Source organism: Myotis yumanensis, unplaced genomic scaffold (assembly GCF_028538775.1).
Source record: "Myotis yumanensis isolate MYYU_CA2020_CCGP unplaced genomic scaffold, mMyoYum1.0.hap1 SCAF_2, whole genome shotgun sequence".
NCBI lineage: Eukaryota > Metazoa > Chordata > Mammalia > Chiroptera > Vespertilionidae > Myotis > Myotis yumanensis.
This window is the reverse complement of record NW_027223753.1, coordinates 13,685,775-13,748,471: the sequence shown is the minus strand read 5'-3', so window position 1 is coordinate 13,748,471 and position 62,697 is coordinate 13,685,775. Positions and strand designations below refer to the sequence as shown.

The 62,697-nt window shown below is 54.7% G+C and overlaps 3 protein-coding genes across 7 annotated transcripts; all 3 read right to left on the bottom strand.

Moving 5' to 3' along the window:
- Positions 1-17,667: 17,667 nt before the first annotated feature.
- On the bottom strand, positions 17,668-24,697 carry C1QB (complement C1q B chain). Its single transcript, XM_070404316.1, has 3 exons — positions 24,592-24,697; positions 19,493-19,697; positions 17,668-18,380 (listed from the first exon to the last, which is right to left on the bottom strand). Exons 2-3 carry the CDS (start codon positions 19,677-19,679, stop codon positions 17,806-17,808), a joined length of 762 nt encoding a protein of 253 aa, XP_070260417.1. The 5' UTR covers positions 19,680-19,697; positions 24,592-24,697; the 3' UTR covers positions 17,668-17,805.
- Positions 24,698-29,281: 4,584 nt separating this feature from the next.
- Positions 29,282-33,623, bottom strand: C1QC (complement C1q C chain). Of its 4 annotated transcripts, none has more exons than XM_070404312.1 (3): positions 33,542-33,623; positions 33,068-33,261; positions 29,282-30,099 (listed from the first exon to the last, which is right to left on the bottom strand). In XM_070404312.1, exons 2-3 carry the CDS (start codon positions 33,246-33,248, stop codon positions 29,543-29,545), a joined length of 738 nt encoding a protein of 245 aa, XP_070260413.1. In that variant the 5' UTR covers positions 33,249-33,261; positions 33,542-33,623; the 3' UTR covers positions 29,282-29,542. The 4 variants fall into 4 exon arrangements, with proteins under 4 accessions (XP_070260413.1, XP_070260414.1, XP_070260416.1 ...); XM_070404313.1 differs by having other exon boundaries at positions 33,068-33,249; XM_070404315.1 differs by having other exon boundaries at positions 33,068-33,249; positions 33,522-33,580.
- A 3,367-nt stretch (positions 33,624-36,990) lies between these two features.
- C1QA (complement C1q A chain) lies at positions 36,991-39,798 on the bottom strand. 2 transcript variants are annotated; one of them, XM_070404310.1, is made up of 3 exons: positions 39,693-39,798; positions 38,710-38,879; positions 36,991-37,742 (listed from the first exon to the last, which is right to left on the bottom strand). In XM_070404310.1, exons 2-3 carry the CDS (start codon positions 38,870-38,872, stop codon positions 37,168-37,170), a joined length of 738 nt encoding a protein of 245 aa, XP_070260411.1. In that variant the 5' UTR covers positions 38,873-38,879; positions 39,693-39,798; the 3' UTR covers positions 36,991-37,167. The 2 variants fall into 2 exon arrangements, with proteins under 2 accessions (XP_070260411.1, XP_070260412.1); XM_070404311.1 differs by lacking the exon at positions 39,693-39,798 and adding an exon at positions 39,194-39,638.
- Between the last annotated feature and the right edge of the window lie 22,899 nt (positions 39,799-62,697).

The window sequence follows — 62,697 nt, the reverse complement described above, 5'->3', positions numbered from 1 at the left end:
CCCAGGCAATTGGGGGAGCTCTGCCCATGCTCTAGCTCCACGCCAGCACGGCTGGACCCAGGCCTTCAAATGATGTCATCGCTCACCCACTCTTGCCTCTATTTTCCTCTCCAAGGGCTCTGTCCCCAAGCATTCTCTGCCCATGTGCTGGCGTAAAGGCTTCCTGCATAGAAACCCAGAGAAAAAGAGGGCTCCCTTTTCTCAATATTTGCCCAGAAAATTCCTGGGTGGATTATTGTTGGCCTGACATGAGGCACATGCCCATTGTTGCACCAGTCACCATGGCCAGAGGAGAATGGACTTTGCCAATTGGCCGGGCCTGGGACGTGTGCCCACTCTTGAAGCTGGAAGTGGGATGGTTGCCACCTCCCCCCCTCCCCCCCCCAAATTGCATAGACAGCAAGTGAGGATGGGCGGGCCCTACAGGAAAAGCAGGAGGCTGCCGCTAGGAGCAAGGACTGGTCCTGAGGCAGGTCACAGCCCTTCCCTCCAGGCTGACACCCTCGGGGATGACTGCCTTCCCTGCCTGGAGGTGAGGAGTGTCCAGCCCTCCACCCCTTCCATGTAGTGTGGAGCCAGGGGACCCATCCCCACACAGCAGTCCGGCTTGGCTCCCCACCCTCTGGCTGCGTGACTGAGTGAATCATGTCGCCTCTCTGAGCCTCAGTTTCCTCCTCTGTAAAATGGAGTGAGTCTTGATAAGAAGAGGAGAGGATGCAGAGGAGATTGGAGAAATGCTGCACCAGCCGAGAAATGCCAGGAGCCCCTGGAAACTGGAAGAAACAAGATAGGATTCTTCCCTGAGCTCTTCCTAGGAAGCGGGGGCCCTCCACACCGACTCAGACTGCCGGCCCCCAGAACCGGGAGATGATGCATTTCGGTTGAGTTAGGTCGGCCAATGTGTGGTATTTTGCTGCTGCAGCCCTAGGAGACAAACATACCATCTGAAGTGGTTTTATTGATTTATGTGTTTATTCTCCATCCTTCTCCCCAAGGGATCAGCTCCATGAGGCCATGTGCCATCTGTTTCAGTCACTGCTGTGTCCCTAGTGTCTGGACCAGTGCCTGTTGCACAGTAGATGCTCATGAAATATTTGATCCATTAAAGAATGGGCGACTGCGTGAGCCTCTCACTCCAGGATTCTTATTTTTTTAAAAAAATATTTTTATATTGATTTCAGAGAGGAATGGAGAGGGAGAGAGAGATAGAAACATCAATGATGAGAGAGAATCATTGATTGGGTGCCTCCTGCACGCCCCCTACTGGGGATAGACCTTGCAGCCTGGGCACATGCCCCAACCAGGAATTGAACTGTGACCTCCTGGTTCGTAGGTTGACACTCAACCACTGAGCCACGCTGGCCAGGCCTCAGCCCAGCATTCTTTTCTCAGACCGGTGCCAGCCTGTGACTCTAGCCAGGCCTCCCTCAGCCCTTCCAGTCCCCTCTCTCCCTCAGACACGCACCTCATCCCTGCAGAGGCAGCGCAGCCAGGTGGTGACACACTTAGCGGAGTGTTGACCTCAGACCTGGTTTAAATTCTGGCCCGGGTGTGTCCTATGGCACCTCTCAGACAGGGCCCTTATTTCTTAGTTTTCTCCTATAACCCTTTCAATGCCTGGAATACAACAGGTGCTCAATAAAGGGTGGCTGTAGTCCGCTCTCCGTGGACGTCCTATCTTTCCGATGAGGCTGGGCTGCATCCCTTCCTCCTGCAGGAAGCCCTCCCGGACCACCCCTGCCCTGGCCCCGCTGGCCCCGGCTCGGGCCCACTGACTGGCTCCCTTGCCGCTCGGCAGTCTGCCTGGGATCGTTAATTCTCTTTTTGTGCCGAGGCGGTCCATCTCCCCGGCTGCCTCGGCCGTTGGCCATGTTTTAATGAGGATTTCTCTTTGTGAATAAAGAAGCAGGCCTTTCATCCCCCTTCTGGAATTGACTGTCTTTGATAGTCCGCAGCGAGTAACCGCGGAGAGCCAGGCCAGGATTCAAGTCTGGGCCGGCTGCTGCTAACCTGTCAGACCCTTAGCAGGTGGTCGCCCTTCTTCAGCCTCAGTTTCCCCTCAAGTATAAAGGGCCCAGGCAGAGCAGGCATCGTATGGTATGTAAATGATCCAATCCATGAATTCAGTGAGATGTCACCTTAGCCCCAGTTTCTTTTGTGGTGTCCTCTTCTTAAATGCCAACTCTCCATCAGCAATCAGCCCCAGCTCACTGATGAGGAGCACTGAGGCCAGGAGATGTGGGGTTGCTTGTCCAAGGTATGTCGGGGTCCAGATTTGAACCCTGGTTGCCTGACTCCCGGTCTTGCTATTCTTGTGACCCCCAAGGCCAAGGTTAACGGGCAATGCTCTGGCCAGCTGATGACTCCTTGGGGTGAAGCAGGAAAAGGACCCTCAGGCCCACTCTGCTCCGGGAGGGGGCAACCTGAGAACTCTGGGCAGGAGGTCAGACTGGATGATGGAGATGGGGCCCTGGAGGCCCAGGGCGGGGGAGGTTTGTCTGGGGAGGAGTGGAGGAGACACCAGGGTTTGGAGGAGGGACCACTTTCGAAGGTGAATAAGCTCTTATGTAATTCCTCAAATCACTCATGGCCCTGGTTCTTGGAGCCTGGAACCTGGCCATGTGCACAGAGGAAGAGGGAGGTTCAGACAGGAGAAAAGAGTTGTCTGGGGCTGGTGACAGGGCTGGAACGGGTCCCAAGACATGACCTTGCACTGACCGCACACCCATACCCCAGAGGGACTGGATTGGTGGGGGACGCTCCCAGGAGAACCCCTGGTACCTGGAGAGGGACACAGCCCAGTTCCCTGGGGGGAGTGTGTCCTGGGCTGGGGTGGGATGGGGAGAGCCACAGACAGAGGAGAGACAGTGTGAGAGAGATAGAAAGAGGCATTAAGAGAAGAAGAGATAGAGAAACAGAGAGAGCAGGAAAAAAAGATAGGAAGGAAGGAGGGAGGGGCAGGAGAGCGGGGAGGGGATCATGGATTCAGTTGCGTTTTCCGCACAGAGCCCGTCCACGGGGATGCGGGAGCAGATGGCTTCCTCAGCCAGGGTTGACAGGAGCATAAAAACACGGGCCACCTTGCCCCCTGCCGGGTCTTGCTGGGCTCTCCTTGGTGGGCAAGGCATGGAGGGAGGCTGGTGAGGTTCAGGGCCAGGTCCCCTGAAGGGGCAGGAAGGGGTGAGTGCAGGCCTGGGCTGTGCTCAGGAGTTGGGAGATCTGCAGGGAGTTGCAGCCCTTTTTCTGAGCTTCAGTCTAGGCATCTGTAAAATGGTTGGAATTGAGCACTCCTCTCGCCCCACCTCCCCCCCCCCCCCCCCCCCCGCCCGTGTGTGTGTGGGGGGGGTGTGGAGGGGGGGGTAAGAGGCAGCATCTGGGCTCTGATATTCTGGATTCCACTATTTCTGGGCTCTGGGCCTCACCCAGGATGGGGGTTGCGGCAGCTGGGCCGCAGTCCCCTCCCTGGAAGGGGTTCAGCCTGGCCCCAGTTTCTGCCTCTCCCTGCTCATCCAGTGCCTCCCTCCCCCTCCATCCCGGCTCCTTTCTCACTCAGCCAGGCAAAACCCAACCATGGAAAAAATGAGTGTTTGGGGCCAGCCGTTAAAGGACGGAAAGTCATGGTTTCCTCTTTCCTTTTCTTCCTGTTCTGGGACCCATCCTGCTCTGGACCATTTAGTACCAACAGGGGCTGCCCTTTGGGGGCACCTACTGTGTGCCAGGCGCAGATCTGAAGCCCGTGGTAGATCATCTCATCAGACTCTCAGAATTACAATCTTCACAGACGCCCATTGTACAGATGAGGAAAGAGAGGCCAGCCTGGGGATGAGACCAGAAGATGGAGGGCTGGGCCTGGGACCCGAGTCCTGCTGCGTGTAAACGCCAGAGCTCCTCCTGGCACCACCCCGACGCTGGGATCACAGGGGCGCTGGGCAAGCAGCCAGAGAGGCGAATTCTGCTTCTGTCCTTAAGTAAGTCACCTCCCCACTCTGAACCTCAGTTTTTTTGGTCAACAAAATGGAATAAATAATATTGTCTGTCCACTCCCCCAAGCTGCTGTGAACAGTTCCACAACTAATAATAGCTAACATGTCGGGGCACTTGCACGTGACCTGGCACCATTGTAAGTGACAGCAACTCATGACAGAATGCATGTAATGTGTACAGGGGAGGCTCCTGCGGCTCCTGGATGCTAACCTGCCCACGGTTCCACACCGAGTTATGGGGGCTGGGACCAGAACGCAGGGTAGAGCCAGGCCTTTACCAGGTCTGTGACCTTGGGGAAATCACCTGCCGGCCCTGGGCCTCAGTTTTCCCATCTGGCAAAGTGCAGGAAGAAACAGAGATGGTTGTAGAGCCCCGGGCTCAGTGAACCTGTTCTCCTGGGTGACCTCGGGCCAGTGACCTTAGCCTTGCTAAGCCCATTTGTAACATAGGGTGCTGCTAGGAAAAGACAGGGATGCGTCTAAGGGCCTGCTGAGACGGTAGGGGGAGGACCTTGGACCCCAGCCTCTCCCCCTACCCCCTTGCCCCAGCCGGGCCCAGGGGTGTGGGAAGGGAAGGCACAGGGCAGGCGGGGATTAGCCCCGGGGTCCCCCTCCTGGGGCGGCGCTTTTAACCGTGTTCTTCCGAGGATAAGCCCTGCCCCCTCCCAGGCCCTGGGCCCGGCCTGTGTTTGCCGTGGGGATCTGGGCTGGCCCGCGGCCTTTCATTCCGGGCCGCTTTGCTTGCTTTCCCTGAAGCTGGGCGGCTGCTCTGCCGGGTCCCTGCGCCCTGCGAGCAGATGGGCCACGGTGGGAGAGGCGGCCGGTCCTAAGAGGATTGGCGCCTTTCTTCCCACCCTTTGTGCTGCGCTCGGGCCGCCTGCGCCCAGACCACAAAGGCCGCTTGTTTGGCTGCCTCCGGGGGCGTGGGGGTCACAGCCAACAGCAGCGCCCTTGGAGACGGGCACCCCCTGTGTGTGCAGTCCCTGTGACACCCCGGGGGTTCGCCGGAAGCACTGTCTTGCGTGGGCACTTGGTGCAAGAGGAGAGATACCCAGGGTAGTCTATGAAGGGACAGGTCCAGAGAGGGTCTGCAACCCCTCCTAGGTACTGGGGCTCCCACACCCAGCAAAGCTCTCTAGATCTTTCTCAGTTTATTCCTTGTGACTGTGGGATGGGGTGGATCTGAGGAAAAGGAGGTTGGGGCCGGCAGGAACTAACTGGAGGGGCTTGGCAAGCTGAAGGCTCGAGACCCAAGAATAGCCCCAGAAGGAGCGTCTGACGACACTGTTTGAGGCCGTGCTCCAAGGAGAGGAGGCAGCTGGGGAGAGGAAAGGACAGGAATTATCTCACCAGTGAGTTTATTTTAAAAAACTGCTGATTGAGTGCCCGCTCTCCAGTGGGTGCCAAGGAGACAGAGATGGAAGATCAGGTTCCACCCCCGAGGGTCCTGCGTGTACTGGGGGGACAGCTCTGCAGAGAATGAGCTCTAGACCAGGGTTTCTCAGCCTCAGCACGATTGACATTGGGGCTAATTCTCATTGTGGGGCCCTGTACATTGCAGGATGTCTGTCTAATAAGATCCATGGCCTCTCCCCACTCGACCTCAGTATCAGACCCCCCCCCCCGGCCCCCCGCCCCAACCAGCTGTGAGAAACAAGAATGTCTGCAGGCCCGGCCTGCGTGGCTCAGTGACTGAGTGTCAACCTATGAGCCAGGAGGTCACGGTTTGATTCCTGGTCAGGCCACATGCCTGGGTTGTGGGCTCGATCCCCAGTTGGGGGCGTGCAAGAGGCAGCTGATCAATGATTCGCTCTCATCATTGATGTTTCTTTTTTCTTTTTTCAAAAAAATATTTATTTATTATTTTTTAAAAATACTTTTATTGATTTCAGAGAGGAAGGGAGAGAGGTAGAGATAGAAACATCAATGATGAGAGAGAATCATTGATCGGCTGCCTCCTGCACGCCCCCCACTGGGGATCGTGCCCACAACCTGAGCATGTGCCCTTGACTGGAATCAAACCTGGGACCCTCCGGTCTGCAGGCCGATGCCCTATCCACTGAGCCAAACCGGCTAGGGCATCATTGATGTTTTTATCTCTCTCTCCCTCTCCCTTCCTCTCTGAAATCAATTAAAAAAAGAAAAAAAATGTCTCCAGACATTGCCAAGTGTCTGGAGGGAGAGGGAGGATAAAATCACCTCGGTTGAGAACCACTGCTCTCGTCTATACTCCTGGTCATTCGTCTGCTCATTCATTTGACCCATGTTCTCGAGCTCTGAGTGTTTGCTGGGCTCTGTTCTCGGGCCTGGGGTGCAGCTGTGGTGTTCCAGGTGCTGAGCTCATGCCTATTGGGTGAGTTCACACCTGGAGGAGAAAGTGAACTATTCCATGTCGGGAGGAAGTGGGGGCCCGGGTTCCCAAAGGGCTCCTGGAGGAGGTGACACTTAGGCAGGCTTGGGAGGATAAGTAGGAGGTACCAGACAGAGGACGTGGGGCAGAGAACATTCTAGGCTGAACAGGGCCGAATGGCCATCCTGGATTTGTTCCTCAGAGGTCTGTTGCGTGCAGGGGGCTTCTCTGGGGATACAGAGGGCCTAAGGCAGGCCCCTGCCAGCACACGGAGGGTTCGAGGCCGGCCAAGAAGGGTCTCTATCCTCTGGGGGTTGTAGAGGCATCAGGAAGGGCTTCTCAGGGAAGGGGAGACAGGAGTCGCATCTTGAGGCTGAGCAGGCAGAAGCCAGGCTAGCAGGGGTGGGAGGGGGAGAGGTGGGCAGAGGGAACAGCCCCTGCTCAGGCCACAGAGCACGAGAGGGCCCTCGGCTTCGGAGGAAGGCGAAGAGGCTGCTGGGTCAGGAGCACAGCATTCTGACAGCAGAGGGAGGGAGAGGAGGCTGCAGTGGTGGGTGGGGGAGAGGACCAGCGAAAGAGCCTGGACTTAGTCCTGGGGGTATTGGGAGCCACGGGGGGCACTTGAGCAGGGAGTATTTTTATTTTAGAAAAATGGCTGTGACTACAGTGAAGAGATGGGTCCCAGGAGAGCAGGGCAAGAGGCAAGAAACAGTTGCCGAGGCTCAGGGGACAGACCAGGGTGGCGGTGAGCCGGGGGCGGAAGGGTGGGTCCCGAGGAGGGGAGAGCCCGGGGCTGAGGGAGCTGGAAGCGGCATCTGGGCAGATCGGGGCGTAGCCAGTGCAGCCCCAAAGCGAACCACCAGATCAAAAACCCCAGACAAAAGACCGAAGAGAGGGAGACGGGCCTGTGGACCTCAGAATGCAAATTATTTTTGCCACTTGGCTTTCCTGCCTCATCTTTAAATATTAATACGCAATGATGTTTAAGAGCTTGATGTTGTGTCAGGCGCTCTCCTGAGCACGTCGTGTGCATTAACTCATCAAGTCCTCACCACAACCCGGGGAGGGGGATACTTCTTAGCATCTCCGCTTTGCAGAGAGAGAAGCAGCAGCACAGAGAGAAAAAGTACGTTGCCCAGTTTCCCCAGCTAGCAAGCGGCTGGGCCTGGATTCGAACTCAGACAGTCTGGTTCCGGAGGCTGCGCTTTCTTCTGCCAAAACAGGCCGTTTGTTTAAAGCCTGCTTAACATCATCTATTTATAAAGCCCTGTGATAGCAGAAAGGGAAAGAAGTAAAGCCCTTATGTTTTCTAGATGGTGGTGGAAGGATGTAAACTGAAAAATCACCTTCTGAAGACTCAGGGGAACCCTACCAGGCGGTGCCTACGGCCACCCCGTGGCAGTGTACCCCAAGTGGAGGAGCAGCCATGACACAGGCCAAGCCCCGTTTTGGGGGGCATTGCACTTATGAAACCCCATGCCAGGGTGGTGAGAGCTTGCGGATACGGGCACGACTATTTTGAACATTTCTCTGCAAAATGGAGGTGCTAAGAGGTGTCTCCCTCCGTGGGCTGCTGTAAGGACAGGGGTGAGGAGGCGAGGCTCTCGAGGCCGAGGCTGAAGGGTATGTGTGCTGAGGGGCCCTGATGGTGCTGGGGATGCGGGATGGAGTTGCCGGGCCCCATCCGCACTTCTTCCCCAGTTCCCCAGACGACCAGCGTTAGGCATTTTTGAAACAGCTGGTGGAGCTAGGGTTGGGGTGGGGTGTTACTCTGCAAACATGGGCTATACCCATGACCCCGACCTTCTAATCCCAGGGCTTAACTGACTTCATTAACTCCAGGGGACTCAAGAGAGACCCCCCCAAATCGTTCTCCGTCAAACCACATTCATGAAAGTCCCGTTCCTGAGACCTATGCAGGGAAACCTCTGGCCCGAAGGCAGGAGACTGGAGGTGGTGACCCTTGGAGGTGAACCCTCTGCAAGCTAGTGACAGGGCAGGATCAGATACCTCCCCACACCCTCCCCCAGCCTCCCTCCCCCTGCCCCGCCTGCCCAAAGGGCAGTGAGGGAGAAACTGGGTGAGCGCATAGCATGCTGGGTAGCCTGGCCAGGAGCTGATGGGTCCAGCCTCCCACCCGCCACTGTGGTTGCCATGACAACTGAGCAGGGGAGAGGGAGGAGAAGAGGAGAGACCACTTGCCCCTCAAACAATGGAAACTTATTCCAGGTCACCCTTGGCCTTGTCCTAAAGGGCTTGGTGTGGTCAGGAGTTCTGGGCTCTCCAGATCCTGCAGTATAGGGCCCTGGGGAGCAGTCCTTAGTTCCGGCCAGGCGTGAGGACCCCAGAATGGGGTCACAGACAGGATCCCCTCCACTGGAAACCCCAACCCTCTCAGAGCCGCCTCTTTTCCGGGCTCCCTGCTCCCCCAAGGCAGGCTGATTCCAGATGAAGTTCGGTTCGTATTCTGAGCTCTCCCTCCACTGAAGAACTTGACCTTGTAGTGGGAGGTGAGCAGTGGGCACAGGGAGGAGGAAGTGGCCGCCTTGGGGACAGGCCAAATATTTTATGAGTAATTTAATATCTGGAGCACGAACCACTGAGCGGAGAACCGTCAGCTGCCTGGAGCAAGGAGCTGGCCTGGTCCTTACAATGCCGGGGACAGGATGGGAATGACTGGGCCCACAGGGAGGTTAACGCTTTCGGGCCCCTGCGAGGGGGCCAACAGGGAACAGGGCTGGCGTACCTGCTGTGCACCAGGTACCGGGCAGTGCGTGTTAGAGGGGATGAGCACTGATTAGGGAGGAGAAGTGTGGCCCTTCGGAAAAGGCACTGACTTTGAGACACATAGACCTGCATTTAGCTCCTGCTAAGTGTGTGGCCCTGACTTCACCTGTCTGAGCCTCAGTTTCCTTACCCATGAAATGGTGGTGATAATAATGGCGCCTACATCATAAATAAGAACCCAGTGACCATAAATAGAAGGAATTTAGTGTGATCGCCTGGGACACAGCTCAGGAAAGCAACCTGCCCTTGTGTGGACTTCGCAACAGCTTTTCAAAAACCCCAAACATCCTTCATGGGGTGTCTCCTCACCACCTCACAATGGCCTGGACCCTTCCGCTCCAGCCCAGGAGTGCGTGTGAGGCGCTGTTGCCACATTCTGTATCAGCCATGGTCCTGCCTCTTCCTGACACCTGCTTCTGTACCCCAAGGTTCCTAGGGAGGGTGCTGCCCAGCCTTGGCCTGAGACAGACCTGGGTCAGAATCCCAACTCAGCCAAGTTCTAGGTGTGGGGCCTGGGCAAGCAGTTCATCCCTCTGGGCCTTCATTTCCTCGTCTGCAAAATATGAACAATGAGACTCCTTCCTCGTAAGGATGCTGTTGTCATTAATGAAGAGCGGACCATAAAGAAGCTAGCACAGAGCCTGGTACACGGTAGGTGCTCATTAAATGATTCTCTGTCGTGGATATTTCAAGAGAGCAGTTGAGGGACCACGCAGTCTCAGTCCATGTCCCAGCTCTGCCATGTACCAGCTGTGAGAGCCTGACCAAGTTACAACCTCCCTGTACCTCAGTTTCCATATCTGTGAAATGGGTATCATAAGTAGTACATGCATCATTAGAATTAGACAAGTTAAGACATATAAAGTATTTACTTATTTATTTTTAAAAACATATTTGTATTGATTTCAGAGAGAGATAGAAACATCAAAGATGAGAAAGAACCATTCATTGATCAACTGTCTCCTGCATGCCCCCAACTGGGGACTGAGCCCACAACCCGGGCATGTGCTCTGACCAGGAATCCAACCATGAGCTCCTGGTTTATAGGTTGATGCTCAACCACTGAGCCACACTGGCTGGGCTAGGAAGTGTTTAGGACAGAACCTGGAACCAAGGAGGAGCTCAGTCAATGTTAGCTGCTATTATTCTCCTCTGAGGTTCAGGAGCAATTTGTGAAAAGGAATCTCCCTTCCCCTCCCGTGCACTCACCTCACCATTCCTGGGTCTGGGAGCAGGTCTCCCCATGACACTTTATCTGGGGCTTGGGGTTGTAGCACGGTGAGCTCACACCTGCGTCTTTTGACCTGGCTGGGGGACTCTAGCAGCACCCCGGTTCTGTCCCTTTGTTAAGCATGAAACCACCGCTTTGTCCACAGCCCAGCCATCTTTTCACTTCCTGAAAGAAATTCCCTGTGCCTGAGCTGAGGTGACCCCGAGACCGTCTGGTCCTCTTCTCCTGTTACAGATAGGGAAACTGAGGCTCAAGAGGAGAAGGGTGGTTCCCAACGCCACACAGCAAGTGGATGCTCAGGTCCCAACTTGAACCCAGGTCTTCTGGCTCCTAGCCCAGTGCTCTGTCTCTACACCAGGCTGCCTTGGGCGGGCTGGCCATAACTAATGCCCAGTCCCACTGATGAACATAGGGAGGCCCAGAGATGTGAGGGGACTGGCCCACAGTCCCACAGCCCATGGAGGGGGCCAGGATTCAAACCCAGGCCTGGGAGCACCAGGATCTGAGCAAGTGCCATCCATATCCAGCAGGATCAGTCTTTGACCTCATTACAGTGCTCCAGGAAGAGCCTGGACAGACCAGGGATGAGTGGCCCATTTTACAGATGAGGAAATCGAGCCCCAGAGAGTAGAGTCACTTACCCGAGGCCACACCGTGAGTCAACGACTCTGGGACCAGAGCTCTTGCTCCTTACGCTGCCCCGTTACCTGTTTTTAATGTCCCTGCACTGAGGATCTTCAAGTCCCTACTAGCTTACCTCCAATTAAAGGGGCATCCACTGAGCACCTATGTGGCTCAATTCCCCACGGGGTCTGCGTTGTTTTCCCGGTGGCAGTGGGCGCCTGCTCTGTGCAGGGTACTACCCTCGGTACCTTACAGACCTCACCTTTATCTTCCTAATGGCCATGGCTCCTAGATTATTGTCCCTATTTTCTAGACTCGGAAACAGGCTCACAGGGGCTAGGTGACTCCAGGTCACACAGCTGTCTGCCAGGTCGAGGACAGACTGTCCCCCTGGCCCCTACTCACAGGCCTGTGCAGGCTCCCAGCCGGTGAACCCCCTCTGTTGGAGCTGTCCATGCCCTGAGCCATAACACGGAAGGAATGAAGACATATTTTTCAGGTCTCCTTCCCCGGAAACCGGCTGGGGAGGGTCCCAGGGAGGCTGACATTTACGTCCTGTCTTTAATCACATTAGCTGACGTGCTCCAAACAAGGTCTGCAGACACGTTCTAATGAGGGCCCAGCCGCCTCCCCTGCGATACCCGCGCCCTCAGGGAGAGCTGCCCTGAGACTGGAGCCCATAGACGGGTTCACGTGGCGCCGCTGCGAACCCATGGAGGGAGAAGGGGACATTTGTCCCAAGATGAGCACAGGGCTTGTCAGCTTTTTTGTCTCTGGTAGCTCATGGAACGACCCTCACAGCAACCAATAGCTTCATTTCATAGGTGAGGAAACTAACATTGCTGGGGACTTCCTAGGCGTCAAGTGTGGCATGTGGTTCTTTTCAATAACCACTCTTGCTTGTGGTCCTACTATGCTCCAGACAGGCGCTTTACGTACACCACTCATTTAGTGCTCATACCAATATTAGCCAATTTCACTTCATTTCACAAACAACAACTCTGAGTGGAGGTGACTCCACTGTCAATGTCACCCAGCTAGAACGTGGCAAAGCTGGATTTGAACCTGGTGAGGGCTCTTGTGAGAAGCCAATGAGGGATCGTGCACCCAGCACCGGGCACCGGGCCTGACGCATAGTAGGTGTTCTGTGTACCATACTTTGCTTCTTTTGCCCTCTTTCTGCTGTTGGCTTGTTTACATTCTCCCTGCTCCCTGATGCTGTAAGAGCTCATAGAGACAAGTACATGACAAAACGGTACAGAGAAGAATCTGTGAGAGGCAACAGGAAACGAGGTGGGGAGGCAGGAAGTGAGGAAGGAGGCTGCCAAGAAAATATGTGTCATGCAGACCTGCACGCTAGGGGCATCTCCGCAGGTTCTGGGCCTCAGTTCTCTATTGCATCCTCAGTCTCCCCCCTCTGAACGGGGTGACGATGCGTGTGTGTGTGTGAGTGTGTGTGTGTGTGTGTGGGAGGCGGGGGAGGGGGTGTCATGAGGAATAAATGCACGAATGTCTACATGCCTGGCACATTCTTGATCTCAGTTGAGTTTCTCTCTGCCTGCCTGCCTTTGTTTCCCTTGGAAATGCCAAACCTTCCTATGGAAATTTTCCCAAGGGCCCATGGAACATGATTACATTCCCTCTGTCCAGGCAGCACATAATTTTGACATTCCTTGCATCTTGGCTTTCTTCCTTCCATTCAACAACTATTTACTGAGCATCTATTATGTATATCCATCACTAGGCCCTGCACTCTCTAGAGTAAGACACATTCATCAATCAATTAATTAACTAACATCCATGTTCTCATTCATTGACTTGATAAACATGAATCTCTTGGGTTCTCTGGGCCACGAAATGTTCATTTTTTGGCCTCCTTAGCTGCCCTCTGGGCCATAGCTATATTCTGTAGAGGTGGGGATGCTGGGTAAGGGGGTGTGATGGGGGACTTGGCCATGGCTTCCTCTCTGGTCAGTGACCATAACTCTTCCCCCTTGTCCTATGGGTGTCAAAAGCTCTCCTAGGTTCCTAATCAGTAGGCTTGGGGTAGGCCTGAGAACCTGTTTCTGTCACCAGTGAGTCTAATGTAGCTGAGTAGTTAGAGCCCCTCCTTTTGTAGGGAAGTCTGAGGCTCAGAGAGGGGTAGCACCTTCTCTGAGGTCACATAGTAAGCTAGGTTCCAAGACCAGCCTAGAACTGGGAGCTCTTGACATCCCATCCAGGGTGCTCCTGCTCTGCCAGGGCCCCTCACTGCCGGGGGTGCCCCTCCCTGGGTGGGCCCTGCTGGATTTCTTGAACAAACACCCCCACTTCTCCGGCATCTGGTCCACGGGGTTGTCTATGAGCGTGCCTCCTGGCTCTGTGCAAAAATAAACACACTCGCAGCTTGCTGTGAAAGGGCATGTGTTTGTGTGTGCGCTGGGTCGGGGGCGGTTTAAGGCAGGGCACCTGGCGTCCCTTTGTCAGCCGGAGACCAGAAAGGCGGGGCCATGGAGGAGAAACGGGGGTGGGGCCGGCAGTGCTCGGAGCAAGGGGTGCTCAGCGTTGGGAAATAGGCCCCTCACCCTTGGCCCTTTCCTCTGTCTGCTGCGAACTCCTTCACCGTCCCAATCAGATCATAATCACAATGGCCACAATGGCAGCAATAACAGTAGAGGGCAGTCTCGGAGCATTCGCCCTCACCAGCCCCGGTGCTACCACTGCCCACAGATGGGAGAATTCAGGTCCGTATTCAGCGGTTCTCAACCTGTGGGTCACAACCCCTTTGGGGGTCGAACGACCCTTTCGCAGGGGTCGCCTAAGACCATCAGAAAACACATATATAATTGCATATTGTTTTTGTGATTAATCACTATGCTTTAATTATGTTCAATCTGTAACAATGAAATTGGGGGTCACCACACATGAGGAACTGTATTAAAGGGTCGTGGCATTAGGAAGGTTGAGAACCACTGATATAGATCAACGTGCTGAACCAGTGCCCCTAACCACAGCCACTTAAAGTGCGGCCCGGGCTCAGCAGCACCAACTCCCCCCCACCCCCCACCCTCCACCCCCGCCCCCAGCTTGTTAGAAAAGCAACTTCTCAGCCCCCCCTCCTCCCCTCACCAAATTAGAACATGCATTTTACAAAGACCCCATGTGGTTCTGAGCACATTTAAATTTAAGGAGCCCTGACCATCATAGTACCCCATTTCCAATAGCAGCCCACCAGGGATAGCTATAGCTAATACTTGTGGCGACCTGTCTGTGTACTGGGGGCTTTGCACATAAAAGCCCACTTAACCCTCACCAACTTTCTGGGGGTATGATGATCACCCCCATGTTACAGATGAGGAAACTGTAACCCAGAGAGGTGAAGTAATTAGCCTGAGAACACACAGCCTGTACGTGGCAGAGGGGAGATTTGAAGATAGCTTCTCTGAGACCACTGTCCTCCTTGTTACAGGGCTCCCAGCCTTTCCTCCCTCCCTGCATTGTTCATCTCGCGTAGCTTTCAGCAGATAGGAAGTCTATTTCCCCTTCTTCCCTCGACCCGATGTAGCCAATGGACTCCTGAGGGCAGACACTGGGCCACCACTAGTCACAGCTTTTGTGTCCATGAGCACAGCCCTCTCCCTTGGGGGCTGGGGAGGGGGACAGAGGACCACCTGTGTCAGAATCACCTGGGATGTTTGGAAAAAGTACAGATTCCTGGGCCCCTCCAGGTCCTAGGACACTAGAGCCTCTAGGATGGGGTCTGGACACCAATAATTTCCAGGGATTTCCATTGCCCACGAAAATGGGAAGCCAGGTGCCAGGGGTTGCATTGCCCATTTTACAGTCAAGGGCAGCGAGGCCCAGAGAGCTTCTCTGTTCCGGTCCCAGGCTGGAAGCTGGCTGACTGGCACGCTGGCTTGGGAGTCAGGCGGTTCTGGGTTCGGGTTCCTGCTCCTCTCCTTCGGAGCCCAGCGCCGTACCTGGGTTGACAGCAAGTTGGCAAATGCAGCCCACAGACTGTGTGCAGCTTGCTAGCTAAGAATGGTTTTTACATTTTTAAAAGGTTGGGGGAAAATCAGAAGAAAAATATCTCGCGACGTACGAACATTATGTAAAATCCAAATTCCAGTCTCCGTAAAAGTTTATTGGAACGCAGCCACGCTCATTTATTTATTCACTGTCTGCGGCTGTTTTCTCGCTGCGGAAGCAGAGGTGAGCAGTCACAACAGGGACTGGACGGCCCACAGAGCCGAAGATGGTTCCCATCTGGCGAATTACAGGAAAGGCTTGGCAACCCCTGGTCCAGAGCCCTGAGTCTCAAGCTGTAGCTGCATCGAAATCACCCGGAGGGCTTGTTAAAACACAGACGGCAGGGCCCCGTCTTCAGAGTTTGCGATTCAGTTAGTCTGTCGTGGGGCCTGAGAACCTGCATTTCCGACAAGCTCCCTGGTGGTGCTGATGCCTGAACCACACCTTGGGGACCCTGGTTTAGAGGAACTTGGGTCTTCAAAGCTGACACGAACCCCACCCTGGAAGCTCACAGCCCACCCAGGGAGCAGAATGGGCTTGGGGGAAAGAGAGGGAGGATGGAGGAGGTCTCACCATCCAGGCCCTGTCTCCTCCACGCCCCCCCCCCCACCCCCCACCCGGGCTCCCAGGCTGTCCTTCTCCTGGAGTCGGCTCCCCCTGGTGGCAGCCAGCCTGGACCTCGCCTGGCAGTTCAGCTTTGATTGCCCAGCCCTCCATTTGGAAACACATTTCAAAGCCTTCAAAGTTTGCACGTCCTTTCTCCTAGGGCAGTGGTTGGCAAACTGCGGCTCGGCAAACCGTGGCTCGCGAGCCACATGCAGCTCTTTGGCCCCTTGAGTGTGGCTCTTCCACAAAATACCTACTTCTGCGCATGGGCCATGAAGTTTCAATCGCACTGTACGGGCGCGCCCGCACGCGGTATTTTGTGGAAGAGCCACACTCAAGGGGCCAAAGAGCCGCATGTGGCTCGAGAGTCATGGTTTGCCGACCACGGACCTAGGGAGTCCACTTCGGGGAATTTAATCCAACAGAAGAACCTGGAGCGGAGGTGCAGAAGCTGGGATGGGGCACTGTAGGCAGGAGGTGGCAGACATTCAGTAGGGCCCACCCACGCTGCTCTGAGAACTGCTCCCGCCCAGAGGGCTGGGCCCCTGCAGCCTGGGGAATAGGGCGCAGAGCTTAACACTGGGTTAGACAGACCTGCATCTGAATCCTAGATCCTCTGTGTAACACGGGCAAGTAACATCCCCTCCCTGAGCCTCATTATTCTCATCTGTAGAATGGGCACCATAAGATTAGAACAGTGGTTCTTTTTTTTTAATCCTCACCAGAGGATATTTTTTCCATTGATTTTTAGGGAGAATGGAAGAGAGAGGGGAAGACAGAAAGAAACATCGATGTGAGAGAAACACATTGGTTGGTTGCCTCCTGCATGAGCCCTGACAGGCTTCGGCCCGAGGAGGAGCCAGCAACCAAGGTATGTGCCCTTGACCAGAACTGAACCCAGGACCCTTTGGTCCGCAGGCCGACGCTCTATCCACTGAGCCAAACCAGCTAGGGCAACAGTGGTTCTTAAAGAGTCCCACAACCCCCCTTCCCTCCCAGCGGCAGCTGGGAACTCTTTGGAAATGCAAATTCCAACAGCCCTTCAGCTGAGGTGGTGCTCCCTAAGTCTGAGAACCACTGGATTAGGGTACCTTCTCCTTGTGACTGTTCCTGGAGAGAACAGTTGCCCAACATTTAGCTCAATCATCGCGAGCTGCTGTTGTCACAGGCCGACTGCTCCTTGGCCTCAGCTGATTGGGCCAGGAGTACCCTTGCTCCAAAGAGGACCAATCAGATCCCCTCTTCTGGGACCTGGAAAATGGATGTCACTTCCACGAGGGTAGGGGCTAACCCAGTGGTCAAGGATGTCGTTGGAGAGGAAAGCAACCCATTTGTCCCCACTTGCCCTAACAGTCGATAGGGCCAATCTGCAGAGAGAGACTCAGGGCCCAGAGGCTCAGAGGGAGACATGGCAGCCCTGGCCTGTGGACACCCTGTCTGGATCCCATGTCCACTGAGACATTTGTTCTAATTGGATGGCTGAGCCTGTGCCAGTCTGGGAAGATATTGGGAGGGGAAGCACATGGGGAGAATCAAAAGGGAGTCTTGGCTCCAAGGTCAGTTAAGACGTTGGAGGAGGGCCCCTTGGTCCCTTGGGTGGGGATATGTGACATTTTAAGCAGAAAACTCCTTTAGAGGCTGGCCTAGACATGCTGCCTTGAAGGAGGTCCCAGGTCCCTTGAATCTCAGCCATGCTGTGGGATTGAGGACACTCTCTTCATCCCTCCAGTCCTCAGTTTTCTCCTCTGTAAACTGGGCATGATGCACCATGTCTCCAAGGATGAGTGTGAGGATTAATGAGAGAATGAGGAAAGTGTCTAGCTCAGTGCTAAGAGCATAGTAGGTGCTCAACAGATGGTGTTCCCCGAGCCCGCCCCCCCCCCCCCGCCCCCAAATCTCCCACTGTGTGGCTGTCACAGAGCTGGACGCAGAGTCTGGCCCTCCAGTCACCTCCAACTACAAAGAGTTTCTGCTGTCAGAGGTCATTCATTCATTCATTCAGCTAGCATTCAAGCAGCATTTCTCAGCACCTACTATGTGCCGGGTGCTGGGACACAGAATTGAATTAGACCACTGGCCCTTGGTCATGAAGAGTTTATTTACTCATTCATTCAGCAACATCCATGGAGACTGACTGTGTGAGGGTAGTGCTGGGGGTAAAGTGAGTATTGCTGGTGGGTGAGGGGGTGGGGAGGGGGATGAATCGGCCCCACAGGTCACACCTCCGGGTTCGGGAAGAGCAGGAACCCAGAGAAGATGCTGTTGGCACCTTCGATGCCCAGCAGGGAGTTCCTGTCTGTGGCCTGCAGGAAGACGCTCTCCCCCAGCCCCAGCTTGAGGACGATGCCCCCGGTGGTGACCTGGAAGGTGCTCTGGACATAGTCGCAGAAGGTGACCACCTTCTCCATGCGCTCCAGGCCGCGCATGAGGTTCACGCACAGGTTCCCTCGTGAGCTGGCGTGGTAGGTGAAGTAGTAGAGGCCCGGCACCTTGCAGGTGAACTTGCCCAGGCGAGATTCATAGTTGTTGTTCACGTTGGTGATGACGTGGTCGAAGCGGATCACCTGGTCCTTCCGCAGGGGCGTGTTGATTTTCCGTAAGGCGGAGAAGGCGACTTTCTGCGTGGCCTTGTAGTCTCCCGACTCACCCTTGGGGCCACGGAGTCCAGGGAGCCCTGGGGCGCCTTTGGGGCCCACGGGGCCCTTGGGGCCGACTTTTCCTGGCTTCCCGGGAGTCCCTGGGTCCCCCTTCTCTCCAAACTCGCCATGATCTCCAGCGAGCCCTGGCAGCCCTGGAAAAGCAGGGAAGCGAGAAATGAGGCTGAGATCACCGAGAACCAAAGACAGGAGCCCTGGGCGGAGAGGCCGGGAGCCTGGCGGAGTCACCGTGGACAGGCCCCTGCTCCTCTCAGGGCCTTAGCTTCCCTTCTGTGAAGAGGAGGGGGTTGGTTAGAGCGCCTCCAAGTCCCTTTCCAGCCCAGCTTCCTGAGTCTGTGATGTGCTTGGACTGACACCTGGGGAGGCAGCACTCTCTCCCTGCGCCCTCCTCACTAGCTCATCCAGCACCCTGGTTCCAGCGTAAGCCTGGAGGCTGGTAATGAGTGATTGGCCACAGGCTGCCCGCTGTGTCCCCTTCCCCAAGGCTGACCTCCCCCAAGCAATCACGCAGTCTTTCTTGCGGAACTTGGGAGTGGGCCTTAGAATCCTCCCACTCCACCGCGCCAAGCAGCCACGACCCTGGGTTCGGCACAACACAAGGTAAACCTCTTTCCCTACAGAGTGGCAGAGCCTGGTGGCCGAGACCGTGGATTCGGGGCAGACAGATGTGCTTCTCCCGTCACATCTGCCATATTAGTTGTGCCACCTCGAGTGAGTCAGATTCTTCAAGGCTCAGCTTCCCCATCTGTAAAATGGGGATGCTGAGAGTCTGTGGCCTTGTGCGGATTAAATGGGACTATTTGGGGAGAGGGGTTGGCTATGGGCCAATGAGTGAATGAACTAGATTTCACAGGGGAGGGGGGTTTTTATGGCAGGACGTCTCCTTTGAATCCTGTGACAACCCCACCGAAAAGCCCTTGTCCACATGTGACAGGTAAGGAAACAGCAGTTCAGGGAGGTGACGCCGCTTCCCCCGGAGGTAACCCAGGCTGTGTGACTGCGGTGGTGCCCTCTCTCTACCTGGACTGAGTGGTCAGAGATCCCTGGTCTGGTCGCAGCCTCAGCATTTGCTGGGCCCCTTCATAAAATGGGAATCAGAATTCCCTCCCTGCAAGCTATTGCGAGGGCTCAGCCAGCTGATGGGCACCAAGTGCTTCTACCACCTCTAAGGTGGGCCACTGCGACTCGGGAGGCAGGAGGTGGGGCCTCGACCAGTGACACCAGTGTGTCCCCAAAGTAGACAGACCTTTCGCTCCCTTTACCCCTGGGGTCCCAGGGGTCCCGTCAGAGCCCGGTGTCCCAGGAATGCCCGGGATGCCAGGCATGGCCGCGGGCCCGGTGCAGTCCCTCTGGGCCTGGGAGACATCAAGCGGGCCCAGCAGCAGCAGCAGCAGCAGCAGCGCCAGGAGGCCACCCCTCGGCGTCTTCATCATCACAGTCTTCGCCGCTTCCTGCGGGGGGACGAGAAGATGGGGTAGGTTACTAACGACTGTGGTAACGCCTCACGTTTAATTAATTAATGAATTAATTAATTCGTTGGCTGGTTCGTTGCTTCGTTCAGTCGTGCATGTGTTCTCTGAGTGGGTCCTGCTCTGGGTGCTGGTGCACAGGCCCCTGCCTTCATGGAGGTCAATGAACAGAAATAGCTGGGGATGGGCGATGGGTGCTCTGACAGCAGGGACAGTGCCCGGAGGGAGAGGGACTGTGCTGGGGTGGGAAAGGGCGGGTTTTGGGAAGGGAGGCCTCCCACCAGGAAAATGTTGTAGAGGGAGGCGGGGGAAGCGTCTCTGAGAAGTGATGTTTAGGCGGGGACCTGAAGGTGCAGAAAGGACCGAATGTTCCATGGGGAGAGGACTGTGGAGGCAGAGGCCAGAGGCAGAATAGAGCCTGGAAGGTGGACCAGCACGGGGGAGAGTGGCCAGCAGAGAGGGAGCGGTCGGAGTGACCGGGGGCCAGGGCCTGTGGCTGTGGTGTGCGGATTTTGGATTTTATTCTTTTTTTACAGAGAGGAAGAGAAGGGGATAGAGAGTTAGAAACATGGATGAGAGAGAAACATCCATCAGCCGCCTCCTGCACAACCACTACTGGGGATGTGCCCGCAACCAAGGTACATGCCCTTGACCGGAATCCAACCTGGGACCTTTCCGTCTGTAGGCCGACACTCTATCCACTGAGCCAAACTGGTTATGGCAGATTTTATTCTTAAAAAAAGAAATATATATATATATATACATATATTTTAATTGATTTTAGAAAGGAAGGGGGGAGAGAGAGAGAGAGAGAGAGAGAGAGAGAGAGAGAGAGAGAGAAACATCAATGATGAGAGAGAATCATTGATTGGCTGCTTCCTGCACACTGGACCGCAAACTGGGAATGTGCCCTGACAGGAATCGAACCATGACCTCCCGGTTCACAGATGGATGCTCAACCACGGAGCCACACCAGCCGGGCTGGATTTTACTCTAAGTGCTCTCACTCATCGGAGCTTCTGCGTTCAGGGTGCCTGTGCTGCTTGCACAGCGAGCCACTTCCCATCCTCATCGCAGCCCCACCAGGAAGGAGCTATTATTTCTGCACAGGGGCAGACCGGGCCGAAGCTCGGGGTCGCCAAGTCACTTGCTTGGGGTCACAGGAAGGACTGCAGCCAGGACTCGAACCCAGGCCTGCCCGGCACTAACACCAGTGTCCCTGCCAGCACGCCAGCCCATCTCTTCTGGTGGCTGTTCCTGGGTCCCTCCGAAGGCGTGGGCCCTGGTGACAGGGCGGTGCTGGCCCTTCTTCACCCCAGAGAACTAGAAGCAGCCCTGGGCTGTCTCGAGCTGCTCAGCACAGCCAGTGCCTCAGGGCAGGAGTCCTCAGCAGGCAAGCCGCCTTAAGCTCCATCCAGCCCAGCCCTTTGCGTTGTTTAATTAAGCTGACGCTCACTAACATAAATTTGATCGTTTTTAAAGTGAACATTTCGGTGGCATTTAGCATATTCACAATGTTGTGCAACTACCACCTCTCTCCAGTTCCAAAACATTCTCAGCAGCCCCCAAACACTCTGTACTCATGAAGCAGTTCCTCCCAGTCCTGCTTCCCCCGCAGCCCCCGACAAGCACTCATCTGCTTTCTGACTGTGGACTTACTACTCTGGGCAGTTCCTATAACCAGTGGTTCTCAACCTTCCCCATGCCGCGACCCTTTCATACAGTTCCTCATGTCGTGGTGACCCCCAACCATAAAATTATTTCCCTTGCTACTCCATCACTGTAATGTTGCTACTGTTACGAATCGTCATGTAAATATCTGATAGGCAGGATGTATTTTCATTGTTCGCGGCCCACAGGTTGAGAACCGCTGATTGATACAATACTCGACCTTTCGTGCCTGGCTTGTCTCACTCGGCGTCATGTTTTTAAGGTTCACCTGTGTTGTAGTCCGTATCAGTACTTCATCCCTTTATGGCTGAATAGTATTCCACTGTGTGGACATACTACAATTTGTTTATCCATTCACCACTCATGGGCATTTGCGAAGTTTCCTCCTTTTGGCTATTGTGAATAGTGTTGCAACGAACATTCACGTACAAGGTTTTGTTGGAATACCTTGTTTTTAATTCTCTTTAGTTCTACTGAGCAGTGGAATTACTGCCTGGGGGTCTTACAGTAATTCTGTGCTGAGGAATTTTGAGGAGCCATTAGCCTATGATTGAATCTCCTCAATAGCATCTCTGCCAAGGGCTCTTCCATCCATGACTTGCACCTTCTCAGTGACGGGCAGCTCCTCACTGACCGAGGCTGCCCACTCCCCTTGGCCCAGAGCCAAGTCCTCCCCCTCCTTCAAGGCTGGGGCCGAAGCCTTCTCCTCCAGGGAGCTTTTCCTCATCACCCCACCCCCTGCGCGCCCCCCTGCGCCCCCCCCCCCCCGCCCCCAGAAGCTGAGCTACTTCCTGCTCTTAACGTGGGAGAGCAAAGTGGAGCAAAGTGGCCCCCGCACACCTCCCGGGAAGACTGTGGGGACCCGGGCAAGGCCGTGGCCTTGTTCAGACTTGTTGCTGCTGTTGCCTGAGCCTCATAGCACCCTGGGGAAGTGGGATGTGATTATTTCCCCATCCTGCAGAGGAGGAAACTGAGGCTCCAACATTAGACAGCAACCTGCCCACAGGTACCTGGGAGTTTGTTAAGGACGAAGCTGTGGCCAAACTCCTTTCATCTCTGCCTCACGCTGGCTGGGCCAACCCAGAATTTGGCACATGGAGGCTTTGCTGGGATCAGAAAATCAGCTGCCCCACCTTGGTCTGGTTCTAATCAATTCACTGCCCAAACTCCTGAGTTATGCCCGACTCTGTGCTGGGAAGCTGCACAGGGGCTGTGACCAGGGCCGAGTGACCGGCGTGGGCTCTGCCCTGCTCCGAACCGAGGGCGATTCAGGGCATCTGCTTATTTTGATTTTTGAATGAGCATCCGTTCCCTCTCTTGCGGGAGGTTTTACAAAAGGGTAGTTTGACAACTTTAACAATCCGTGCGTTAGGCTCTTAGCAGGCACCAGGCTCTGTGCCAAACCTTTATGTGCCATTATTTCATTGAATTCGGTTCTTACCACGGCCTCTTGAGAAAGCATCCCTGAGTTCTCATTTTACAGATGAGGAACCTGAGCGTGGAGAGAGCGAGACCCTCGATCAAGGTCACAGCGCCCCCCTGTGGCTGGGATTTAAACCCGTGCCCACTAGACCTTAACACTCACAGGTGTTATTATGTCAAGAGGCTGCTGTACCTGGTGGTGAAAACCTGGGCTTCGCAGCCCAATGGCCCGGCAAGAGAAGCTAATGCATGAGCTGCACTGAGAGACGTGCTGGGTCCGCCAGCGCCCAGTGAAGGGCGCTCTTATTACTGTTACTGTTGCTGTGAGGCGGCAAACATCCCCGGTGGTGAGAGGCCTGGAGGGCCATCAGGATATCAACCGCCAGGTCCCCATCAGGCCTCCGCACGTCTTAGCTCAGGGCCGCAGGCAGGCCCCTTCTCTCTGGCCACAGTTTCTCCGACAAACGGGGCTGATACTAATCTCTAGCCCCATCTCTAGAACTCAGTGTGAAGATCGGCGTTCTGGCTCATAGGGCTGGTGGGAGGACAGACGAGTTAGGGCTTACGGCAGAGTCTGGCATGTTGGAAATGCTTACTGCATATTAGCTATTTTTAAAACGATCACCACCAGTTTGGGGACATGATGGGAGATGGTTGGAAAAGTAGAAGAGGATCGGTCCCTTTGAGAGGTTGGGCTCAGGGAGAGGGGGTGTCTCAGGGGGAGGTGGCCCAGGGTGGAGAGCTTTCACCGGAGAGGTGGAGGGTGGGGGTGGGGGAGGAGGAGCAGGTCCTGACCTTTGATGAGACTCAGGTTTCTTGGGGAAGTGGGAGGTGGGTTGGGGGAGTGGGAAGATCTGAGTTCTGGCTCATGTAAGTCTCAGACCAGGATGTAGACTTAAAACTCATCTGGTCTGACCACCTCCTGCCTTCACCGGTCATCACCACATCAGCCTTGTCCCTTGCTCTTTTTTCCCTCTGCATCGCTAATCCTTCCATCTCCTTCCAGCCCCAACTGCGCCTTTATCCCTGACTTGGAGTCCGGCCAACTTGACCTTGAACCCTTCCCCTTTCCGCTGCTACCTCCCTGCATGACCTCACGCAAGAGCCCGAACCTCTTTGACAAAGTTAATTTCCACCTGACAGGGCTGCCAGAGGGTTCAATGAGATGGAACCTATAAAATAAGAAGGTCCCTGGTGTGGGGCCTGGTCCCACCCCCTCCTTTACAAAAGCTGAGCTCACTCAGTGTTAACTAATAACTAACCACCACTCACCTGTGAGTGCCATGATTTCTTTAGAAGAGCTGTGCTGAGCGTTCTCAGCGGACGCACAGAAATAAGAGGAGGCAGGTGTTGGGGAGGCTGGGCTGGGTGGAGGGGGACCTGGGTCCTGACATCCATCTGCCTCTGACATCTTGACCCAGGGAGTATGCTAAACACTGGGTGACCTTGAGGTTCTGATATTCCCAGAGAGGGTCTCACCCGAGAGGCACATGACTTGCCCCAGATCACCAGCACTTCAGAGGCAGAAGCAGGACTCACCTTAGGCTGGTGGCTCCCATTTGAGGCTGCCTCCCCCTCACCTGGGCCCTAGGTAGCTGCCGATCTCCAAGTTCACCTCCAGAGAGATTCACCCCCGAGGTCTGGGCCGGGGCAGGAATCCACAGCGTTAAACACGCCAGGGGGCTCCCAGGTAGGGGATGCAAGGTCTGCACTTTGAGAATCACCACCCTCCACCCCACTGGTCCAGCCGGCCAGTCCCCCAGGCACCACGCCTCATCCTCACCTGGGAACCTGGCGTCCTGTGAGGCCGCTTGCGATGCCGTTTGGCTGGGCAGCAGTGGGACCAGGAGCCGGAAGCCTGATGCTCTCAGTCCAAAGCGGAAGTTCCATTCCCCAGAGAAGGGAAGGGCCTTCCCCTGATGGCCCCCTCCCCCGGGCCCAGCAGCCCGGCCCCCCTCCTGTCACCCCACTCTCACCCGGTCCTGCTGCCTTCAGGCAGTTTCAGGTCCTGTTTCTGCAATCGGCAGGGCCTTACTGTAAGCGGGGAGGACAGTGGTCAGTTTGGTTTCGCCTGCTCAGCAGCTGTGGGGAGAACGGGCTGTTCTGGGGAATGTCCGCAGCTGGTGGCTCGGTGCCAGGGCCCCTGACCTCATGGTCTTCTACGGGAACAGGGATGTTCCTCAATGAAATGGAAACAGGGTCGGCCTGGTGTCTGGGCGCTGGGTTTGGCGTCAGAAGCCTTGATTCCTAACCTGGCTCTGCCACTTAGCAGCTAAACGTTCTCAGCCAGGGGAGCCCGAGGGAGTCCCATGTCCTCTATTCCATGATGGGACCATAATTGCACCTGCTCTAGGGATGGCACAGGGTGGGGGCGGGGCTCAGATGGGACAGCGGAGGAGAAAGGGAGGGTGAGCTGTCAAGTGCAGACCACCTGTGAATTGTTAATATCACTCCATGTCCTAGGCTTCTCCTTTCGGGGCTCCTCTCTTCTGCTTTCTTCCCCTTCTGCACCCCAGCTCTTTCCCTGTTTTCAGAAAATAATCTAATAATGAAAAATGAATTTTAAATGTGGTCATTATTTATTGATACCCCTCCCTCTGCTTCCAGTGGGGTGTGAAGCTGGGGCAATTATAGGCACAGGCAGGGGCCTGTTGCTTGTTGTTGTTTTTTAAATATATTTTTATTGATTTCAGAGAGGAAGGGAGAGGGAGAGAGAGATAGAAACATCAATGATGAGAGAGAATCATTGATTGGCTGCCTCCTGCACGCCCCCCTCCTGGGGATCGAGCCTGCAACCTGGGCATGTGCCCTTGACCAGGATGGAACCTGGGACCCTTCAGTCCGCAGGCTGACGCTCTATCCACTGAGCCAAACCGGCTAGGGCAGGCCTGCTGCTTGTTGATCCTGGAATCACACCAAGTTCGAGCTGGAGAGGGCCTTGGAGGTCACCCAGCCCATTCCCTCGTTCTAAAGATGGGGAAATTGAGGCCTGGGTGGGAGATGTGTGTCGTGAGCCGGCAGGTGCCCTGCACTGGGAGACAGAGCCACCAGCAGCCCAGCCCTGGTTCCTGCCCCCCTGGAGCACCTCTTCTACTGGGAGACTGGTGTGAACCACCCAAGGACATGGCACACGGTTCTTGCTCCTGTGTGATTGTGGGAGCCCAGACCTCGAGGGCCTGGCAGGTGCAGGACTCCAAGCTGGGCACCTGACTCCAGCCGGCAGCCCTTTCGGAGGCTGCGTCTCAGGCCATGGGACGCCCGCGCAGGGATGGTTGCCCAGCAGGCACAGCAGCTGGTGCAGGGCAGGAGGGCCCTTCCTGACATCTGTGCTTGGAGATGGAAAACTGTGGGGCTTGATGGAAATTGTTAACGGCAGTGGGTGACAGGGAAAGGAAAGAGACGCTTGATAAAACTGAAGGGTCTCTGGGCTGAGCCAACTACAGACCCAAAGGGACCCAGGCCTGGGTGTGGAGGAGACCAGGCCTTAGTGGATTCTGGGCAGGGAGAGGGGATTCGTAGTTTGCAGGTCCAGGGGTCCGTCTAAGGGTTCTTGAGGCCACTTGGTGGCTGATAGCGATGGGAGAAGATGAACTTGAACCTGGGGTAGAAGCAGCAGGGAGGAGCCTTGGCTGGCTTGCCCAGTGGTTAGAGCGTCAGCCTACAGACCGAAGGATCATGGGTTTGATTCCCAGTTAAGGACACGTACCTTGATAGCAGGTTTGATCATTGGCCCTGGCCCAGGCTCGTGTGGGAGGCAATGGAAAAAAATCCTTGGGTGAGGATTTTTTTCTTTTCTTTTAAAGAAGCAGCAGCAGGGAAGAGGTAAAGGCATGGCTCTGGAGTCAGCCTCTCCCAAGTCTGAATCCCAGCTTTGCCTTTTTCTGGTTGTGTGACCTCAGGCACATTTACTGATCTCAGTTTTCCCATCTATGTATTGGGGGCATGGGCACCTACCTCAGGGGGTTGCTGTGGGGCGCCAGTGAGGTAACCCTGCATATCTGGGGCCCAGCCGAGTGCCCAGCCCTTTATATGAGAAGATAGAATTCTTGGAGCCCAGGGACGGAGGAGCCATGCCTGGATTAGGGGGAGGCCTAGACTAGGGATCAGGAGCAAGGGGGTCTCTGGGCCTTGGCCCTGAGTGGGAAGCAGCTGGTCTCTGTGCCGCTGGAATCGCTGGCTTGGTGTGAGAGAGTCCTTACAGTTTGGGGTGTCTCCTTCTGGCTCCTGTCCCACCCCCATACCTTCCTTTCCTGCGTCCCGTAAAGACCCTCCCCCGGTCCCTCGCAGCCCAGCAGACAAGCTGGCACTTTCAAAGGCCCGTCACTTCTGACAAAAAGAGCAGCAGGGAGACAATTATGGAAATAAAAATGGCACGCAATGGTCGTTTCCCAAGTCCAGGTTTCTGGTCTGACACCGTGGCCTACATAAATGGCACATTGATTTTTTAAACAAAAGATAAATGAGAGGAAAGATGTATCACGGGGGGCATCGCCTGTGGACTGCTAAGTGCTGATGGAGGGAGCTGTGGACGGAGCGGCCCTGTGACCCTGTGACCTGCCTGTGTCCCGGCCAGAGGCACCCTGACTCAGGGAGCCAGCCTGGGCTCTCGGCCCTGGCCTCTGTTCTCGCTCTCTCTGTGTGTCTTTTCTGTCCCTCCTTCCTGTCTCACACTTTTTTCCTGCCCCTACTATGTGCAGGCATGTGACAAAGCAGCCCTGCCCTCAAGGATGCTTCCCGTTCGGTGGGGGAGGCAGGTCTGTAAGTGAATAAGCGCACAAAAGCCAGCTGGTGGACTGCGAGTATTGGCTTCACCTGGCCAACCGCCCACTCACCCACAGTTCTGTCTTCCCTGAACCTTTATTTAAAAAAAAGCCTGGGGTCCTGAAACCTGGTTTTGCTTTTTTTTTTGGTTATTTGTTCTGTAAATAAGCCTGCAGGTAACTTTATTGCATTTCCAGGTTTGGGAACTTGGACTTTAAAGGGTCACGAGTTTGTGGTCCAAGTATGTGGAGGGCCCTGTGGGGACACAAAGGGGAGCATCAAGGAAGGCTTCATGGAGGAGGTGATCATTGCGTTGACTCTTGACAGTTGAGTGTGTAGCATCTAGGTGATGGGAATTTGTATGAGTGGGGTGGGTGGGGGCTCCACAGCAGGAAGGAACACCACGGGCAAAGGATGGAGGTAGGAAACAGCCCCTTTCAGGAACAAGAGTGGGAAAGTGGATGGAGGTGGTGGTGGAGCTGGGCTCAAGCCGCCCCGCGTACAGCCCACCCCAGCTGGGCGGCGCCTCCATGAGCTCTGTGGGGCTTTGTGGAACCAAGCGGAGAGCCCAGCCAGGCCGGGCAGGTTGTCACAGATCTGAGTGGGTCTCTGTGGGCTCCGAGGCCAGACCTGCAGTCTGCACAGGAAAGTTAAACGTTTTATCTTTTCCAATCTGAACTGTCAACCCCTTCTCATGGTCAGTGAAAGCAATGCTGCTGACGGCCTCTTGGTCCTCCAGCAAGAATCGGGGTGGCTGAGCCCGGCTGCCAGGAACATCACAGTGAAGTCCTGACAGCTCGCAGGCAGCGGTGGTTTTAGATGATCTCTTGGGGGCTCCCAGAGTCTGTCAGACATCGGAAGACAGAGTCTCTCTTTCCCTGACCCATTCATGCTGACCCAGAGCTTGGTTATGACTACCAAATAATTTAATAGCTTGGTTAGCATAATGCCTGGTGCATAGTAAGTGCTCAATAGTGTTAGCTATTGCCCGGCTGGTGTGGCTCAGCGGTTGAGTGTGGACCCATGAGCCAAGAGGTCAGTGGTTGGATTCCGGTCAGGGCACATGCCCAGGTTGCGAACTTGATCCCCAGTAGGGGGCGTGCAGGAGGCAGCCAATCATGATGTTTCTCTCTCATCGATGTTTCTATCTCTCTACCCTTCTCCCTTCCTCTCTCTCTAAAAATGAATAAAAACATATTTAAAAAAATAATGTTAGCTATTAAGATGTTTTTATTCACTCATTTATTTACTCTCTTACTCTTTCATTTACCCACTTATTCATTCATTCATCCACCCCAATTGACTCATTAATTCAGCACCAATCCATTACACATCTGCTCGTTGTCGATGCTGGGCTTAGCTGCGCCCAGACCCCTCCTGTGATTTAACTTAGGTCAACATAAGTCTGGGAATTCAGACACACTCCTGTTTACCTGTGCACTGATGCCTTCAATGACAGCAGTGCCGCTCACCCAGACAGTGACAGCAGACGGCCCCTTGGTGACCCCTTTAGCCTTCAACCACACTTGAGTATCTCTCTCCCAAATGGCCAAATGGTGCTGAGTGACTCAACATTGGCACCAACTGTTACTGAACCCCAACTAGATGCCCTGGGTGCGTCTAGAGCCCACAGACAGCTATAGCTGGTGCAATGCTAAAGACGAGGAGACCTGCTTCTTCAAGGTGACAATGAGAAATCAGAGCCAGGCGTATTTATTGATTTAATCATTTATTTGTATATCGCTCAGACTTCCAGGACTTCAGAAAAAGAATGATAGCACTAAAGGTGTTGGTAAAGTATCAAAGGAGTGACTCCTGCAGGAACTCAGAGAAGGGAAAGAACTCAGGGGGTGGGAGTCAGGGTGGGCTTCCTGGAGGAGGAGTCCATTAGGTGGGGAGAATGGCCTGAGCAAGGACACAGCAGAGCAGCTGAGAGAGGTGGGGTAGCCTGGGGCTGGAGCAGGCCTGCTCCCCTAGTCGGGGAAGAGCAGGAAGCCAGAGAAGACGCTGTCAGAGCCCTCTGTGCCCACCATGCCGTTGTAGTCATTGACCCGCAGCCACACCTGCGCGCCCTCCTGCAGCCGCAGCAGCACACCACCTGAGCTGACCTGCTTGCTGTTGGACATGTGGTCACAGAAGGAGGTCATCTGGACTTCGTTGCGGTACAGCTGCACGCACAGGTTGGCCGTCTGGGATGTGTGGTGGACGAAGTAGTAAAGGCCAGGGACTTTGCAGGTGAATTTGCCTGTGCTGATGTTATAGTCGCCCTGTGGGTTAGTGATGACCGTGTTGAACTTGACCAGGCTGTTGGACGTCGGGTGCTCTGCTGTCTGCCGTGTGACGGTGAACACTGACTGGTGCTTCTGCTTGTATCTTCCCTCCTCTCCCGGCTCCCCGTTGGGTCCCATGATGCCGGGAGTCCCCGGAAGCCCAGCGGCTCCCATGGGGCCATTTTTCCCAGGAAAGCCAGGTGTGCCGGCTTCTCCCTTCTGACCCTTGGGTCCTCGTGTCCCGGGAATAGCTGGGATTCCTGGGGAGAGAGCAGGTGGGAAGTGAGGGGGCAGGGGACAGGGAGAAGGGACCCTGGGGCTGTCCTCCAGGGACACACTCCTGGGGTTTGGTCTCTGAAACCTCCTTCCCCCAGATGTACTGTCCACCTGGGAGCAGTGCGCAGGGAAGAAGGGGGATGGTCAGAGGGAAGGGAGACCCTGTTTCAAGCCCTGCCCCCTCCCACAGACCTGCCTTGTGAACTCGGTTAAGGCACCTGTCTCTTGGCCTCAGTGTCCACATTTGTGCTGGAGAGGGTAGGACTCGCCAGCTCAGGAGGCGTCCAGGGCAAGATCTCAGAGTGTCAGAGGCCACGACTGTCAGCCCGTGGACAGCAAGTGGCCTCAGAGACCTTCTGTTTGGCCTGCACAATGTTTTCTAAAACTTTTTATTTAGAACCCGACGTTAACAAGTTCCGGCCGCACCAAAAGGTCTAGGACTAGGTCCTTAGTTTTTCTTGACAAAAATAAGAAGCTTGGTCAGGGGCAGAGTTCCTGGAAGGCTCAGGAAACCTGCTTCAGGCCCCATTACCTGGCATTGGCCCCTTTGAGGCCCTTTGCCTAGTTTTATATTTATAATTTTTTCAACATTTTATGTTGAAATAATTATAAATTCACAGGAAGTTGTAAAAAAATAAAAAAGACAGGAAAGTCCCATATGCCCTTCACCTAGCTTTCCCCAGTGGCACATCTTGCATAACTAAAGTACAACATCAAACCGGGAAATCGACCTTCGTGTGATCCAGATAGCTCCGCTTTTCCATGCTCTGTGTGTGTGTGTGTGTGTGTGTGTGTGTAGTTCTAATACAATTCTGCAGCATGTGTGGATTTGTGTAGCACCCCTCCCTGCAATCAAATGTATCCCCAACTTTGTATTATTTTTCTTAAGGAGGGCCTTCGCCATTTTATAAGCTGCAGAGCCCTACAAAACCGCTATCTATTCCTCAGGCCAGCTTAGTACATGGGAACCACCGGATGGAGCCAAAGGGAATCTGCCCCTTTAAGGGGGCTGCTCTCTCCAGCTCCCCCAGCCCCACTCAGCCATTTCAGCCCCTGGTTCACCTCCCCTCGTGTTGAAGATGAGGACGTTGAGGCCAGAAGCTCGCCCAAGGCCATGCAGCTGGTATGAGGCGGAGTTTAGACTCAAAGTCAAGTCTGGAGGAGTTGCAGTCAGAATGTCTGATTCTTGCTTATTATCGCCCTGATTATCTGTGCCTCTGTGAGATTCTTCTCCCTTGTCCAAACCATGCTCATCCTTTAGGGCCTGATGCCAGTCTCTTCTTCCAGGAAGCCCTCCCTGACCACCCTTGTCTGCCCCCATGGCTGCTTCCTCCCAAGAGTGGGTGTCTGTGCAAACCCATTTGTGACAGATCCTCTATGACTTGTGAGCCTTTTAGGTCCCAGGGTTAGGAGTGGGGGCTCAGGACCCAACAGACCTGGGTTGCAGGCCGTGTGACCCTGGGCAGGTGACCTCCCCTCCCTGAGCCTCTTCTGCCCGGCTGAGATAAGGGCGTAATGGGATGGATGCCACCGAGCTACTGGAAGAGCGGGATGGGAGGATGCAGGTGCCAGGCGCCTCACAGCAAGTGCTCAGTAAATGTCAGGTCCCTGCGATGGCTGAGCAGGGCCGTGTCTCATCTTTTGAGATGTCTTCCAGCAGCTGATTGGGAGGGGCAGGACTCAGCAGGGGGCAGGGGGCAGGGGGCAGAGAGGCGGGGGAGGGTAGCAGTTAAGGGAATGGCCTTTGGAGCTGGGCAGGATCTCCTGTGTGACTTCAGGCAGGTCACTCGGTCTCTCTGAACCTCAGCTCTGACATGTATAAAACGGGAGTAAACCACTCCTTCAAAGGATTCTGGCCTCAGTTCTCTCGTTTCCAAAAGAGTTAACAATTTTATCTGCTGTATTTGCCTGGCACAAGTAGGAGGTCAAAAATTGGTAGCCCTCAGGCACCCTGGGCAGTAAGGTGGCCAGAGATACAGGCTCCCCCAAAATGGCATACCTGGGATCCTCATTCAGCTCACCCCCGATTGTTGGTAACATTCCACCCAATTGCCAGGCGGGAAGCTGACAGTGAGGAGACTTTCTGCCTCCCAGTCACCTCTACCCAGCCCCATCCCGGCCTCACACGTGCCACCTCCAGACACACTCCAGTTCCCAGATATGCACCTACTTTCAAACGAGGACCAAAGACTCCAGTCTCACCCAATGCCAGCCCCGTCGTATCCTCAGCCCCCTTCGCTCATGGAGCTTGCCGTGTGAATCTCCAACAGGAGGTTCTATGACTGTGGCCCTGCCTCCTCTCTCCCCACCCCTCCAACTACCCAGATCCCAGGGAGCACAGTTCTGATGAAAACAATGATGACAGCAGCAGTACCTTCCATAGCCTACACTTACCCAGTGCTTACCATGTGCTTGGTGCTATTTTATATTTAAATGTAACCATCACAGCATCCCTGTGCAGGAGGCACTACCACCTCCCCATTTTACAGATGAGGGAACAGAGGCACTGGCTGTTAAGTAAGTAATTTGCACAAGTTCACACAGTAAGACGTGGTGGGGCTGGGATTTGAACTCGATTCATCTGTGCATTGTCTTCATTCACTGTGTGGGTCCCCCCTTCCCCAGGGGTCCGTGTTGCAGGGCAAGAAGTGGAGGAATTGTAACAAAACAGTAGCCTAGCATTTTAGAATTTGCCAACGGTTTTCACATAGATCCTGTCCTGTGACCCTCCCTGCTGTCAGGTGAGGACTCTGGGGGGTGGGGGCGGGGGGTCTTGAAGCCTGGGCCCTGAGGACAGAGGGGCTATATCTGTTGTGAGAGCTGGGCTCTGTCCTGGGAGCAGGTGCGGCAGGAGGCACCACACTCCTTGCCATCAAGTTGCCATCCTTTCCCCACTCTGCCCCCTGCCCCTAGCCCCTAGGGGACCCCTCCCTGACAGGCCAGCCGACTCACCTGGTTCACCCTTGGGCCCTTGCAGTCCGTCATGTCCATCCTTCCCGGGGGCCCCGGGTATGCCTGGCATTCCGGGGATCCCATAGCATTCTGTGGCGGCCAGGCCCCCAAGTGGCAGTGCCAGAAGGAGCAGCAGCAGGTTTAGTCCAAGGGGGAGCCAGATGCTGGCGCCTCTGTCCATCCTGGGGAAGGAGCTGGATGGCAAAAGCTCGGTCGGCCCACCTGCCCCTCACCCACCCTCCTCACCCTCTCACTCCGGGCCTCATCCCTCTCCGCCCTCAGGAACCTCCCTCCCGTCCCGGGGCCCCTCACCCTTGGGACCACACGATGGACCAACAGTGGGGTCGCTTCTCTGAGCTGAGTGAGGATGGGGACCCTCCTTCCTCACAAATCAGGCTGTCCCCGGGGCCATGCTTCAGGGAGGTGGTGGGGAAAAGCTACCCGCTGCCCTCACCTGGACAGCGTCCTGCTCACCTGGGTAGGAGGCTTCTGGTCTGGTCACTGAGATGCCCTCCGATCTGCTTCCCTCTCCCGGGCAGGAGGACACCGTGTCGGAGCAGACAGAGCGAGGAGGGCCTGGAGCGGACTGGGCGGCCCCCTCCTTCCCCTCCCCCCGTCCCACATCCCCTTTCCCATATGTTTCCCTGACTCAGTACTTTCTTTTGGGTGCTGAGCCAGGCTGACCACAGTGACAGCCTGTGCCCTCCACGCCGGTCACGAGTGTCTGAAACGAGGAAATGTCCACCGCCCCGCATCCGGGGAAGGGTATGTGCGTGTCTGTGTCTGTAAACACAGCCTCCTGGGCAGACTTCCCCTCCGGTCAAGTTCAGCCCATGCCATGTCCGTCCCCACCTGTGGCATTTGCTGTGCCTGAGACTCAGCTGTTTCACAACGTCCCAGGAGGAATCATAACCCCCCCTACGGCTGAGGAAACCGAGGCTCAGGGAGGTGCGAGCCTTGGCCCAAAGTCACGGAGTGAGTGGTTTCTGGGGGTCCAAAGCCTTGCTCTCACCCCTCTGCTTAGCTGCCCCCAGAAACAATCCTCATATGCCCTGGTCAAGTGGCAGGCCTTATTCTAGAAAGTTCCATACGCCCCTCTTCCCTATGACAGTTGGGGGGTGGACACCCGGATGGGCCAGCTTTGAGGGCAGGCAGCCTGCCGTGTTGGTCAGAGTCCTCTGGCCACAGAGACAGCGGCTTCTGGGTCTCCTTCCAGCCATGCCACCCCCTTTCCCTGAGGCCTTCAGCAAGCCGCTGCCCCCACCCAGGCCTCAGCCTCCCGTCTGTGTATTGGGTGGTGGGGAGGCCGCGGCTTTGCATGGTGGCATCTCTTCCTTTGCCCGGGCCCCTGATGACCTCACCTTTCCTGCCAGCACCCCTTCTTCACCTCCCTCCCCAGCACCCCTACCTTTGGTCTTGGAGCCTATGATGGCCGGTGAGGGGTTGCCAGTGGGGTCGGGCTGGCAGAGCTGAGCGAGGCCCCCTCCTCTCTTTCTCTACGCCTCACACAAGAGTCAGCGAGGAAGGAGGAGTCGGGCTGCAGAGGGTCCAAGACTGACCCACTCCTGCCCTCTATGTCACCCGGTGTTGGTTCCTCCTCTGTAAATGGGGGGCTCCACTAGCTCGGCGCAGGGCAGTGGTGAGGACTCTGTCTGATCGGTGTACCCACGATACTTAGCCCTGCGCTGGGCATGAGCAGGGGTTCAGAGCCCTGCGCCTGCCTCCCCAGTTGACTCTCAGGGCCTCAGTTTCCCCCTCTGTTCCTCCGAACTCTGGCACAGGGCTGCAGAGGGGGGACAGGAGTGGAGATGTGAGTGCACCTGACCCTGGGAGTCTGGGGCGGAATGGATGGATGGCACCTGAGCGTCCATCTTCTTCGCCTCATTGGCGCCTGGGTCTGGTTTGTCCAGCAGATGGCAGCCTCGGCCCGTGCTCAGCCTTCCCGGCCCGCCCGCCTGGCCCAGCTGCGTTCCTTCCTTCCAGAGGTGTGTAGGTACGGGTGGCATTCAGGGTAAGGAGCAGCCTGCAGCCACTGTCTCTATAGCCTGGTCTCTTGGCCACTTACGCGTCCCCCCCGACCCCCCCACAATTCCTTTGGGGCCACTGCAATGAAAGAGGCCTCCCCTTTGGGGCCAGGCAGAGCTGGTTCAGATCTGGGCCCTGCCACTCTGGCATGTGACCTTGAGTCCATGTCTCCCTTCTCTGAGCCTGTGTCCTCGGCGATTTTGCTGGGATTAAGTGCATCAATGACTATGAAATGTCCAGCACATAGTAGGTGCTCAAAGACCTGTTTCTTTTCCCTGTCTGCGGGTGGGTATGTTCCAGGGGCAGGGGCACTGCAGGGGCAGAGCGGGGACCCAGTGGGGGGCTGAGGGCCTGTGGAGTTCATCACTGCCGCGGGGGCACAGGGGGTCACTCTCTTCTTCCTGACTCCCAAAGGCTGTCGGTGGGGCAGCCCCAGGGGAGGGTCCCGACTGTTGGAGGCAGGGGTCGGGGGTTGGGCGTACGTGAGGACTCTGGGGCTGCTGTGTGTCAGTGGATAGGAGAGACGGTCCCTGTGAGGTGTCAGCACGCGTGGAGGTCAATGTGTGAGCAAACGCTGGCATTTCTAAGGCACATGCGTGTTGGAGTGGAGGATGTGTCCATCTGCATGTCAGGGGTGTGTCTGGACACCCGTCTTAAGGTGTGTGTGTAAGAGTACTTCTGATGGTGTACAGGGAGCACTCAGGTGTCTGAGGCAGGGGTGTGTGGGTATGGCGGCACGTGTGTCCCCAGGTATGAAGGCATAACTCATGGGGACGTTCCAGGGGTGTACACGGGTGTGTCTGAGAAAGTGGGTGTGCGCTGAGGGAGGGGATCATGTGTCCGTGTTTCAGTGAGGAGTAGGCAAGTCTTGGTCCAGGAATGTGGGTCCCTGTGCATCTCAAGGGAGGTGTACATAGGTGGTGTGGTAAGGGGTGTGTGTAGCGTGGTGTGTGTGTGTGGTGCGTATGCATGCCTGGTGTGTTTGTGTGTGTGCATGTGTGTGTGCATACATGCAGCACACAGATAAAGCCGTTCCCTCTGGGAGAATGCACAGGGCATTGGACGTGTTCAGGGCTGCACTTCTGGTCTCCTTATTCTCCTCACACACAAAGGACACGCTGGGGCTTCTTGCTCCTGAGCAGCTCCCGGACCGGCCAAGTGGGAATGAGCCACAGACATTCCAGATCCACTGTACTCCTCCTTCCCTGCCCCCAGGACTGGACTCAGGAAACTGCCTTTGGGGAGGACTGCGGATGCCCTGGGGCCAATTGCTCCCCCTCTCTGAGCCCTGCCCCAGCCTTTCTGGGTCAGGTTGGGAAGCACTGTCATTGTCAGTGTGTGGCTGTGCAGGCTGACGAGGGTCTGAGGCTCGCAGTTACACACACAGGCGTGGGCGCTCGTAAGACCTGGAGTCGAATCCCAGCTCCTCCCCTTGAACACTGACCTGGGCTTTGTGTCTGGCCCCAACTCCCAGCCTCAGTTTTATTATCTGTAAAATAGGGTCATAATGCCCACGTCAGAGCTCGATTGTAAAGATTATACAACGTGTAATAGTAGCTAAAACTTATGTAGCCTTCACGATGAACCAGGCTCTGCACTGCAATTTTCAAATATTAAATCATTGAATCTTCCAATAACCCTTTGAAGTGGGTGCTATTATTCTTCCCACTTTACAGACTAGAAAACTGAGGCTCGTAGACGTTACATAACATGCACACGATTGGACAACTAGTATCCAATGGCCCCAGGATTTGAACCCAGGCCGCTGAGGCTCCCAGGACCTGTCAGATACATATTGTAAAATACCGACCATGGGCCTGCCTTGTAAGCCCTCAACAGCTGTCATTCTTATGCCTCCCTCCCACTGCCCAGGGTAGCAACGGAGCCTCACGCCAGCAGACAGGGACACAGGTATTTATTCCAGGAAGAGTTCTAAGAAATGCTCTCCCTCCAGCTAAAACAACAGCGCCCCCGCTTTACAGAGCAGAGCATAGAACCAGAGAGGTGGGGCGAGTGGGCGGGGGTTGCACAGCAGCAAGCGGGTGAGGCCAAGGTGGGGAGGGTCCCTCCCTGGTTCAGGCGGAAGGGAAGATGAGGAAGCCGCTGAAGACGCTGTCGGCCTCAGGGCCCTGGTAAATGCGGCCCTTTACAGGGTCTTTTTCGATCCAGACCTGGTCTCCATCCTGGAGCTGGAGCACCGTGCCCCCCGACACCACCTGGAAGGTCCCCCTGCTGTTGGCGTCACAGAAGCCGACGGACCTCTGGGTCAGGCCCCTCCTGGAGGACATGATGGACAGGCAGATGTCCCACTTGGACACCACCTGGAAGGTGAAGTAGTAGTAGCCGGGCACGGCGCAGACGAACCGGCCCGAGTGGCTCTGGTACCGGCCTTCCTCGTTGGTGATGACCGTGTCGAAGATGACCACGTTGCCGCCCGTCGGCGGGTTCCGCCTCACGGCTGAGAAGGCTGGCCTCGGCTGGTCGTTGATGTTTCCCGGGTTGCCCTTGATGCCCTTCAATCCTGGGGCGCCAGGGTTACCCAGGGGGCCGCTAGGTCCTGGGTAGCCCATTTTGCCAGGGATGCCAGGGGGCCCAGGGTCCCCCTGGTCTCCTTTAAGACCTCGGATGCCTGTCCGGATGCCAGGAGCCCCTGTGGGAGGAAGGCCAGATTGGCAGTGAGAGTCCAGTTCTGCCCATCCTCAGGCAGATGGCTGGGACCCCGAAAGGCTGTGGGATAGCGGATGGGGGAGTGCCCGGCCTTCAAGACATTGATTCTGACTGGCTCTGTGACCTTGGGCTTCTCAACCTCTCTGAGCCTCAGAGAAGTGGGAACAGGCACTTTTCACAGATTCTGTGAAAAGCAGGACACTGGCTCTTCCACGTGCTTCTGCCCACGGCCCTGCACTCCACACCTCACAGGCCACTGACCCCGACCCCTTCTGTGTCAGGGACCCCACAAACTGTTATAAACGTCGCTGCAGCTCTCACTGGCCTGCTGTGCACTGGGAGGCTCGGGGGCCTGTATGAGACTTTCCTTTCCCTTTTCCTTCACCCCCAGGCTTTTCCCTTGAATCTGAGAATTTCTGAAGCCCTAACAGGTTGAGGAGGGGGGAGCAGGACTGGGGGGAGGAGCAGGTGGAAAAAGGATAGTTGCCATCAATTGATCCCTCCCTCTGTGCCCAGTGGGGTTGGTTCTCTATCTTCCAGATGAGGCCACTGAGTCTCAGAGAGGGTCACACAGCAAAACAAGGGCTCCCGAGTCTAAAACCTGAGTCAGGGCACTGGTCATCCTGGTAACTGAACAGGGGCTGAGGCCTGGGCCTGCTTCAGGATCATTCATATTCACTGCTGCAGCGACCCATTCCCCAGAGGAGGAAGGTGAGGCCAAAGAAAGAGGCCCCAAGCCATAAAGAGAACATGGAGAGGCCTGGGGCCTGGGGACATGGTCCGGGGAGAAGGCCAGGCCCTCCTCAGACCTTAGGGCCCAGTACAGACTGGAGGAGCTTTATGTGGGGGCCCAGGTGGACTCCTGCTTTTTGGTATCACCCCCAACCTCCACTCTGGAGCCCAGGCCAGGCAAAGGGATGAGGGGCTGGGGTCCAGAGGGAGGTACTTACCTGGCTCCCCTTGTTCCCCCTTGAGGCCTGGCCGCCCGGGTCGGCCAGGTTTTCCTGCAACCCCGTCCCTCCCATCCGGTGCTCGGCACACGTTCTGGGTCACCGTCGAGGCCAAGGACATGGCCAGCACACCAACCACGAGCCAGCCCCATGGGGCTTCCATGATGCCACTGTAGAGACACGGCAGGGCCTGGGCAGGCTGGACATCACGCACTCACATACACCCGACTCACACACCGAGTCCCACCCCCACACAGGGGTATGTCCACACCCCCCCACCACCCATGCACACCTCCCTGCTTGAGGGGCTTCTATGTCCACCCTCCATCCAGCTGCAGGGAACCCAAACCTTTATATAGAACCACAAACACACAGATACACACATGCAACTGAGCACGCCCATGTGGTCACACGCTCAGACACACAAACAGCCTCTCACTCACACACGGCTGGACGCACAAACTGACACCCATCCCTCGCTCACCTGGACACACACTCCTACAGGTGATCAGTTCCATTGAACAAATATTGATTGAGAGCCTGCTTCTCATTTAACACTCCCTCGCCCAGATGGCCAAGCTGTGCACGCACACAGGAATTCACAAACGCCTGACACACACGTCCGCTCACTGCCTCCATACTCATCCCCCTTCAGGCTGACTGTCACCCACGGTCCCCCTCGGAGGGACCCCTCTGCTGGGCTCTGAACCTCCCAGCCTTTTCCTAGCTTCTTGTAACTTGAGGGGATCAGGACCCAGAAACTCTGGTTAGAGCTGATGGCTCTGTGTCCCCATCTCCCACTATCTCCCCAAGTCCAAGGAATTAAGGTCCCCCTACTGATTCTGGGTACTGAATCAGTGCCCCACCCAACCCTGTCCTGGCACAGACCAGCTCTCCCTCCCTGACAGCCTCCGAGGGCAGCTCCTAGGCCTGCTCCCCTGGCTCTGACCTCACAGCCCCTCCCGCTCAGGCGCTGGCCTCACCTGCCACGGGTGGTCGACTCAACTGGATGCTCCTGCTGTCCACCCAGGGACCTCTGTGGGACGCCCAGCAGGACGGCGCCGGCCAGCAGCCAAGTTTCGCATCCCTTCCCACTTCCCCTTCTCCTTCTCTGGACCTGCCCCCGGCATTGCCCTGGGGGCCAGGGGCCGGCCAGGGACATTTTGAGCCGACCTCAGCAAGACCGGGACATTGCACATCCTACCCCAAGCCACAGTGGTGTGGGGGCAGGGACAGCAGGCTGCAAGGGTGGAGGGGTGTGGAGGGGTTCCTGGGTGGGGTGGGTAGAACCAGAGAAGCACAAAACGTCAGGGCAGAAGGAACTTTTTCTGAAGTCAGTCGCTTGTAAGACTTTTTTAGGATTTGAAAGCAACAGCATGTATTCACTGTCCAAAGCTTGTAAATACGGAAAGGCACAGAGGAAGGAGAACAGGGCCGTGTGATGAACAGCTTAGTCATTAGCCTTCTGGACCTGCCACCTCCTAGCTGCACACAATTGGAAAGACACTGAACCCCCCGGGGCCTTGGTGTTCTTATTGATAAAATCGGGAACAACAGATTCGAAATCTCATCCATTACTATAAAGTTTTAATGATATAATACACACACAAAACATGCGGCACATGGTGAATGCTTAGGAATTAGCTTTAATCAACATTTTAAAAGCAGTGACAACGCCCATGAATTCTACCGTCTAGAGCAGTGGTTCTCAACCTTCCTAATGCCGCGCGACCCTTTCATACAGTTCCTCATGTTGTGGTGACCCCCAATTTAATTGTTACAAATTGAACATAATTAAAGCATAGTGATTCATCACAAAAACAATATGTAATTATATATGTGTTTTCCAATGGTCTTAGGCGACCCCTGTGAAAGGGTCGTTCGACCCCAAAGGGGTCGCGACCCACAGGTTGAGAACCGCTGATCTAGAGACTGGCTGCGAATGCTTGGATGACTCAATGCTAGCCTTGCTCACTCTCACTGACGGGGAGCTCACGACCTGCCAGCACAGCTCACGTCATCACTGCCAGCTTGGACCCTGAAAATGCTTTTCTTTAGATTTGGCGATCTGTCTCCCCCAGACTGGAGACCGGTGTGTTCAGGCCTGGGCTGACCATGTCTTTCTACTTCTTCCCATGACCATGTTTTATTTTGTTTTTTCCTGAGAAATTCACCAGAGGGAGGCGGAGGAGAAAAAGGAAGGCTGTTATACACAGGCAGAAGTTGGTCTAGGGCAGGGTTTTCAAGCTTTTGGGACTCCTTTTTTATTTGCAATCTTGTATAGCACCCAATACTAGTATATATATCCAACAGCTACAAGTAGGGATGCATTTGTTTAAAGGGAGGGCCACGTGTTCCTCCCGCAAGTCCCTTTCCTGCTCCCCAGGATTCAGGAGGTTAAGAGAATCTCTGTGTGACGGTGTGCAAGCCACATCCTTTCTCTGGACCTCAGTTTCGTTATCTGTAAAATGGGGGCAATACAGCCTCCTCACTGGGCTGCTGAGAGATTCTGTAAACTTATGAGGGAGTTTATACTGTCAAGCGCCACATTAAAATAAGTCGTCATTATGAATAACACCTGTATGACCTTGAGCAAGTTCCCTAACCTCTCTAAGCCTCACTGTCTCCATCTATCAAGATCAGGGGGTGGGTTGGAAGCAGGAAGGATTGCCCCAAACGTTCTGCAACATCCCTTCCAACATTCATGTTCTTCGCTTGCAGTGTTTCAGTTTTGCTTCGCTGAGAGAGGAATTAGAAAGATCACATGTCAGAGTCAGAGCTGACAGCCCCATTGTTCCCATTTTAAAGGCCAGCCCTAACCAGTTTGGCTCAGTGGATAGAGCGTCGGCCTTCGGACTGAAGGGTCCCAGGTTCGATTCCGGTCAAGGGCATGTACCTTGGTTGCGGGCACATCCCCAGTAGGGGGTGTGCAGGAGGCTGCTGATCTATGTTTCTCTCTCATTGATGTTTCTAACTCTCTATCCCTCTCCCTTCCTCTCTGTAAAAAAAAAATCAATAAAATATATTAAAAAACAAAACAAACTAAAGACCAAAGACAGGAAGGCTCACATAGAAAGTGGCAGAGTTGGCACAAGGAAAAGCCAAATACTGTGAAAGGCCCCTTAAAGTTTAGTGTTCAAGATATTAAATACACAATTCATATAGAAACAGATAGTGAGTACATGTCATTTTTTTTGGTAGCTTATTAATGAAGGAACCAACAGAGTGACAAAGCTAGTTCAATGAAGAATCTGAGAAAAAATATATACCCATCTATGGAGAGAGCGAGCTGGTAAACACAAAAACAACAATGAAAAATAACACAAGAATTCTAGAATATTCATAAGGTTGCTAAGTGAGATATAAAACTGGTCAATGTCCTCTAGGGCAATAAAGTCATAATGTTGGGGTTATCTTCTATATGGAAAAGCAATCATTTGCATCTCTACCAGACAAAGATAATTTGCAACTTATCAGTTTTCTACCAGCTACTAGCTATCTTTACGGAGCCCGGCCCCGATCAATAGTAAACAATAAGTCAAGCAAAGTGACATTCCCCTGGCGTGTCGGACGACCCTTAGGAGGGCTTGTCAGACACGGCTCTCATCTGACTTTGAAAGGACACTAGTTATCTATTTGCTTTACTTCCAAGTGTGGGATGATTTTACTTATCAGGCTGTTGCAAGAGCCTAAACACTTCCCAAGAAATAAAAGACATCGATAGTAATGGTCATGTCATTAGTGTGAAAAGTAAATGGGTCTGTGACAATGGCACAACGCGGGCATCTTCTGTCAGAGGGGATAGGCAAACAGTTCCCATTTCTCCAGAGCTCAGCCAGGTGCCGGGAGGCGGGAAGGAGGGAAGAGAGGGAACCTTGTCATACTACTAGAGCCCTCATCCAGGGGCCCAGGCTCAGGGTGCTGTCAGGGGCCTAACGAATAACCAAAAAAGTCATCCCTAGCCCTAGCGGTTTGGCTCAGTGGACAGAGTGTGGGCCTGTGGACTGAAGGATCCCGGGTTGCCGGGTTCGATTCCGGTCAAGGGCACATGCCCAGGTTGTGGGCTCAATCCCCAGTAGCGGGCGTGCAGGAGGCAGCCAATCAATGATTCTCTCTCACCACTGATGTTTCTATTTCTCTCTCCCTTCCCCCTCTGAAATCAGTAAAAATATTTTTTTTAAAAATCATCTCTAAATGACTCTAGTTCATGCTGGTGGAGTCACATCTCACTCAAGGGTTGGGTTCCAAAGTCAGCATATTGGACAAAAATTGTAAATGGTAAGTATTACTGTTGGGGGAAAATACTTCGGAAAGTGCCACGTTGGAGACCATATTACCATTTCGCAGGGGTCCTATGCCGTCACGCTTGGCTTTGACGTTAGAATAGATTTCTATTTCTTTATCAGTTGGCTAAGGTGCCTGCCCTTTTTTGAAGAAAGACATTGAATCCTTAAAGATGGGAGTCATACTCAGTGGGAGGTGTTTAGACCATGAGGAGCTCATAGGAGCCGAAGCAGATGTGGGGACAGTCTTGGGGACAGGCTTGGGAACTGCAGGGGCAGCCAGATCTCTACGCTCCGTGGGTCTGGAGTGACAGCAGCAGCCCCTACCTCATTCAAATCGGTATCCTTATCTCTTTCTCTCTCTGAATCTTATTAGGCAAAACACAGAGAATCAAACGTGTATGGAACGTAACTCTGAAGTTCTTGCCTTTCTTTTTTTAATTAAAAATTCGAGGTTGAATTCACAGACAGTAAAATGCAGTCTTCAGCGCACTGCTCACACACCGTTTGCCACCACCCAGATCAAAATGTAGACCATCCCCGTCACCCCAGCAAGTTGCCTTGTGCCTCCTGTGTTGCCCCCAAACCCCAAAGTGACCAGTGAGTTCTGACTTCTGTCATCACTGGGAACTTCTGCCTGTTCTGGAACTTCATGTACAGAGAAGCATGGAGCATGTGTCTTCTGTGTCCAGCTTCTTTCGCTTCCCATGCTGTGAGATTCATCCGACATCGTATTGCTGAGAAGTATTCCATTGTGTGCATGTACCACCCTTTGCGTAGCCCTTCCCCGTTCGTGGGCATCTGGGTGATGATGAATAAAGCTGCTAAGAACATTCTTGTACGAGTCCGCCTCCGGGTGCCGCCCTGTGAACATATGTGCCCAGCCCCCTGCTGTAGTGTTTGAACACCAGGGAGTGGCACTGAGTTTACACCGACGCCCCTTCCTCTCCCATCCACTGCCCCACACCTCTCTCCTCAACAGCCTCTTTCTAAAACAAACAAACAAAAACAACAAAAATTCCTCCTGCACCCTCTGCCTGAACCATGTTTTCTCCTTCTCACTCACTCTTCCCCTTCTCTCCGCTCTGTATTATGAAGATTGTCTTCGCCCTGACCGGTTTGGCTCAGTGGATAGATCGTCGGCCTGTGGACTGAATGGTCCCAGGTTTGATTCCAGTCAAGGGCATGTACCTTGGTTGCGGGCACATCCCCAGTAGGGGGTGTGCAGGAGGCAGCTGATAGATGTTTCTCTCTCATCGATGTTTCTAATTCTCTATCCCTCTCCCTTCCTCTCTGTAAAAAATCAATAAAATCTATTTTTTTTTAAAAAAAGGAAAGATGTACTTATTATTTTTTTTTTTAAGAAAAGATTGTCTCTATTTTGTCTTTCTGGCTAAGTCCCTTCCTTCCAGGGACCTTCTGGTTCTCTCCTTCTATTCTCCAGCCCTTCACAGACAAGATCAAGGTTTTGTTGGGGGCAGGGATGCTTGGGAAAAGAGGAGGGAGCTGTCAGAGTCTGCCACACATCTTCACATCTCTCTTGGCAGATAAAAGCTCTTTTGGGGACTGTTTTATGAAAAACGGAGGGGATTGTAAACAACGCATAATATTTGCCTCCCATCTGCCCTGTCTGGGGATGACAACGACCCTTCCAGTTGTGGCCGGAGTGGCTCAGTGGTTGAGTGTCGATCTATGAACCAGGAGGTTATGGTTTGATTCCCACTCAGGGCACATGCCCGGGTTGCAGGCTCGATCCCTGCAGGCCCGGTGGGGGGTCTGCAGGAGGCAGCCGGTCAATGATTCTCTCTCATCATTGATGTTTCTATCTCTCTCTCTCCCTCTCCCTTCCTCTCTGAAATCAATGGAAACATTTTTAAAAAAATAAAACAAAACAAAACAAAAGAAATTGTGGTCAGGCTTCATTTCGGTGTGGTTTGTCCCTGACCCGTGGTAGGCACTGAGCAAACATCCCATCTCCTCCTCCTTCCCGCTCCTGCCACTCAGGGGGCCAGGGCATGGCGCAGTTGAGAAGGCCTCCACCCCTCCACCCAGGCCCCAGCTGGAGCCCAGAGTCCTGGCTGCCCCGAGGGAAGCAGCAAGCCTGCCAGGGGCCAGGTGGAGCTCTGGGAGCAGTTCCAGCACCAGATCTCCCAGGAAAGGTGCTAATGGAAGCCACCAGGGGTGCAGGCAGGTGAGATGTAAAAAGATTAAGAGGATTTGGAGAGAGTTTGGAAAACAAACAGCAGGCTCTGGGAGCCAGCAAGGAGGCCTTGCCTCTGCCTTGTGGGGGCTGGGTCCTGGGGGCTTTCAGGGACCATGGCCCCCAGAGGCCAGGAGAATACTGGCCCTCACAGAGTCCAGGTCAGTCACAGGTGAGTGACTAGGGGAAAGCTCCCCAGGGAGAAATGACCTCCTTCATCGGCCCCTCACCTGCCTGACATTCCACCCGGACCCATGGCTTCCATGGGGTAAGCCTTCTTTAGGATGTTTCATGAAGATGTGTCCTGGTGCTTTTGTAAGAGGTCACTGGGCCCTACTTAGCGAGGCCTGCTGCTAGGCTTAGTACTCGTGCTGAACACACTATCTCATTTAATCATCCCAACTCCCAGGAGGGAGGACTTGATGGATGAGCCCCTTTTACAGATGAGGCAACTGAGGCTCCGACAGGACAAGCGAATTACACAGGATCACACAGCCAGTAAATGGTAGAGTTATTTCTACCACACAGCCTATTTCTCTGAGGGCTTTTATCTGCCAAGAGAGATGCAAAGAATAAAGGACGTGCAGGTACCTTTCTGAAGTTGTTCCACTGTCGTCCTACACATCTGGGGCCTGAAACAGGAACTCTGAAAGAAAGAGGAGAATGGAGGAGATAAAAGTATTGGGCATGGGACGCTGAAGAAGGCAAGACTTGCCAGCTTCGCATACTCACCTCCCCCGTGCCGGGCATTTACACACACCATCTCACTTAATTTACACAGTATCCTTACAGGGTAGCATTTTGGCTTATTTTCAAAGAAGAAGGCGCTGAGGCTCAGGGAAATGAAGTGACTTGCTCATGGGCCTGGGGTTGCTAGATTTACCAAATAAAAACATAGAATGCCCAGTTCAACCTGAATTTCAAGCCAACAATGGTATGCAGGGGTATATATATATATATATATAAAGAGGCCCATTCTACATTTTATATGGCCCCCTCCAGAGGTCATATAGCCTGGAGGTAAGTGACTATTCCCCACCGCTCTGGTTCATAGGAAGGAAGAGGTAGGCTGAAGGGGGTGCTCCTGTCTGCCTCCCAGGAGAATAGGGTCAAGGCCATGCTTCCGTGGGGGAGCCACAAACCCCAGCAAGGTTCCCCCACCAGGACCCCCACATCGTTGCCATGGCAGGCTGCCCTCTGGGCATCTCTCCCTGCCCCAGAATTTCATCAGGAGGGGCCCCTGTGGGCGGGAGGCACGGGACTTGGGTTCCATTCCCAGCTCTGAGTGTCCTGGACACCACTCCTCTGGGCCTCAGCGCCCCGCCCCATCTGTAAAACAGAGCGGGGAGTTGAAACACCAGTGGTCAGAGTCACCTGGGGGAGCGGGTTGAGAATAGCATAGCCTGAGCGGCACCCCTACTTACAAAATCAGAAGCTCTGGGGCGGGGAGTCTGCGGTGTTCACAGGTGCCGGGTGAGCTGAGGCAGGCGGCCTGGTATCTTTTACAGCAACTGCGTGGCTTTCCCACCTGGACAAGTTGGGGTCACAAGGAGGGCCAGGCCGGGCCGGGGCAGGGCAGGGCCAGGGTTTGTGCCCCAGCTCGCAGTCATTTTCTACCCGCAGAGCTCCTCCCGCATTTGGGCGAAGGACAGCTGCTCCTGCCCTGTTTCCGCCCCCTCCTCCCGGCCGCTGCTGATTGCAAATAAACACCCGGTCTACGCGGGAGAGTAATTAACTCTGCGAAGTGGGGAGAACTAATCAGCCCGGAGTTTGCTGCAGGTGGGAAAAGCAAAGGCTTTCCTAAGTAGTATGCAAATGACACCGTAGTATGCAAATCAACCCCCGAGGCTCCAGGAAAGGCCGGCAGGCACTCTGGGGAGGAAAGCCTTGATCTGGGCAGGGACCGGCCGTCCCTCAAGTTCAGGTGGCTGGAGAGGTCAGAGGAGGCGTGGGGGGCTCACCTTCTGGGTTCCCCAGAACACCTGCAGCTTGAGTCTGGAGCATTGGGGGAGGCAGAGAAATAGGCTGGGGGCTCAGGGAGGAGTTAGAACCTGAACTCCTCGGGTCCTTACCTCTGTGACCTTAGCGAGTGATTTGCTGGGTCTCCGTCTTCTCATTGAACGATGGAGACAACGCATACTTCTCAGGCTGCACTGGGTCGGTGTTCAGTAACTGGGAACCCTTTTCCGAAAGCATCCAGCTAAGCCCATGGCACCTCCTGTGGGCCACATGCTGCTAAGTCAAAGCCCAACCCCGAGGCTCACCTGCCAGGGGTGCGATTGGCCTTGTGATTGGCTACGGAAAGGCTCCCGAGTGTCCTCTGCTCCCAGGCACATTCTCCTGCCTGAAATTCTGGACCAGGATGAGTAAGGAGAGTGAGGCCTACAGGGAGCAGTATTTAAGGAGGCACACACTCTGAGGATTCCCCAGGAGTGAGCATCTTCTTAACATTTTGCACACCCCGCGCACCTCACTCACTTCATCCTTGTCCAGGCCCGACGCACAAAATACCAGATGTTATTTACTCAAGAAATCTAGAGGGCTTGCTCAGAGAATCTTGGCCAACTGGCTGGGAGGGATGAGCCTTCAGTGGGAGTGGGAGTTCAGAGTCAGTGAGCACCCCTGGGGCCTGGAGTGAAGGCACAGGAGAAACAGGGCGAATGGCCCTTGGCTCGGCGAGTTCTCCCTCTGGGAAAAAGACTTCTGAGCAGGCCTTTCCGGGGTCCCCCACTCTGCTTCTCCAGCCTCTTGTCTCCAGGCAGATAGGCAGTGGCACATACCAGGGCAGGGGCTGGTGGGATAAGCACCCTTCCCTTTGTTCTCACCATCTCCTGCAGGAATGAGGCTGAGGGGGCCTGGCGGGGGGGGGGGGGGGGGGGGGGGCGTGCAGGGAGGGCGCTGGCTTGACCTGGTGGGGAGGAGAGGAAGCCTCTGGGTCCGGCCTGGGGTGTGGTTTCAAAGCTGTTGCTAGAGCCAGGCCAGGGCACTAGTTCTGGGCAGATGGGTGGGAAGAGCCCTGGCAAGGGAGCCTGGAGACCGGGTGATTGGCCTGGCTCTGAGCTGCCTCGGCCTCCTCCCTTCCTCCTCAGGTGTCAGTCACTACATCTCTAACAGGCACTGTCCCTCCTGCCTCGTGGGGCGACCTGCTCAGGGCCCTCCACTGACATCCAGTAAGAGACAGAGCAGGTCCTGAACTTGGAGATGTTTATGGAGCAGAAAGAGGGCTGGCTCTGCTCCCCGTGCAGCCCAACTGGGGCCTCCAGTCAGTGATCCCATCTGAGAGCCTCAGTTTCCCTGTCGCCGATGGCAATGGCAGTTACCATGCTACAGGGTGAGCAGGCAGGGGTTCTTATTTTATGTTTTAAAATACATTTTTATTGATTTCAGAGAGGAAGAGAGAGGGAGAGATAGATGAGAGAGAATCACTGATCGGCTGCCTCCTGCACGCCCCCTACTGGGTATTGAGCCCACAACCCAGGCATGTGCCCTTGACTAGAATCGAACCTGGGACCCTTCAGTCCACAGGCCGATGCTCTATCCACTGAACCAAACCAGCCAGGGCCAGGCAGGGGTATTTAATTATTTTTATTTTTTTTATTTTTTTTATTTTTTTAATCTTTATTGTTCGGATTATTACATTTGTTCCTCTTTTTTCCCCCCATAACTCCCCTCCTTCCAGCTCCCACCCCACCCTCCACCCTCACTCCCCACCCACTGAGTTCATCCATAGGTGCATGATTTTTGTCCAGTCACTTCCCGCATCTCCCACACCCCTTTCCCCCCAAGAATAGTCAGTCCATTCCCTTTCTATGTCCCTGATTCATTATAGTCACCAGTTCATTCTGTACATCAGGTTATTTATTCACTTGATTCTTAGATTCATTTGTTGATAGATGCATATTTGTTGTTCATAATTTGTATCTTTACCTTTTTCTTCTTCTTCCTCCTCTTAAAGGATACCTTCCAGCATTTCATATAATACTGGTTTAGTGGTGATGAACTCCTTTAGTTTTTCCTTATCTGTGAAGCTCTTTATCTGACCTTCAATTCTGAATGATAGCTTTGCTGGATAAAGTAATCTTGGTTGTAGGTTCTTGGTATTCAGCTCTTTGAATATTTCTTGCCATTCCCTTCTGGCCTGCAAAGTTTCTGTTGAGAAATCAGCTGACAGTCGTATGGGTATTCCCTTGTAGGTAATTGAGCCTCTTTCTCTTGCTGCTTTTAAGATTTTCTCTTTGTCTTTTGCTCTTGGCATTTTAATGATGATGTGTCTTGGTGTGGTCCTCTTTGGATTCCTTTTGTTTGGGGTTCTCTGCGCTTCTTGGACCTGTAAGTCCATTTCTTTCTCCAGGTGGGGAAAGTTTTCTGCCATTATTTCTTGAAATAGGTTTTCAATATCTTGCTGTCTCTCATCTTCTGGCACTCCAATGACTCTGATATTAGTCCGCTTAAAGCTGTCCCAGAGGCTCCTTACACTATCTTCACACTTTCGGATTCTTTTTTCATTTTGCTTTTCCAATTGGGTGTTTTTTGTCGAATCTTTGGTTTGATTCTTGTGCTCCTCTGGTCTGCTATTGGGTATAATATTCTTTATTTCAGTCCGTGTATGCTTACTTTCTAATTTCTTTATCGTAGCATCGAGGGTCTCATTAGTTTTCGTGAGGCTCTGCACAAATTTATGGCAAGCCCTCAAAATTGCGATTCTTAGCTCCATATCCTCCATTTCTGTCATGTTTTTTTGTCTCCGCATCTTTTATGCTTTCTTGGTGCACCCCCTTGTGGTCTCTGTGCGCAGTCTTGTTCTAGCCAAGCCTTAATTGTTGTAGTTAACACTAGAGGGATTTGACCACCAGGCCGACTGGCGGTGGAAATCAGCTGTGGGAAAACTTCAGTCCTCAGGGGAGGCGCTAGTCCAGCCCTTGCCTGAGGCGATCGGCAAATGGCTGTGCGCAGGGTTTGGGCGGGGCGGGCTCAACAGGGCGGGGGGGAGGGAGCAGCTATGGCCGCTCTCAGTCCGTCCCCAGGGGCTCTGCCTCTCTGTCCCAGCAATCGCTGCAAACCTCGGAGGGGCCGTAGCCAGACAGTCCCGCTTCTCCCGTTTGAGTCTGGGTCCCTAAAGACTCGCCCGGATCTGTAGCCCAGAGTCTGAGACTCTCTCCTGATTGAAAGCGACAATCGCGCCCTCAGCCGCCAGCCCGCTTTGCGCGCGCACCCTCACCACCGCACCGCCGTACCTTTAAATTTTCCACACTGCGCCTCCGCTGAGCGTCGGAATGCTGTTGTTTTTGCTTCTAGTTGAAGAGACTCTCCTCAGCCAGCCTTCCCGTGGTTCTGGTTGATGTCCGCTCCGACTTTTAGTTGTATTTTTGAAGTGGTTGTCCACGGCGGCATAGCCGGTGTTTACCTATGCCGCCATCTTCGATTCTCCGTATTTAATTATTATATCCAAATGTTTACAACTTCCTTTCAGGGTAGGTATATCACTCCTAGTGTACGGATACTAAAGAGGACTCTGAGAGGCAAGGTCCCTCACCCACGGCCATGCACTAAGCGAACTGCAGACTGGGCTGTAGCACACAGCTGTGTGGCCTTGAGCGAGCACCGTTGCCTCTCGGAGCTTCGGTTTTCACATCTGTAAAATGAGAATGGCAGTCTCTCCCCTGCGAGTGCTGAGCACTGGGAGGCAGCAACACTCGGAAGAGAGCTGGCTGAGGTTTGACCCGGGGGCCGCTGACCCCCTGATCCCTCTGGACACCGGGCTGCCTGTCACCCCAGGGGTGGGACTGGGTGACCTCCAAGAGCAGCTGGGCTTGGACATTTCCCGGCCTTCACCTAAGCCTCCAGATTCCTTGCAGGCCTCTGCCTGGTTTCAGTGGGTCTGCTGCCTGCCGTTCCTCAGAACGCAGGCCTCAGGTCCCGGGGCTGGTTTTGAGGATGTGGGGCCCCCGCTCTCAGCTCCAGTTCCCGGAGCCCCCGCGTGTGAGGGTCCTCCATGGCCAGGAGGTGGTCGTGACATCCTAGGGCTTTCGGCATCTGGGAAGGGCGAACTGGGGGTGCCACTCCAAAGCACCCCCTTTGTTTCCCAGCAGGAGGGGGTGGCCAGGTTATTTTTGTGATAAAAGTTTAATAAATTGAAAGGCCTGGTTTTCATTCCGTGGGTAATTAGCTGCGGCCGCTGGGCTCCCTCCTAATTGTCTCTCTCACACCAGACGGGCGCAGATCAATAGGAAGCGGCCGCTGTGCGGTGAAAGTCACAATTAATTAATTGCCAGGCGAGTGTGTGTCTCCATCTCTGTCACATCAAAGGCCTGAGGTGGCAGCTGCCCACGTGTCTGGCTCTGCCGGGCTGGCCCAGCCCAGAGCCCCAGGTGCGTGTGGCCACAAGCCATTGCGCATGCTTCCTGCCTCTCCCTCGGGCAGTGGGAGGCTGGTGGGAAGGGGTCCCCCGAGACCCCAGGCTCCAGGGCCTTCTCTGACAGCCAGCATTGTCTTCAGCCTCCTCACTGCAAATGCAACCTCCACCATATCTCTGCCGGGTACCTGCACCCTGGTCCCCTTGTCTCGCCCTTGCCTGTCCACTCCACCCTCTTCCCTGTAGTCCAACCCCACAGCTGTTCTAGGCTAAAACTTTGCCTGTATCTGGAATAGTGGAGGTGGGTGGTATTGGCTGAGAGAGAGGACATTCTGGGATGCTGGGAAGGCTCTACATTTTTGTTTGGGGGGTGGTTTCATGGATGCATACTTATGTGCTAAACCATTTTGTGGCACCACTGAAGACTAGTGCAAACAGTTAAACACACACAGACCAACGCCCCTCCCCCACCCAGCAATAACTTACGTTTATGTGTCATTGAGACACTAGGATGACGAGGAACACGGGCCTGCATAAACGTGTCTTTCCTAATCCTCCCCACCGGTCTTGGAGATAGGTAGCATTTCCCCCTTTTTAGAGATGGGGAAACAGAGGCACAGGAAGAGGTTGGGAAGGAACTAAGGAGAGGAGAGGGGAGAAGAGGATGGAGGGTGGCGGGAAGGAGGGTTGAGTGGGGACCTGTGTCCATGAGGGGCTCGTGGGTGCCAGGCAGGAGCTCAGTGCTCCACACACCACCACCTCGCCATGAGAGCAAAGCCATGCGTCCCATGTTCCAGCTGAGGCTCAGAGAGGGGGGGTGGCCCTTGTCTGAGGTCACAGGGCCTGGGAGGGGCGAGCTGGGTCCGGATCCTGGGCTGTCTCATTCCAACGTCTTTCTGAGGGGGAGACACGGAAGAAGGGGAGGGAGGGCAGAGAGAGGTGAGGGTGAGGGGCTTGAGGTGGGATGAGTGAGTCAGGGAGGTGTGAGCATGAAAGAGGGGGTGCTAAAAACACACGTGTAGGCGCACACACAGGCATGCACCCCCTGCACCCCTACTGTTGCTTTACTCTTTCTCCAGGGGCTTCCTGCTGCCTCTCTGGGGCTAGCCTTCCCTCATCTGTAAAGGGGGGAGGAACCGCGTGGCCCCAAGGTTTGCTGTGGCCTGTCCACTGCCCAGCACACACAGGGCTCAGCGAGGGGCTGGCCTTTCCCCCTCCTTCTCAGCTAGAGCCGGCCGGGGCCTTGCTGGGCTCCCTGCCACCTGGCCCTCTGCCTGGGGCCCGGAGCTCTGAGCTGAGCGCGGCCTTGGGAAGGGTCAGGCCGGCTGTCCCAGCCCATGGCCAGTGCTCTGCTCTGCCCACCCCCCACGCGTGCTCATCCGTGTCCCCCTGGAGCTCAGGGGTTGACAAATATTGTAAGAGCTTCCTGGCGGTGGGGAGAGGCGATACCTGTCCTTCTGTCGCTGTTTCTCCGTGAGAACACAGCAGCGTGTCCAGCTCCCGCTCACGGCTGGTCGTCAGGGGAGGCCACCTCCGTGCTCCCGCCACCGTCCCCGCCTGTCATCGCACCTTTGAAGTGGCGCCTGATTTTTCAGTCTGTCTGAAGTCGCTTGCTGTTTATGCAGCAGCTGGCCCAGCAAGTCCCCCTCCGGGCCTCTCCATGACGGTGCCCGCCACCAGGGACTCGGGGAGACAGCCACCAGGTCTCCGGGGGGTGGGGGTGGGGTAGCGAGAGGAAGCCGAGATGCCATTTCTATCTCCAGGGTCTTCTAGACTGAGCTTGCTTATTTTTTGTTTAAAAGGAAGAGAAAAAGAGTTTCCAAAACCCCCAATGTGCTATTTTCTTCAAAGAAAAAGGAATAAAGATAAAAAACAAAAAACAAGGGCCAAAGGTTGCTCTTTCAGATCCTTTGAACATTTTTAGTGCTGTGGCAGTGCGCGGGGGAGGGCGCTAGGCGGGGAATCCTTTCGTGGATGCTAATGTGCCGTGTGACCTTGGGCAAGTCACTTCTCTGGGCGTCAGATCCCTGGTGAGGGTCTGACCGGGCCCGCTCCGCTCCACACTGGGGGACCTTCTTATGCTGTTTGTTTCTCCCGAAACTCACTGCACAGGCTGCCTCCTCCTTCTGAATAGGAAAGTCTTCCTTAGTCCAGGAAACCAGAGAGAGAGGCGGAGGGGCCTCCAGACAGCAGAAGAGCAGGGTGGTCCCTTTCAGGCACGGATGCCCGAGACCTCCCTGTTGAGGGTGTCACAGCTGGGGACCAGTGGGGTTAAGCAACTTGCCGAAGGGCACACAGCGAGGGCGTCTGCGGTAGAAGCAGGGTTAAATCTGTGTCTTTAGCTCCCAGGCTGGGGCTTTTTCTCCTGCCTCATTAAGCCACAGGAGGACGTTCCCAGCGAGCGAGCAGGGAACCACATTTATGGGACATGCATGTTTCAACTGAGGCTCCTGAGAGTGGAGTTTGAGGGTGAGGGCCCTGGGGTCAAACAGAACGTGTCCCTGCATCTGCTGCACTGTTTGTGTGACCTTAGGCAGTCAATTTCAGGGCTCTGAGCCTCAGTTTTCCTAACTGTAAAATGGGGCCATTGCTTGAGGTGCTCATGAAGCACTCAGCGCAGATACTGGCACGTGGGAGCCCTTCTGAAATGCTGGCTGACACTCTTGCGAGCCTTTAGCGTGGGGCTGGGGCCGCACTGTCTTCTTCATCCAGCTCCGGGGGAAGGAGGGCATAGCAGGCCGGCCTCTCAGGCCTGGCTGTCACATCTGCCTTTCATGCCACACGCCCTCCCACCAGAGCCCCTGCCTGGGAGAGACAGGCAGCCCACGGCAGGCTGTGCTGGAAATGTCAGCCTCCTCTTGCTGAGAGGCCTCTGCTGACACTGACGAGACCCCTGGCTGGTGGAGTTGCCAGGGAGCAGCTCAGGGCCCGGCCTCACTCCCTCCGGGCCTGGCCTTTCTTGGCCTCCCTGTCACAGCTCTGGCTTCAGCCCCAGGAGGCGAACCAGAAGGTCTCCTGGGGCTGGGGAGCCATCAGCCGAGGGGCCGACCTTGAATGGAGCTGGTGGGTGGGCAGCTGGGTGGGCTCAGCTTTAAACAAAGGGTCCTGGAGGTATGGGCTCAGGGCTTGGGTGCAGAATGAACTGGGTGGGAATCTGACCCTGACTTCACCCTCATTAGCTGTGCCACCAGGGGCAAGGCAAGTTGCCTGTGTAAATCAGGTTCTCCAATGGAAAACTTGGTAAAACTAAACAAGGCTTTGCTGCACACTTACTAGAATTAGCCAGCCCAGTTCCAGGCACTGGGGAGATATGGAGAAAAGACTCCTGCCCTGGTGGAGTTGACATTCTAGTGGGAGAGGGTGTGGGGGCTCAGAGGCTCAGAGAGAACAAAGGATGGGGCTGGGCAGCAGCAGGTAGTAAAGGAAAGAGAACTGAAGACCTGAGTTCAAATCCTGTCTCAGCCCCTAACTCGCTGTGTGAACTCGGACAAAGCACTTCCCCTCTCTGGGCTTTAGTTTCCACATTTGCAGAATGGAACTCGCCCCCCAGCCTTGCATCCCTGAGAGATGAGTCTCCAGAGAGGGCAGTCTCGGGAGGGCACTAGGAGAGCGGAGTTCCCTCCCCTGTGCAGCTTCTCTACCCTGAGATCGGGGTGGGCAACTGGCAGCTGCTCAACCTGGACGCCCCCGCCAGCATTTCCGAGCTACAAACCTGGAAATGGCTGCTCCACCTTTGGAAGTCTGGCCCGAAAGTGGGGCTGGGAGCTCTGAATGTCTCCTCCCTCCCTGGAACCTCCAGACTAGGACCCCCTCCTTGGAATCCTGTGTCTTCTAGTCATCCTAGGGGAAGGATTTTGGGGCTCTAAGGCAGCCTTGCTGCTGGAGAAGACCAGCTATATTCATTCATTCACTCATTCATTCATTATCAATCATTTGGTCGGTCATCAGACAAACACTCATCCACCAGTTACCATGTGGCAACCCATGTTAGGCACAGGAGGTCAGGGTGTGTGTGTGTGTGTGTGTGTGTGTGTGTGTGTGTGTGTGTTTGCAAATATTAAGCATCTCCTCTGTGCCGGGCTCTGTGCCTGACACGGGGGACAAAGTGATTAATTGGTTTATTTAATGTTTAGAGGTGCCTGCCCTGTGCCCTGTGCCGAGCACAAACGAATACTGAAGCCCTACTCTGTGCCAAATACTATGACAGCCCCAGGGAGCACAGCCCCTCCTGCTTGCTGAGCCGGGCACCACGCGCCGGGAGAACAGTGGCCGGCGTTTTGTATGCAGACATGAAACCCAGCGTCTCCCTGTGGCTAATGAATCATCGGGCTTCACATGAGAAGCGCGAACAGACCTCCTTGTCCATGAATTTGCTAATTGAGCTCCTCGAACTCAGACATTAACCTGAATTACCATAAATACTGCAGAGAACAGCCACTCTCGATGCATGCTCAGTGGTAATGGAGGGAATCAGTCGAGGAATAAGACTGAAATGGAATCATAAAACTTCATTTTCACCAGTAATTTGAACTTAGTTTTCCCTAAATACCATTCACTAAATGTTTCTATGACACTCCAGGGCTAGAGAGAGGAGGTGCAGGGGTGAGGGGCTTGGGGGTGTGCGGGAAGAAGGGAGAGGCTGTACCATGGAGGCTGGGGTGTAGACATGGGGGCTGGAGGGCGGGGGGTTCCTGGGCTGGCCTGCCTGCTCTGCTCCATTTGGGTCACTGGCCTGGTGGTGGCGGCAGAGGTAGTCTTGGGTGATGAGTGAGCCCAGCTCACAGTTGGAGAGAAATGGGGGTGGGGAATGACATGGTGGATGGACAGGGGGACAGACAGGAAGGCAGGACTGACCGAGGAAAACACATGGACACACTGAAACCCAGACAGGCGGCCAGCCTGAGCAATGACGGGATAAACAGACAGACTGACAGAAGGTTGTGAAGACAGACTACCAGTGGCCTGGGTGATGGGCAGCCAGATAGACTTAATAGGAAAACACAGAGGAAGACCAGCAGACAGACTGACAGACATATGGACTCACAAGAAGCCTGACAACCAACACCGAGCAGTCAGACGGGCACAGTGACAGTTCAGGAAGCGGATCAAGGGAGCGGCAGGCAGCCAGTCTGCCCTTTGAGAGGACAGATGGACAGACGGACTGGGCAGTGGGCAGTGGAGGCTGGAGTTGGGACAGAGGCTGGGCTTGCTGACCCTCCCTAGATGTGAGGGAGGGAGTTAGGGAGAGGGGAGGGAGCGAGCAGAAGAGGCCTGGTGGACGCCTTTACATCGCGTGTCAAGCCCCTTGCGTGAGGGAGACAGGCATGCGTGCGGGGTGCTCCCCTGGGCCGAGGCTTCACGGCCTCTTTCCCTCCTCCTCACAGCTGCACGCATCCTCTGGCACGCGAGGCAAGAAGGCGCAGAGCCGTCCCTGAGGTCTGCTCCGTGTGGGGAGTAGGGCAGGGCTGGTCCTCTCAATGGGGCACCTGGACCCAGTGTCTGTGGGGGGCTCACACTCAGTGAAGGATCCTGGCCCTGAGGACGTGGGAGGTTGGGGAACACTGGAGGGGACTTGTTGGTCTGGTGGCCCCCTCTCCACCTCATTTGTGCCCTCTGACCCTGACCCCAATTCTGTGTGGTGGGTTCTGCTATCACCCCCATTTACAAGATTTACAGGCTAGCAAGCTGGGGCTTGGAACCGGGAGGCTCTCGGGCCAAGGGCTCTCAGCACGAGGGTAGTGGGTCTTTTCTTCTGAGAGCCAGGCTGCCCACAGGAGGCCCGTGTACTCTGCTCCCCTGAAGTTGATGGGCTGCCAGGTCCAGTGCCCTTGTGGCTGGGCAGTGAGTCTGTGGGACCCCGGGGTTCACCATGGGAAACCTACAAGCCCTCAAACATAGGCCATATCGTTCAATATCACCTTCCCAGTGACCAAGAGGCCTCTGCCTCTATCTGTCTCTCAGTTAGTTGCAAAGTCAGGTGGGCAAACCCCAAGAATGGGGGCCCCGGGCAGCCTGATTCTCTATTGCTTGTCCCCCCACCTTGTGAACGTGGCTGTTTTCCTAAGAAGTGTCCCGCTCCTTTATGAATGGAGCCGTAACTCCCACCACCTTGATGTTTATCAATTTCTCTTTTTGGTCACCAAGCACTAGGGACAAGAAATACTTCCACCCCTTAATCCTGTATAATAAAAGTCTAATATGCAAATCGACCAAACGATAAAATGGCCGGTTGCTACGATGTGCACTGACCACCAGGGGGCAGACCCTCAATGCAGGAGCTGCCCCCTGGTGGTTAGTGCGCTCCCACAAGGGGAATGCCGCTCATCTGGACACCTCATTAGGACACCTCTCTTCTCCTCTCCTCCCCATCTGGAAGCTGGGCTCATGGCTGGCGAGCACAGCGGTGGTGGTGGGAGCCTCTCTCACCTCTGCAGCAGTGCTAAGAACCCCTTGGGGGATGTCTGACTGCGGGGGGGTGGGGGGGGGAGGCAGTGCACGAATGTCATGCACCAGGCCTCTAGTATAATGATAATAACTACAGTAGCACTATTACTGCTAGAGTAGCAATAGTAGCAGCAGTAGCATTAGTAGCAGCAGCAGCAGTAGTATTAATAGTACTAGCAGTAGTAGCAGTAATGGCCATTAACTGAGTGATAACCAAGAGAAGATAAACTATATCCCAAGCCCTAGACACATTAACTCACACCTCACAGTGACTCTGTGAGGCAGGCGTCTTCTCTATGTGACTGGAGGGGAAGCCAACTCTCACGTGGCTTCTCCAAAATCTCATAGTGAGAGGCAGAGCCAGGATCTAGACTCCAGTTTGAGTCAAAGCCTGGGCTCATGCTGCCACCCGAGGCTGAATGGGAGGTGCAGTTGGAGCCTGGTGGGACTTCTGAGAGCCATGGCTGGGCCACGGGGAGCAGGGGAGGAGGGCAAGATGGTGGCAGATGGTGGGGCAGGGCGGGTCAGAGAACCCGCAGAGCGGGAGGCAGGTGGCCTCGGTGACCTACAGGCAGCTTCCTCCACTGCCCTGGGGTGCTGCAGGTGAGACACGCTGTCCCAGTCCTCATGAAAGAAACATCAGTGTTAATCGGATCAGGCCTCACACCCTGGGCTGGGAGCTCATTTGTTTAAAATTTATTTCTTCCTTAAAGCTCAACCCATGGGGAGGAAAAGGGAGGGAGCTGAGAAGGCTGTGAGGAGTCACTGGGGAGAATGACTCCCCAACCTTCTGGGTTGGTTTGGGAGCCTTTGTAGCACAGAGGCTAATAGTGCAGGTTTGGAATCCCATGCCTGGTTATGATTTCAGCTCAGTTTTTTACAAGCCACGTGACCTTGAGCAAGTCACCTGCCCTCTCTGGGCCTCAGTCTCCTCCTCTGTTACACAGGGCTAATGACATACACACCTGTGAGTTGTGGCAGGCACATCATAGGTGTTCGATTAACGGCATCCATTGTGGCAAGGACTGGTGTGCTCTCCTGGGGACCCTAGAGAAAATGGCATGCTTTGTCTTTCTCCCTGTCGGGAAGCTCATCTCTTCCGGAAGCACACTGACCCCTTTGCTTGGGGAACTCTGACTGTAAGAGGAGTTTCTTAAGTGCAGCTGAAATCTGTCTCCCTGAAGCCCCCACTGACTGATTCTGGGAAGAAACAGCCTGAGTCCCTGTCCCAGGACAGCCCTCCAGGATCTGAAGACATGATTGGAGATGCCCATGTCTTCACCAGGGTCTTGCCACAATCTCCCCTTGCCCTGTTCTCCTCTCCCCCCTCCCCCCCAGCATGGAGCGTGACAGCAAAACCATCTCCCCTGATTGCAACTCTGCTTCTAACAATCTAGCATCTGCTCCTCCCAGAGCCCAGAGATGTCCCCCCCCCAGGCCCTGGAGGCAAGCCCGCCCGATGTGGCTTCAGGACCACGGACAGCTCCCAGCGTCGCGGGGCGGCAGCATGGATTTGAGGCACAGGGAGTCTGGGGAAGGTAATGGGTTCTACATATAAAGACACATTTATTAACCTCAGCCATCCTCGCCCTCATGGCATACACTAGTACTCATCCATCATAGTCATACTCACATAGACACACACACAGTTATACTAGTACACACACTTGCCACACATACCCTTTTGCACAGTCACAGGCCACCACATGCACAAACATTTCCACACAACTCTTCACAGTCCCCCACTTACAACAAAGCACAAACCCATAGCAATGGGCCCGTCCCCTCTGGCCCATCACTCACCCTCTTGGCCAGTGGGCCTGGGATGCTTTCCCCCAGGAGGAAGATTCAGGTGTGACCTACTGGGTGGGCATGAGTCCGGAGCTCAGGGACAGGGCTCACACCCTTAGCCACCCCCTCCAGCGCACCCCACCATTGCCTCTCCCCAGAGCGCCAGGCTGACCTGGATTTAAATACTGGTTCATCAGTCGCCAGCTGTGTAACATAACCTCCCGGTGCCTCAGTTTCCTGACTAGTGTACAGGAGACAGTAATAGTAACACTCACAAGGCTTCTGTGAGAACTGGGACGCATACGCATAGAAGGGACTTGTCACTGTGCCTGGCACGTCATAGAAGTGCAGTAAATAGTGACTCACTATTAGCAATAACAATAATCCACCCACAGAGGTTCCCAATAGATGTCATACCGACAGCCTTCTTTCTCTTCGCAGCCCCTTTCACATGAGTGTGTGTGTGTGTGTGTGTGTGTGTGTGTGCGCGCGCGAGCGCGCATAATGGGGGAGTAATTACTTTTAGCACCAAAGTGGATGCCAGCATTGGGAGGGAGGGGGGCACCTGGACTCCCCTTCCCTTCTTGCCCTGGCCCCAGCCTTGGGCCACCTTGGCCGTGCCTCCTGAACGTCTCTCCCAACGGGTCCCTGCTCCCTTCACCTGAGTCTGCATCAGCTCTACCCCAGCTTCCTCTCCAGCCAAGGCCCCCAGGCCCCTTTCTTCCCTAGGGCTCTTGTCACCTGAAGGCAGGAAGGTGGCTCTCTGGTTTATTTTGGTTTATTTTACAGTTGATGCTGGACCCCTCATTTTTGGTATTCAGAGAGAAGCTCTTGCACTATCTCCCCATTCTAAATGCTCATCACATTTCTCTTAAAGCCACAGGATCCCCCCCCCCCCCATTCCCATCTTTTATTCATCACCTACCACCAGCCCCAACACAGGAGACATGGAAATGCAAACCCTCCAAGGACTGCGAATTTCATGCCCGCAGATGACCCTTCCCCAGCGCCTACGGCGAGGGAGATGGAGGTGTCCTAATGAGGTGCCTGGGCATCGGGGGTGGAGTGTGAGAGGTGGCGGCCCACATTATGTGGTGTCTTCTCCTCTCCTCACACATCCCCTTGTAGGGGGCGGGGAGGCTTTGACCAGCCTTGTCCACACTGGGGACTCAGAGTCGTTCTTCCAGGGGCTTCTGTTTACCCCAGGGAGTCCACAGAGAGCAGGGCTCCCTGCAGAGAGGCGAGGTCCCATCGGTGGGAATTCAGGTGGGTGTCTGATTAAAGGGTAAGGCGGCCCTCTGCCCAAAAGTTTCCTTTGGTCCTCGAGGGAATGTGCTTCCCTTCTGCAGGTGGTACCTACATGGCACCCAAGAGCCAGGGGGTAGAGGAGAGGCCAAGGCTGCTTTTGGGCGGGGGGAGCCTTCCTTTGGATACAACCAATGAGAAGTGAGGTGACCTGGGTTCAGATGCAGACTATGCCTCTGGCGCTGTGTAAACCTGGGCGAGTCCTGTTCCCTCTCTGGGCAAGGCTGGCTTTCTTTATTTCAGAAACAAAGAAGGTGTAGAGAGTGAGAAACCTGTTTCCCTCAAAGTCCTCTAATACTATGAGAAGAGCAAAGGGACTCACTCCATCACTCTGGGATCCTGTGACTTGGTTTCTCTGCTGTCTCTAGCCCAGTGGTTCTCAACCTTCCTAATGCTGCGACTCTTTAATACAGTTCCTCATGTTGTGGTGACCCCCAATTTCATTGTTACAGATTGAGCATAATTAAAGCATAGTGATTAATCACAAAAACAATATGTAATGATATGTGTTTTCCGATGGTCTTAGGCGACCCCTGTGAAAGGGTCGTTCGACCCCCAAAGGGGTCACGACCCACAGGTTGAGAACCGCTGCTCTAGCCTGTGAGTATCTTAAGGGCAAGACTTGTCTTATTTGTTCCAGAGTTCCCAGAGCCAAGAACAGGGTCTGTCACAGAAGAGGTGCTCAGTAAATATGCATTCATTCACCCAACAAATATACGTTACTCAGAAATGAGGACCATCGGCGTGCTGTGTGCTAGGGTTAAAGCACTGAGTGAGTTAGGTGAGGTACCTGAGTTTTGGAGCATACTGAATGATGGGGGCATAAAATACATAACCAAACAATAAATGAGCTCACGTCAACTGGTGCTAACTTTTACAAATGCAATCACACTGGGCAGCATGGCAGAAAGTGACGCAGGAGGGAGGTGGTCACACTCCAGCTGAACCTTTGCAGACATGGAAGAGCATCAGGTAGAGGGAGAAGCTAATGCCCAGGCCTGGCACGCTGGAGAGTGAAAGGCAGGGTGTGAGTGGGGGGGAGGATGGCCAGAGGCGGATCAGAGCAGCCTGCAGGAACAGATCAGGTAGGGTGTTTTGGGCCAGGTGAGGATTTCAGATGTCATTGTAAACTTGACCAGAAGCTTTTGGGGGGTTAAAACTGGAAAAGCAGCAAGATCTGGGTTGCCAGAAGCCGGTCCATCCTTGCTGCTTGACACAGTCGCTGCAGGAAAGAAACATCTGCACAGCATATGTTTCAAGGGACCTGGCATATATAGCATATTGTTCTTAATATGTTTGCTCTCCTTAGTGCCATGTGTTTTAACCAAGGTCACCTCTCTGAGAAAGGTTGTTTCCCCAGGTGGGGATTTTTCCCTGAGGTTAGGGAGGGGATACAACCCCTTAATTAAGTGCCAGGCGGGTAGTTAAGCTACATAATCTTTACTCCCTGGAATGGAGATAAGAAACGCCCTAACCTTTGTAATAGAAATTGACAGGATTAAAATCGGCTGGTATAAATACGGATGTAACAAGACAATAATCATCAGATCCTAACCAGAACCTAGCCAGAGAACATGGCAAAAGATCCTGGACAGAACCTGGCTACAGAACTT

Excerpts from the sequence above, each read along its gene's own strand:
- C1QB (XM_070404316.1), bottom strand. The coding sequence starts at position 19,679 with ATGATGAAGACGCCGAGGGGTGGCCTCCTGGCGCTGCTGCTGCTGCTG. Across the intron at positions 18,381-19,492 it reads AGGGGTAAAGGGAGCGAAAG|GGCTGCCAGGGCTCGCTGGA; the intron begins GTCTGTCTACTT and ends CTGCTTTTCCAG.
- C1QA (XM_070404310.1), bottom strand. The coding sequence starts at position 38,872 with ATGGAAGCCCCATGGGGCTGGCTCGTGGTTGGTGTGCTGGCCATGTCC. Across the intron at positions 37,743-38,709 it reads GGGGGAACAAGGGGAGCCAG|GGGCTCCTGGCATCCGGACA; the intron begins GTAAGTACCTCC and ends TTCCTCCCACAG.
- C1QC (XM_070404312.1), bottom strand. The coding sequence starts at position 33,248 with ATGGACAGAGGCGCCAGCATCTGGCTCCCCCTTGGACTAAACCTGCTG. Across the intron at positions 30,100-33,067 it reads AGGGCCCAAGGGTGAACCAG|GAATCCCAGCTATTCCCGGG; the intron begins GTGAGTCGGCTG and ends CTCTCTCCCCAG.